Here is a 72,089-nt window from a genome sequence, read left to right on the forward strand (position 1 = left end):
TGTACCCAGGGAGCAAACAAAGACATTTTATTCAGGACTGTTAAACAAATGCAATGGTAAGAAGTTTGAGATTCAAACTTTAATCAGTGTCATAGACTGCAGCCAATCAGGGTCTGACATTCAAACTGTAACCGGTGTTAAACACAGCAGCCTCAGAACTGTGAAACAATTTGCACTTTTAAGTGTTCCAACGGAAAACGAGCACAAAGGAACAAGTCTGAGGCGCTGCGCCTCTTTTTTATATAGCGCCAAATCACAAGCCACTTTTCACATTGAACAAGTGGTCTTTTATTAAATAAACTAAACGCTTATGTTATTTATATAATTTATGTGCACGTTTTCGTGTCTACTGCATTGCTGCTCTGCGCATTCACATTCTCTCCTCTGCTCTGTTTCGCAAAGGGCGGGGCTTCGCTGCCGACACACAAACTCTCAGTACAAAATAATTGAAAAAGTGTTTTATCTTCCTATGCATGTTGCTTCTTTAAATTAGTGGGACTTCTGACATTCCTTTTCTTGAACAATCCTCCTCAAATCTGGCTTGTATTCCGTTGTGGTCACTCCAAGCAATTCTTTCACATGTGTGTCAGTCCGAACAGATCGATACTTTGATTTCACGTGTTTCAGGGTAGAAAACACCGACTCACAGACATATGTTGACCCAAACATTGATAGTAGCTTGAGCGCAGCCCCTGTTTGACATTGGGATATTTTTCCATTGGCACAGTTTTCCAGAACTCAAGGGTCCCTTCCCTCAGAACAGGTTTTAGTCGGTCTTCCTCAGAAAGTTCAATCATCTCCAACTGGGCCACCGCCTCGTCCGTGTCCAGCGCATACCTGTCAACCCTCCCGTTTTTCCCGGGATTATCCCGTATTTTACAGTGAACGGGAGATAGATGGAGACGCAGCTGTACCTGCCAAACAAGTTAAAACTTTATGCAAGTACCTGGCCCTGCTCTATATAGTGGAAAAAGTAAACTTGCATCTTCATTCAGAATTTGTAATCTAATTTTTTTTTTTTACAGTGAAACTATTGAATCAATAATAAATTGCTTAAAAACAAAAGCATAATATATGCCAATGGCCATTAAACAACATACAATGATCCAGGCAACATAAGCCCTATGATCCTTTGAACCTTATCTCCATCTATCTGCATTTGGGATATTTTGCATCTGCACTGAGCAGCGGCCCAGAGACATCTAGAACAGAGGCAACAACTACAGCCGTTCTTTACACTATATCCTTAGGGGATGGATGGAAAAAAGGTTGAAAAGTTATCTTTTAACAATTTAACTATTAAGTGTTCTCCCCTGAAACGCTGGTAAGAAGGTGTGTGAACCAAAAAAGGTGTACAGTTAAAATATATATAATATACGAGCCTGAGATCTGAAATTTAGAACATTCATGAGGGATATATTTTCAGCTTCAATGCCCAGAATATAACACTTAATCAAAAACTAATTAAATGTAATTTTTTGTAACAGGGTAATTTGTAATCTGTAACCTATTACCTTTTAAAAGTGACCTTCCTAACACTAATATACTATTTCGATTACTGAGTAATATTATTTGGGGCTTGCTGGATTTCCTCTAAGAGGATTTTAGAATCAGAATCAGAAATCCTTTATTAGTCTTTATTAGTTTATTACGGGGAAATGTACATTGTTACAGCAAAAGAACAAATGAAGTAAAGAGGCGATAATTAAATAATTAAATAGAATAAAAATAATATAAGGACAAAGTGGTTGATACAAAGTTGTAAAACTGAATATTGCAAATGGTAGTGACAATAATGTTGTATGTTTGATGTATTCGGAACTTCACAACATCTTTTCTGTGCTCTGACAGCTTCTTTACCATCTATAAGAAAAGTGAAATGAATGGGCTGTGTCTTAAAACATTTTTGCAGAACTTTGCATGAGTTCAATAATTAGTATGGCCCTCGAAGGATGTTGTAAAAAAAAAAATCGCCTTTGATATGAAAAAGGTTCCCCACCCCTGCTCTACAGAAACAGCCTAATTTTTTATACTTTCCCATTTGCTTTTCCTGTTCATCCCCGACCTGGCCTTCCATCAGCCAGGTCCTCTTCTGAACGACAGCACCTTTGTCAGCTATTGAAATTATCAAGCAAATTCAGCTAATAATTTACAACCCATACCTGGCGGTAAATCCACATGAATAGTTTAATCAATATATCTGTTTAAAACTAAACTACCACACTCGTTTTGCTCTTTTATGCTTTTACTCCACTTCTTTTAAGTTACATAACAGATGAATGTTCGAAACAGAGTAACGTTTATAACATAATCTATCATATCTTATAAATGTGAGCTGTACACAAAACTCTCTATAAGAACATGTCTAATTGGCTGCACGCGTTATGATTGATATAATGCTGTAACGTTATATGAAAATATAACAGACAGTGGTCATCCTACACTCAGAATGCTTAAAACATTACTTATGATACTTTAAGAAGATTTAACCGTTCGCTGAGAATACCTATGGCAAGTCTGTTAGCAGGGTGACTATAATATATACTATAACTATATCATAACACATATACATAGGCTTTTGGTAAAAAGAAAATATAAAAACAGTTTAAAAACGTCCTAAGTAATGATAGTTAAGTTCAACCGGCCAACTTCAACTGTGTGGTTACTGAATTCATTAAGTGCACACAATTTTAAAGGGAAAAATGTTTTAATGTTTTAAGTAACTACATATTTTGTAGGTATGAAATGTAAATTGATCCTTCTCTTCCCTCTCACTATCTCTCATACACACACAGACACACAAACTGGACATAATAACATCAACTTCTGTATATTTATGTAGAAGATCAGACATTTCATAAATAGGAGGATAAAGTGGTGGCCTTCAGGCTAGATATTCTTACATTATTATATTATTGTTAAAGTTATTACATTATTGAGTTTAAATACATTTGAGATCAGGTTAAGTGCAAATGTTATTACATTTTCCCGTGTTATTAAACTTTCAGAAATGTATTATATTATCAGGTGTTACACTAAAAGTGTTGACTAAAAGTAAGGACTTAAAGTTGACGTTTTGAGTTTCAAATTATGAAAAATAAAAATGTCTCACTCAAGGTGCAGTCCTCAATTGTGCACAAACCCCCAGGTGTTCTCTATCAGCCCTGGGTCTGTAAATGGGAAACACACTGGTTTGAACTGAGCTTCATACTGTTCCAACCAGTCAACACTCGAGACCATGAGAGGAGATCACATGGGACCTCGGCCATCTTCTCACTCAGCCTTTGTGTTGCTCTCAACTATACACCTGCAATGGTTTGTGACGTTTTATGTGATCATTTTAACTTGTAAATGTAAATTGTCCTTGAGTACTATGAATACTAGGAATAAAATCTATTATTATTATTATTATTATTATTATTAATAATATTATCATTTGAAGAAGAGTTTGACACCTTGATATTACTTTTAAATTCTGTTTTAAACTGCTAGAATCGTGACCTACGATTACAAGTGAAACAGATGCTCTAGGCCAGGGGTCACCAACCTTTTTGATACTGAGAGCTACTTCAAGGGTACTGAATAATACGAAGGGCTACTTGTTTGATATAAACTCCCTGAATAACATAGTTGCACGGTTCACCTTTAATGAAAATTAATAATAATAATAATAATAATAATAATAATAATAATAATACATATCCATATATGTAAAGAGACTGTCTGATCACATGTTAATTTTGTTCAAAATTACACCAGTTATATTTTAGTACAAAGTATCACTTCTGTAAAAATTATATAATTAACTGTCACATCTTCAAATCATATCCTGTTTGTACAAACCACTAACGTTGTAACATTGGAGAGAGTGTAGATCACATCGAAACCTTTCTTTTCGTCTTAGAACAATGTTTTCAATAACCCTCATTGCCCCTTTCAAGACCTCTCCGTCCGAAAAGGCTTTCTTGTTCTTTATTTAAATTGTGCAGCTCTAAATGAAGCTTCCGTTGCTTTGTGTGACTTGTTCACCGGCCTCGTGAAAAGAGGCTGCTGCTGCCTTTAACTCACGGCTTGTTCCGCCCGCAGTGCTGCAGGTGGGTAGTTAGTTAGTTAGTTAGCATGGTAGCTTTTGTGACACGTACCGAAGTGTCTCCACAATGTGCCGCTTTGCCGTCGCGCCGCAAATGAGACATACACACTTTTCTTTCACTGTTGTAAAAAATAATTCTTCCTCCCAATCATTGTGAAAATAGTTAGTTTTCTTTCGCTTCTCTGCCATGTTTAGTGTAAAAAACGCACCTAGCGCCCCATCGTAGCTGCTCCCGCTAGCTTGTCTCAGCGAAAAGGGAAATGGAGATTTAGCTTGCATCCCTACAGGGTCAGAGTTCATATAGCCTATAGGTAGTGTGCAAACACGTGACAAAACTGTGTGACGTATGCGTGCGATGCCATGTTGGTTGGAAAACAAATCAACAATGGCGTCTAAAGCGAACAACAACAACTCCGACTTCTTCAAAGTATTTTGACTCTCTGGAGTCCTCTGCAAGATACACCATGATTCAGAGAAAAAGTCCAAATGTGCGGCCTTGACCCGTACGCGCTAAAACCGTCTGATTATATTGAGGATTTAGATTCATTACCGCCGATTAAATATCCGGATATTGTGAACTACCTTGTGCTACAAACTTCGTGGGCAACCAACGCACAAATGAAGGCATACAAGAGCTTAGATGCTTATAATTTCTTTGTTTCTGGCTGGGTTGGTAGTCTTCTTACCAAACCACTGAAAGATGACAGGGTGCTCGTCCATGCCCGTGTAAATCACTCTCAAAGAGCTTGAGATACACCGCTCAAGCCGTGGTTTGTGAGTGAGAAGAGCGACGATGTTATCCTCGCACACTGTGATTGTATGGCTGGATTAAGCGAAGCATGTTCTCACATTGGTGCTTTGCTTTTCGCAAGTGAAGTAGGCTCAAGAATAAGCAAAACAAAAACATGCACAGAAGAAAAGAGCAAATGGCTGCTATAATAAAGCTTTGCTGCTTCTCCTAGTGACGAGATGTAAGGTCTTACAGTGTTCGGGTATATTATAAGCACAAATGTTTAACGTAAACATTGAAAACATAGCTTTAGCATGAGCTCTTACCAGATATAAAGTGGACGCCACACACACGGGTGAATTGTGCTTTTTCTTCTGTTAAATCCTTACGAGTTATGTTGCTAAACCACAGCTTACGGCGTTCGGTAGACAGCAATTCATCCCTCTTTTGTGGATCGTTGTTTGTGATGATTGTAGGAAATCTAAAGAACCGTTTCTCTGGGTCACGAGTAGAGTTATTACCACAATTATACACTGCGCACAAGGTTGGCATTTTCTTTCAATCTTAGACGTTTAAATACAAAGAAAATTACGAAGCGTTACAGCAACTCACACGTGAACGGCCGCCGTCTTGGTTGTGTATTCCAACCAACATGGCTGAATTCTGGGTTGGGAAATAAGCGTGACGTCACATGCACACGATCTATACATAAAACATTTTCGTTTTTTTGATTCTATGTTCAATATTGTCATTTTAAAATAAAGAATAATTCAAGTGTTATTAAACAGCAAAACAATTAAATAACATTTTTAGATGGAGCTCCATGGTGACTAGTGCTATTATTAGAACACTCACGTAGTCCCTGCGGGCAACCAAGTGCTCGCGGGCACCGCATTGGCTACCCCTGCTCTAGGCCTATAAATTGTGATAAACACTGTCATGCTCATCTGACAAAGATCATAACGTAGAGCGGTATATCAAAAAAATGGACAGCTGATGAAGCTGTTCCACATGTCATATTTAATTGATTGCTTAAAAATGATAGAAGTGAGGAGAGTATGTCTCGTATAATCAAATGGCTGTTGTCTCAACTTCTGCTCACATCTCAAGTGGGCGGTACTAAGACGCAGGGAGAAGAGGTGAGAAAAGGTCTGTTGGGGAGAATTACACACATTCCACTCACAGGTGCAAGTGTTTGCACATTGAAGATTTGCATTTATGGTGCATTGTATGTTTGGTTCTTTAGTTATTTAAACACAAATACTAAATACCAGGCAGCCAAAAGTAAAAACAAATGCAGAGTAAGCTATAAGAACAAAAATCATCAGTCTTTGGATCCTTTCAAAAATATAAAAAGTAGCATTTCACTACATTACAGACTTCCTATATGTGGTCGTGGACAAAGCTGCTGGCACATCTGGATATTGTGTTCCAACACCTTATCTTTCTATCTAGCTATCCGTAGAGCCTCAATCCCTCACGTAGCTCATTCAATATGAATGAGTCAATCAATGGCACTAATAAACAGTAAAATAAATAATGCTGTATTGAATAAAATTGTCAACGCTGAAGCATTAACAAGCATTTTGTGTACTGTATGATGACATTTTACTGTTATCATTTATATGTGTAGATGTGGCACAAACAGTCATATTAAACAGAATAATAAATAGAAACATTTCTATTTCAAAATAAGAGAGTTTTGTTATGTTTCCTTTATGTTTATGGGAAGAAAGTGCACATAATAGTTAGAATTGAGGGGACATTCATGACCAGTGTCATTGTGAGGCAGTGGCGCCGTGGATCGCCAGTAGGTGGCAGTGTCTCTACACCAGTGATTTTCAAAAATCAGGTGTGCCGTGGGAAATTATCCAACCTTTTTTTTTTTCAATCAATTTTCTCCGACAGCACTCGTACCGGAGCTCCGACACCCCCCAGTCTTGATAATGCTTGCTAATAGCCTGCTAATGCAATTTGCATCTTTGCTTTTATCCATATTAACGTGTAGTAATAACCCCTCTCACTCAGTGTTACCCATATGCCCAAACTGTTGGTCGTTGTCTCTCTCTCTCTTCACCTCTCCACTCCACTGCATGCATGCTCACTCAACATGGCACAGTGTTACAATCTACTATGAAATCAACCAATCCCTTGGAATTGAAGAAGATAAATTCTGAATGGCTGTTTTCTACGGTGGCCTTGAACATCAAAAAACAATATTTCACAGAGCAATAAAACATTTCACAAAACGCAACAGCAAAAGAGAAAACACAACAAAACCAGAAAAAGGTAAGTACGTAATGGGCAATGATTCCTCTTCGCTCATTGGTCAGTCTGCCACTAACTTCTTCTTCGTCTTCTTCTTCTTTTTGTTGTTGTTGTTGTTGTTGTTGTTGTTGTTGTTGTTGTTGTTGTTCTTCTTCTTCTTCTTCTTCTTCTTCTTCTTCTTCTTAATCATGCATTGTGCTGGACAGATAAGTTATGTTTGCTGAGTAGTCAGTTTTTGACAAAATAAAGAACTTTTTCACTCGGATTTCTGGTAGACTGGAAACATTGCGGCACAATATTGCTTATAATCTCATAGGACAGGATACGATAACATGTGCAAAAATGAAGGAAGAAATCTTTTTAGTGTCCAGTCATACCGGTTAAGTCTGTGGAACGTCCCAGTGGTCATGAATCGTAGACTTTTCCCTCTCACTGCCCTCTCACTGCCCTCTCTGTCCTGCTCATAGGCTGCTGCTGCAGCTGCTCATGTCTCAGGACTAGTCACACTGTTACTGTAACAAACAAACTGAGAGCGGAATGTTCTGTCGGGGCTGGGGAGCATTAAACCATTCAGTGCCACTTAGACTGGAGGAATTTAAAAAAGTGTATACAGTAGCAAAAGTCTTTTTTTCTTTTTCTAAAGGCAATACAACTATACAAAAATCCAACAAACTAAGTCGGCCAGTCATAAGAAGATGAATAATGCGATGAGTTTCCCAACAGCTGACACCACATTTCTAGTTAAACAGATTAGTGGCTTTTACTGGTACTACAACAACAAAGTATTCACTGTACTTTGAAAGAAGTACACCACTGTAAACATACACGTTTGCTGGTTGACCTCCTGTGTGTTCCTCAGATGTATGAAGAGGCAGAGAGCCTCCGGTCCACGGAACAGGCACAGAAGGCCTCAGCTCCATGCTCTGACACTTGATTCACTCTTTCACTTCTGTGTGTCGGCCGAAGTAAAGACTGTCCTTCAGAAAACAAGAAACAAGAAAATTGTACAGATACCTGATTTTTCCTCACAGTACAGCTGGCACTGTGACACATGAGAAATAATCATATTAAGTAAAGTGGAATTTGTCTTGTTGAGGGCACACTGAGATACTGAAACTATTTTTTTGTGAAGACATTTCCAGTAATCAAAACATTCTGGGCAGGCATGCCTGATCTTGCAACTGTGACTCACTATTACCAGGAAGCAGCTTTCCATTTCCTGCATCCAATTCCACGTGGATTTCACAACCATTATGAGCTCAAAGGATGTATCATTTGCTACTTTGGAAGGGAGTGTTGCTTCAGGGAGTAACTTGACACGTCTTTCTGTGTGATTCATCGCCCTTAAAGCCTTCAAATTGAATTCATTCCTTGTAAGATCCGTAACAACCAGTCTGACTTCCTCATGTAAGTATTCTTGATTCATCCTTATAGAAACGCCTTGGGAGTAAGCTCTTTAATGAAGTATATCTTATTTTCACACTGACCAAATTGATCATTATTTCCATTTGTATCAACTTTATTTAGTTTCTTACATCTTTTCTATGATGAAAACCTGATATCCACGAGGACTTGCGACAAGTTGACCTTAATAGATTGACCACAAATGTGGTTTGTAAAGGGGATTATGATGGTCACATGGTTATTACTGGTCTCACTGTTCTGCAAGAGCACGCAAGATGGCCAAGAAAATGGTAAGTGTGTCTTTACAGCTGAATTATACTGTATTAATAGCATAAGAATGTTGCCCTATTTCCACCTTCATTTACATTGCAAATGCCATTGTATGTTAAAGAAGATAATAGTCTCTATACTATACATTTACTATAGATTATAAGTGTATAAGCAGCCTATTTACTATAGTAATAATAATTTGAATTGTTTAAACACAGTGCTTTTTGACATTTACTGATATGTACTGCAATATAAATAGATACAGTATGTTTAAGACGTGTGTTGTGAATGTTTAAGCTTCATTTGCTCTAACATGCAGTGTTTGTGGAAGGGGTTTAAGTAAAGTGGAACAAATGCTTTCAAGATCATTTAAGGTCCACTAAATTAGGAAGGTGCATGTGTTTTTTCTTCCTGAATACAGGGCATATTTGTCCTCATCTCAATGTTAACACTCACTCTTCTGATTACACACTGGCCTGCTTTTTATCCATATGGCTAATGCAGACAAACAGCTTCTACTTTTTAGAGCAATATCAAATTACATTGCTTCATTGATACATTTAATTCCTACATAATCCTACTTTAATATCCCTATTTAGCATTGAAAATATATATATACAAGCTTGAATTTAAACTACTAATGCTTACAGCCACATCTCAAGGCCTCCATCTGCAGATGGAGTTTGTTCAGAGTGAAGAATAGTTTTTGTATACAAAATACTTCATTAATAATTTATTATAACTTTGTTATCATTATCAATTATTCATTATCTGTTTATACACAAGTTACTGATGCTTCACAAGACATTTTGTTGACAAACACCTAAAATGTCTTCATATCTGTCCACTGTCTGGGCAGCTGATGATGTCCTCACTATTGTCTCTTTATTATTCATGATAAGGATGGTCCTTTAAAATGTACTATGATCATTTTCCTCAGATGTCTTGCAATGTGGACCTCAGAATCTGACACTTAACAGCTCTGGCCAGATGATTTTCTTAACATGGGAAGACACGCCTTCCTGCTCTGCAGTACAGGACCAGCTGATCTATAAGCTGCTGGTTCTCATAGCAGACACGCAAGTACATGATGTAAGAGTTCATTTGTTTTACAGCAATGTTGCTGACTTGCATAACAATGCAGTTTCTGTTAAGTAGTTAAACAAAACACGTGTTTTTCCTTCTCCGCTGCAAGGGTCTAAGGACATTTTGATTGATTGATTGATTGATTGATTGATTGATTGACCTCTAATTTGATTATGAAAATGTTTCAGGATGAAGTTGCTTTTACGCATGACCAGATAGAATCCACTCACTCCTGGAACTGGACAACGTTTTTGGATTTGGAGGACGTTTCCCATGCAGTCAATATCAGTTCTCGATACAAAAAGCATAAAAGCCCATGGAAACAAGAGACTCTTCCTGGTTAATATTCATCTCACTTATCTCCATGTTTTGAATATCAAAAAGATACAAGCTATCATTATTCCACATTTCACACTTCAGATGCTTGTTATGACCTATTAATATGTTTTTGCAGGGTTGAAAACCTTAATACGGCCGCAGGTTTATCCAAAGGACAAACTGTTCAAGGTTAACAGTACAGTAAGCTTCTACTGCGTTCTGCCTCCGGGGGAAGTTTTTAACAAAATGTATCTGAGTGGTTCCAGTAGTGTACTACAGACCTCTACCGAGATCAGCAATCAGATACATAACTGGACCTTCCAGCTGACCCAGGAATCATCCTACAGTTGCACTAATGTAAAGTGTGAAACAAATACAGGCAATGAAAATGGGGCTTGTGTTGATGTTGGCTGTAAGTATGACTTAGTATTGTGCTGACATTTGGGAATTATCTTACATACGTCTGGGTAATAAATGCTGCCTGTCTTTTTTTATTTTCTTATACTTGGTATCACCACTCAGACCCACCTGCTTACACGGACCTTCAGTGTGAAACGCAAGATCTGAAATCGGTTGAATGTCACTGGATAGTACTCGGAGGACACACAGGCCAAAACAATATGAGTCAGCTACTTGGAAGGTAAAATAAAACTAAACCCAAAAGCCACAGATTGGAGTATGAAAGCAACCAAGACCGGAAGGATTTGAATCTTATAGACTACTGAATACTAAAAAGAGTTCTAATCCGATTTAGCGTTGTACTCCACATTGTCAGACTCATAATGCGCAGATAACGCAGATCCAGGTGTTATGTGTTATGCTAGTAGCAGCTAATGCACCTCCACATTGTTTTCATTTGCAAACGTGTATGGCTGGCTATGGCCCGTTTGCAATTTACTATTCCTGATAGAGGTTCCTGCTAGCAATTTTCTGATCTAAATATTCCAGTTATGGGAAAAATAGTAGCTGTAATTGGATCTGTGAAGTTAAGACCAAGGATTAGCTATCAAGCCTGAACGGAATTAATCGGGGAAACGGAATTTGTCAGTCACATGGTCCAAGAAAGAGAAGTTCTGATGAGTGACTTGAAACCTTGGACACTTGAATCTTATATCTGAGCTAGTAAACTAGAAAAAGGAATAATTTCCAATTCTACAATGTGAAATTACCATCTGGAAATGGAGGCCCTTTGGATAAAAGAGTAGAGCTACTGGATGGATCAAGGTGTTCAGTGGCTTATAAATGAAAAATGTATGAACTTTCTTTGCTTCCATTTTGAAAGTGTAGTCCTGGTTGCCTGTAAGTTGTTAATAATTTTAAATGTACTGAACGGAATTTTAAACTCTCTTGGCATTTATTTTTCAGTCCATGTGAAACACTGTCTGACGGGAGATGCACTCAAAAAGTAGAAAAAGTAAATGTTGGTCAAAGAAACTGGACATTCACGTCACAAAATAAATTTGGGAAGGTGGAGCTTTCAGACACTGCAGACCTGACACAAAGAGGTATGCCTTTATAGAAATGAGCAATGTTGTGTGGTAAAATGCTTATTTGGTTATTGACACCTTGTTTTTAATCATTAAATTCAGCTGATTGTTGTTTGTCTTTTGTTTCAGTGCACATGTTCGCTCCAAAGGGAGTAAAAGCTTCAACTGTGAATGCCAGAAATGTCAGCCTGGAGTGGGAGTGGACAGTGCCACAGTACTATAATCTTAATATTACATGCCAAGTAAACATCAGCCATGATGAAAATACCATTGTAAGTTGACAAAAGAAGGAAGGTGAGACATTAGAATGTTTTTGAAGTAGGATCCTTTTATGAACTACACTAATGTCCTCATTATTGTCATGTGTTCCCAGAGTGAAAACTTTGGAGTTGGTCTTCATTTTATAGTTTTGAATGACTTGATACCAAGTTTGACATATAATGTGACAGTACGATGTGGAACAACGCAATATTTCTGGAAATGGAGTGACTGGAGCACAAATGTCAACTTCCAGACAAAGGGTGATGGTAAGAAACTTAGATATTAGATATTACATTATTGCCATAATGGCAATTTAACAGATACTCTTTCCTTTTTCTGGTCACTGATTGTCTATTTGTCCCACAGTTCCAGATGCTCTTGATGTGTGGATGCAGATGAAGGACAACCAAATTCTAATTATGTGGAAGGTAAGTCCGATGAGTGGGCACCACTTTCTAATAAACTGCTCTTTATAAATTGTAATTATTGGCTTTATTTGTGAGTGGTAAAGCATTGACTAATGCTTAATATAGCAGATCAGATTAATGACTTACTAAAATGAATAACTGCAGACTTGATGGTGAAAGTGAGACACGTTACCCTTAAAGACTCAGTTAATAACCCTTCAATCTAACCTGAAGGATTTTTCACACCATGACAACCCAATGGTTGTTATAATGAATATTAAAAACAACTAACCTGTAATGCATTAGTCATTATTATTAAATTATAAAGGGAAAGTCTGGTAGAGCATGGTAAAGCATTGAGACATGTAGAACATGTACTGTACATACAAACAACTACAAAATCACGATAAACGAGAAACATACTACATAGACACTAGAAAACAAAAGCCAGTTAATACTTAAATGAATAACCATAAAAAAAATTACCATAGCTAGTAAAAGTTGAAGCATTTCAGAATTCTTATGTAGTAGAGGTTGGCAGAGATTACTCTTATACAACATTAACCAAACCAGCATGTACATTCCAAAAAGCATTTATTTACAAAATAAATGTAAGACACAATATCAAATGAAATATCTAAACTAAGCAATCAAAAGGGTATATGTACATGAGTGAGCGTGTTTGTCTGTGAGCGTGTGTGTGAGAGAAAAAAACAAAATGGCTACTAAGGCCGCATGGGAAGACTACAAAAAAAGAAAAAGAGGAACTTTCTCTGATAAATGTGTTTACATGTTCTTTACACAATTAGTGGAAAAGTGAAAGATTAAAGAATATATTGGAGAAAAACTGGCTTTAACGGATAGGTTTCAGAAAACTTAACAAACAGGGGTTTGTTTATGAAGCGGGCTTTAACCAAGATTTTGCCAAAAGAATCTGGACTCACGGAGACGTCTGTGTTTTATACATTAAAAGGTCAAGGTTGACGCTGTAAACGTAAATAATGGGTAGCAAAGGGATTAAACCAGTTGAAGGGCCACAGGGGCCCATTGTTGATCTCATACTTTCAAAATATGGCCCTGATAGTTTAAAATATTTACAAGAATGGTGTGCCAATGTTATTTTTTACTATTTTAATTCTGCTATTTTATCTGCTATTTTAACTATTTTAATTCAGGCTATTTCATTTCTGCTATTTTACCTGCTATTTTATCTGCTATTTCATACTATTTTAATTCTGCAATTTTTATAATGGTACTTCATACTCATTTACATCAACACTGATTATTGTACCGTAAATGCTCTTATTCTGTCTAATCTTGTACTAATTGTTATGTTTTTGCTGTGACGGACTTTGGGCTGCAATTCTTGTATGACAGGTGCAATACAAATAAAGCTTATTATTATTATTATTATTATTATTATTATTATTATTATTATTATTATTATTACAAATATTACAGAATCAAAGCCATCTAAAAATATTTTGTTATCTGTGCAGGATAAAAGTGCCGGATTAAAAAAGGTGTTTAGTTTTACATGCGAGGCCTTGTGTCTGTGTGTAGCAATACTAACATCACTGCAATACACTGTCTATAAACAGACATTACAACAATAAAGCACTCAGTAACATTCAATTAAATCAATACAGGTGCTGTATGGCAAAGCTAATGCTGTGCTATGCTATGTCCAGTTAACATCCTGTGCATGAATGGAGAGAGGTTACTGAACGTTCTGGTGATTCTGTTGGTTGTGGAAGAGCCTTGGAAAAGTTACGGTTTCAGTGTCATTTGATGCAGTCTTTTGCTTTGCAAAACTGGTCGCTTCAGTGTTTGTGCTGCTTGCAGATAGCTTGACGTTAACTTGGCTTTGTGGCTCCTGTTGCTTTTAAAATTAGCTTGCAGACTTTTCTTAGTCATTGGTGCTAACTTGTTTACTCTAACAGGCTCTTGCGTCACTGATTTGCTCCATACCATACACCTTTTAGCTCTTCACCATACAGGACTTTAGAATTCTATCACTAACACAATCAGGGCCAGGGCTTTTTGCTGATGTGGGTAGATTTGAGTGATTTTAAAACCATAGACTGACGCATTCTTTTTTGAAAGCATGTGAATCAAATCTCAGATAAGTAATTTAGTCCATTTGCCAGGTGTTGTCAAAAGAGCCAAAATGAACTATTCCACCACTAGCCTTCTCTTGTCTCCCTGCCATAGTCTTCATCACCTTCCAAGCAGCTTTAATGCTGCCAGAGACAAAGTTCTCCTCTACTTTTTTCTTCCTTATTTTTGCCATTGTGATTCCCTGTTTGACCTCTATATTGGCCTGCACTCTCTCCTAAACACCTCCAATCTAGTAAACCATGATCATGATCAGCTGATACAATTAGAGGGCTAGGGAAAGTTTTGTTTCGCCTCTTGTCCACTCTGAGGTGGATATACACCACTGATATAAAAATATGCATGAACACCCTTGTAGATAGAAGCCTAAGCCACAGTCAATAGTTCAATATCTGTTGTACACAGTCTCTCCCGTACAATCACAGTACAGTTGTTGACATACAGACACAATCCCCTGCCCTGCAATTTTCCCATGATAAGAAGATCCCAGGCCAGCCTTAGCGGTACCCTGAAGCCGTCCATAGCCAGACAGAGTCATTATCTCTTTCATTAAGCCAAGTCTTGGTAAGGGCCAGAATACATGACTCACATACATTAGCCTGTAGTTCATCTGTCTTGTTCTAAAGAGGTTGAACATTGACAAGGATCTTGCAAGGGAGTGGGATGCGGGTAAGCCTCCGTTTCCTCAAACTTTGTCGGATGCCCCCTCTTTTTTCCTTAACTAGCGTTTTTTCCACTGGAGGAGGGAATCCTGCTTGTATTGAATATTGTAGTACGGCTTGATTTGCAGGTGTTGACGGAAGGAAGTTTAAAACAGAGTAAAGTGAATCAAAATATCAAGCCATTCCATGATGCCTGCACTATAGCTGGATAAAGATTTTATGCACTTCTCTATATTGAAAATGATAACAGAACAAGACAACAAAGCAAACATATAAGACACAGACAGTACGGACGCTCGTGGCTGTTAGTCGCTGCTAGTGGGCAGCGCCATTCGCCATTAAGCTATACGCCAACTTTGAGGGCCTGATCTCAATATGTATGCTTTGCATGTAAGCCTGAGTCCTGATGTTATCTCTCTTCAGATACCACTGGACAAAAAGAGTCATGGACGAATCAAAGAATATGAAGTGACCTGGACAAAGATCACAGAGAAACAACGACAAAATAGAACCAAAGTAGTTTTCAACAACCACAATTTTTCACTCAGTCTGGACAGAACTACAGAATATATCCTCACAGTTACAGCTAGGAATATAAACGGCAGTTCGTCCCCGTCAACCATCACCATCCCCAGCCTCAATCCAGGTAACTCAATTTTAATCCTGTATTAATTGATTTCTGACAGACATTCAGATATGTTTCTATAGGTATTTCTATAGATGTTGTAGCATATTCTTCAAGCGTTTTATTCTACAGGTTCTACATGCAATTCAATACATTCAGTAGGTTGTTTCAGTTATTACGTCCAAATGCATTGTGGCAAAATGTACTTTTTACTGTACTTTTTAAAACAGTGCTCAAGTAAAAATAGTTTTCACTTGTATTGGATTAGTATTTAACTAGAAGTATCTATACTTTGAATATTGTTGTGTACTTTGTCCACCACTGATCTCCACGTCTAAATTGAGCCATTACTATCTTTTCAATTATTCATTTTGCACATATTCTTTATACCGTGCACATTCCTGGGTTAATAATGATCAACATTCCATTCTGCAGTACTTTTTTTTCTTTTTATTAGTAAACTGTTCCCTTTTACAAATGCAGCAAACTCAGAGCCACATTAGCATTATCTTGTGTTTCTGGTTACATTACATTACAGGTCATTTAGCAGACACTCTTATCCAGAGAGACTTACAGTGAACTAACTACAGGGACAGTCCCCCTGGAGCAGCTCAGGGTTAAGTACCTTGCTCAGGGGCACAGTGGTGACAGCCCTGGTATGGAACTCACAACCTTCTGGTGTTGTATTTGGAAGCCATACCACTAGACCACTAAACCACCATCTGGTTTTATTTATCAACCCACTGTAGTTTATTTAGACTAGCTTTATAAACTAAATCAAATCAAATCAACTTTATTTGTATAGCCCAATATCACAAATGATACATTTGTCTCAGTGTGCTTTACAGACTGTACAGGTTACGACACCCTCTGTCCTTAGACCTCGCATCGCACAAGGAACAACTTCCTAAAAGAAACCCCATAATTAAAGGGGGAAAAATGGAAGAAACCTCAGGGAGAGCAACTGAGGAGGGATCCCTCTCCCAGGACGGACAGACGTGCAATAGATGTCGTGTGTACAGGATAAACATAGTACAAATACAACATTTGACAGAAATTATGTTGTGTTGAAAAAGAGAAAGTATGGATGAATCCAGGAAAATGTCAAAAAGGCTTCCAGGCGTCCAGCATTCCTGATCCTGACGTAAACTTTATCAGTGGCAACCTGCCACATGAAAGACACGGAAACTCCGGGGATCATTCCCCGGATGCTGTGTTAGTAACATAAATGTACATAAATGCATACAGATAGAGAGGGAGAAGAAGAGAGAGGGAGGGGAGGAGAGAGGGAGAGAAGGAAGAGAGCAGGGAGGTGTCCCCCGACAATCTAAGCCTATAGCAGCATAACTAGGGGCTGATCCAAGGCAAACCTGAGCCAGTCCTAACTATAAGCTTTATCAAAAAGGAAAGTCTTTAGTCTACTCTTAATTGTGGAGAGGGTATCTGCCACACAACTGGAAGCTGGTTCCACTGGAGAGGAGCTTGATAGCTTAAGGCTCTGGCTCCCATTGTACTCTTAGAGAATCTAGGAACTACAAGTAACCCTGCATTCTGGGAGCGCAATGCTTCAACAGAACGTTTCTGCAGGGGGGTCGCTGTACTTTGCGAAGGGTGGCGACACACACATACAGTGGAGGAAAGGAGAGGGGTGGGTGAACCAAAATAAATTTCCTCCACTTTATCGGTTGTAAAGTGTAAAAATGTATAGTTTGCAGTAGACGAAAGGCTATGAGATCATTGAAATTAAAAATGTTTACCCTCTGGGGACCATATTTAATTTCAATAATCACAGAAATCCGGTCTGTAATTCTAGACTCATCCTGTTTGTTTGTTAGACACATAATTTTAGCTTTGATGCTAACAGAGGGAAAAACAACCTGTTTTGCCACATTATAGTGTAAAACACAATAAAATGTAGACCAAAAGTCTCAAACAATCAAACAACTTAGATGCAAATCAAGCTGTAAAGTAAAGAATGAGCAGTGAAAATGGCTAGTGGAACATTTAAATACAAATAGATTCAAAAATTTGTATGTCTTGAGAGTTAAACATATTTCATGAATACCCTTTGACAGTTGATTTTACCTCAATTTTGGCAAAGCATATGGTGCCCTGCAGTTATAGTATTAGTATAGTATAGTAGTATATAGTATAGGAAGTTCATTTAGTCCACAATTTGTTGATTACTGAGGCTGTGATTAGCTAAACTATAGTCTTTTTATGCTTTTGTATGCTAAAGTAATATACAAGAAAGTTCGTATCAAACGCATTTATGGAATTATGTTGCTTTTAAGATATTGTTATCTACTCTGAGACAAATAATTGGCAATTAATTTTAGCTATATGTTTATGTTTGTTTGTTTTTCAGACAGAAAAGAAGTAAACACTTTTCGGATCATTGGCAGTAACGGTAGCTTCATCTTGTCCTGGTCTGCCAGTCTTACAGCGAGCTGTGGCTACATAGTGGACTGGTGTCCGACCTCAGAGTGTAACATTGTGGAGTGGCTCAAAGTGCTTTCCAATGAAACTAATGCCAGAATATTTTCAAGTAAGTCTTATTCTTTGCCCACAAAAAAGTGAACTATGTAACATTACATTTCCTTGTGTTACAACACAGCTCTCCTGTACTTTATCCACCGCAGAAATATTCAAAGATGGAGTGAGATACACATTGTCCATATATGCCTGCACCAAAGGAGCTCCATTGCTACTAGAAAGAAGCGAGGGCTATGTAAGAGAAGAAAGTATGTTGAGCACAGTTTGCCTAATAAATGTGTCAGTGACATGAAATAGCACTTTGACCTACAGTGTTTCGCCTATGTTACGCTTTCTCAGGAATACAAGACAACCGATTATCATTGAAGGGGAAGCAGCAGGATTCAGATTATGAGGTATCCTGGGACCCTATACCTCTAAGAGAGCGGACTGCTTTTATCCAAGGCTATATCCTGTATTGTTTGAACAACAACAATAATAAAGTCATCAATTTCAGCACAGGTATTGTGACACCCCCTTACTTTCTGATTATAGTCCACAGAGAAGGGTTACATCCAGTGCAGGACAGGATTCTCAATCTGTAGACACACACCTATGCATGTCATATGGAGATAGGTTTGTTTTCAATATTATTTGTGTGAATAGAATGACAATCTGTGTGTAAATGTGAAATCTGACAGCTGTCTCCCAGTAGCCTGCGCTTCTAGTTTCCCCGGCTCCCCAGTTTTGGAAAACGATGGGGTCGCTATGCTCTGCCACTACACTCTACCAGCAGAGATTGATGTCAAGTTAACCAGACGGTTTAAGATAGTAGGTCCGGTGCTGGGTTTATATATGCCACCAGCCAAAATGGATAGTAAGACTGTCAGTGTTACACGCCACTGCCGAAATCTACCCGCATATTGCTCTGATGATAACTGCCAACTGCTAAAGTGACTTTAAGAATAAAGTTTCTTACAACAGACATGGCAAACCAGAAAATGTAACTACTTAATTATACACAATCACATCATTGTATCCTTAGAGGAATTTATTTTCTGGTTATTCTGACATTAAACAACAAGTTTTTAGCAACACTTAGTTCATTATCTGAGATTACCCACCTGCAAACATGAGAAATAAATGAGAAAGGGCAACTTCACTTAAATCATGTAAAATGTAAACACTCTCCCAGAGCAAAATAAAGCACCACACTGTAATATTTAATGTGTGTTCATGGGAGAAGTTAGAATTGTTGACAAATACTGTACATGAATACATACTTAAAATGTCCTCATAGCAAAATTATAGTATACTCTAATATAACATGTATTAAGTGTTTGTGGACTGCTTATATAGTAAATGTTACATAAGTGGGTCTAAAGTGTTAGCTTTATATCTACGCATACAATGCAGAGCTTCTGACTTCACTAAATAAAAACACTCTATAGTGTTAAAGGGTGAGCTTGTTAATTCTTCAGTTTGTTTATTAGTAATAACAATCTATTTTGCTTGGTTTAGGTGATTCTGAGGCCACCAGCCTGACAGCAAGAAACCTTAAAATCAGTTCCTACAAATTCACAGTGAAGGCTCAGACAGCAGTTGGAGAATGTGGCACCAGTTTTATTTTTGGCACCTTGGACTCACTGAGTATGTTGCGTCTTTTCTGCTTTCATACTCTCTATTTGTGTAAAAATCTATATTCTTTAGTAAAACTAAACTATCAAATTGTGTATTTGCTTCTTTATTTGATTTACTCCTGTTCCTAATCTGGGCTGTTTGTTTTAACTCACCAGCTGATAACTTGATCATGGCAGTCTTCATTTCCCTGGTCTCTGTTTTTAGTCTCCTGTCCCTCATCACTGTCCTTTGCTACAGACACTGGACATGGTAAGCAAAGCAAACATTTGTTTTCTGTGTTGCTCAATTGTACATTTGAAAGAGTGCATGTTGTTGTCATACCTGTGTGATTTATTGTCATGCATTCTTACATTCAACAGTATCAAACAGAAGATATATCCTCCAATCCCAAAGCCAGTGTTGACATCACTGGTAAGTCCTTACAACCATGTCTTAAAGGGGCCTGACAGATGTTGTATAATGTCTTCAGTGGCTCTGCTGGGAGATTTCTAAAGTCTAAGGAAACAACACTGATGATGTCACGGTGATGTGATCATCGTTATCTCTAATTGGGCTTGGGAAATCTTTGACCAATAGCCTTTGTAAGAGTAAGTGTGTGAAGTTCAAAACACATGGGCATTTAAAAGGTTGGGATAGTTTAATGACAGATACCATTGAAATTTTTGAAAAAAAGACTTTGGTTTATGATCAAATACCTGCAAAACTATATCATTCATATCGCCTTAACGGTACTTTGTGTTTAGTGCTATCAAATGTTAGCATGCTAAACTAAACTAAACTGAACTAAGATGGTGAACATGGTAAACATGACCTGCTAATCATCCCTATGTTAGTATTTGACCCAAAGCATGCAAAGCTTAACAGATTCCCTAGCATGGCTGTAGACTCTTAGTCTTATCCTGCTGTGTCTCGTGTGAGTCCCCCAACTTTATAGAAGTGCACCCTAAATTGGTGGTATACCCCTTTAATATTTAGCAGAAATAAAATGTAGTGTTCCTACTATGCTGAATCTTTGATTGAGAGATTATCCACATTGTTGCACTCCCAGCTACCACCCATCTTTAAAATTAATGTGAGGTATTTTCACCAGGGTGAAGATGGATGTCGTCCTCTTCATGTGGATCAGTGTCACCACAGTGAAGCAGATATTGTGGATGATCTGGAGCTGCATTATAGTGCAGGAGCACCAATTAATGGTTATGTCTGCCAGGAGAACATGCCATTTGTTTTTACACAAACTCCAAAGGGTTACTACAACCAACGCTTGAAAAAGTGCTCCCCACCACCCCTCACTTCAACAACTACAGCCATCCCATCGGAGTCGGGATTACTATCTTATCCATTGAGAAGTTTATTTCCTAACCCATCATACAATCTGATAATGGAGCCTGGAGATGAGCAGTCCAACTCAGGTCCTGAGCTTCAGGAGGGAAAGTCTCTAGAGAGAAGCTCCGATGAATACCAGCCTCATGGTCACACAGAAACTTTCACTATAAACAAGACAGAAGAGGATCCAGAGAGTCCTATGTCTCCACTTACATCTTGTTACCACAGTCACCTTCCAGATAGCTGCTGCATGCACAGCCTGGTATAAGTAGTGTGGCCAGAAAACCAAATTTTAACATTCATTTAGTGAATCACATTATTTTTATTATGTGGACACATTTACACATTAGAATGTTATTAAGCATAGTTTTAGGGATGGCAATGTCTGTATGACATTTATGGTTCCAGAGGACGAGTTATATTAATGTTGATCCCTTGACTCACAATTAAAAATTAAAAATGTTCAAATACTTATGTCTATGACCAAAGACTAAAACTAATGACATTCCCATCAGCTGTACTTTCTGTGTATAGCTAATTAGCAAATGTTACCATGCTAACAATTTCAACTAAGAAATGACCAAGGTAAACATACCTGCAACAACGACATGCTAGCATTGCCATTGTGAGCAATTTATCTCGAAACACTGCCTCACACTGCCTCATACTTCTTGTCATATCCAGAAGTGCAAAATCAAGGCCAACTGGACTTACTTTAGATTCTTGAAGATATGTTGCCTCTCAAACAGAATGATGGTAGTCACATAGATGGCCTCCCTTACTCCTCTTTCAAACCATCTGTCTACTCCGTTCAATATATGTACATTACTTTCCTCAGAGGAGTGTCCGATATCCTTCAGATGTAGATAGACTGCTTAGAGTTAGATCTTCTGTGCTGGCCACTCTCCAGGTTAATGGTTGTTTTGTCTTCTTGATTGGTCTGCATATACCAAGCCAATACATATTATACAGGAACAAATACATAATATAAGGGAGGTAGGTTTTATTCCTATCCCCTGACCTTTTCATTAAACTTAGAGTTTCTTAGAGTGTTCCTTTGTCTTCAGGGTGGAGGTTTTTAGCCGATCGCTAAAAGTTGGCCATATAATTCAGTCAATCATTATTTGCAAAGCTCCTTTCATACAGGATGGTGCATGTGCTGAAAATGATGAGGTCAGAGTGGAAAGATACCAGAAGCTCACTTTGGAAAGCCCCCAATTACACAGAAATATCCATGTCAGCAGAAATTAACACCTGGCCAAATAAAAATAACCAATATGGACAGGCATTATTTTTTAGCCTGTTTTGAGACTTCAGTAACCGGTTGAGTATGCGGAAAACTAAAAGTGTTGGTGAAGAGGTCAAGACTCTTTTTCTTTATCTCCGACGCAACTGGATACTGGATTTCCTAACCGACCGACCCCAGTAGACCGTTCTTTATGAATAATGAAGAGATCTGTCCGTATATTAACAAAAGAGACTTAATGGTGTTTACCGTCTAAACATATGTGCATGCTCTCGTTCAGCTTACGGCCATACCACCCTGAACATGCCCGATCGCGAAGCTTAGCAGAGGTTGGTCATTGAGCAGGTAGTGCGTGCGTCGTCTCCTCCCATGAACACAGGTGTGCCTTGAGATTTTGGCTTGGTCTTTTGTGGCCACAGAAAGTTTGGGAACCACTGCTCTACTGGAATGAAAATGGTATGATGGGAGCTAGTTGTTCATTGCAGAAGAAGAAATTACCCTCCATCGATTAACAAAGACGCCACATGTTTCCCTAGGAAGGACGACTGAATCCTCCTGGAAGGAAGTTGGCACATTTGTGACCATAGCAGATGAATGAGGATCCATGGGTTCTAGTAAATGGAGACCCATGAGTCAGCCTCTCTAAAAAGATCCAGACATACTGTAAAATCTAAACTGGGTAACCACAGAAAGCAAACAAACTCACATGCATTCAGAACCATGATAAATATTCATCCTCACTGACAAGAAAAATATGTACAATATATACCAGAAAGATTGTAGTCCAAAGGAATAAAGCCAGTACATATTAGACCTAAAGGAACTTTCAGACCATATCAGAAACAGTATCCAATAAAACAAGAAGCGTCTGAGGGAAGTAGACCAATAGTGAAGGCATTAATTGAGACAGGAGTAATAATTGAATGCCCCGATTCACCTTGCAACACACCATTATTTCCTGTAAAGAAAACAGCACCATCTACAGGATGGAGAATGGTACAAGCTGTATAGGCATTAAATAAAGCTGTAATAGCAAGAGCACCCATAGTCCCAGATCCACACGCACACACTTTTAAACGACATGGATCCAGAGAGCAAATTCTTTTCAGTAATAGACTTAAAACGCATTCTTTTCCTTTCCAGTGGAAAAAGAAAGTCAGTTTTGGTTTGCTTTACAATATAAGGGAAAGAAGTGCACTTACACAAGGGTATTGTGAAAGTCCTACTATATTTTCTCAGGCAATGGCAGCTAATCTAGCAACATTTGACCCAAGAAATAGTCAGATATTATTATATTATTCGTAGATGACATTGATTTGCACAAAAACAGAACTGTAAAGAAGATACACATGCTTTAACATTTTGATGTCAGCAAGTACAAAAGGTTAGCAAAAATAAACTACAATTGTTCAAACCAATAGTAAAGTATTTGGGTACAACATTTCACAATCAGGCAGAGCACTTGAGGGGAAGAAAGCTTTATTACAAGCACCTCAAGCAGACTAAGAGACAAATGTCGTCATTTCTGGGGCTCACCATCTGTAGAAACGGGGTGCCCAATTATGCACTATTAACAAACCCACTGTCAAAACTGATTCATGAAAACACTATGTCAGCATCTGATAAGATAATATGGAACGAAACACCTGATAAATCATTTAAGGAAATAAAGAGTTTTGGTAAACACATTTGTTTTAGCATTACCAGATTATAAGAAACGTTTTATGCAAACACTAGACTGCAAGGGGACTTCATGACATCAGTATTGACACAGAAACAGAGATAATAGACCAGTTTACTGCTCAATTAGACCCTGTAGCTAAGGGTTAGTAGTAAGCAGTAATTGCAGCATCAATTCAAAGTTCAGGCTTCTGCATCAATAATGTTATTCAGGCCATTGACAGTAACACATGCAGTGTCAGTTCACCCACAACAAAATCACCTACATGTCATCTGCAAGGCACCTGGCATGCATGGCGGTTATGCTTTCACAACCTCACCTAACGATAGAAAGAAGTACAACTTTGACCATCTACATTATTAACAGCTAGAGATGGAGAACCACATGACTGACAGAAATACTTTACCAAGACCAGTACTTGGAACTGACATTCCCTATGAGAAACCAGAAATAGAAATGTTTGCTGACGGGTCATGTAAAAAGAATCTAGATGATACAAATGCGACAGGATTTGCTGTAGTGACACATACCGAAGTATTAAAAACAGAAGCCCGTCCTAATCATCTGTCAGCACAGGAGCAAACATACTAGCATTGACAGTGACATGCAGATTAAGGAAAGACAAAGTTGTAAATATCTACACAGACAGTAACTATGCATTTTCAACATTACAGGCGTTTGCTCAACAGTGAAAGAATAGAGGTATGGGAACATTGACTAACAAACCTATTAAACATCACTCTAATTAGAAGCAGTTCAACTGCCAAAGTCCATTGCTGTATGCAAGTGCAACAGGAACTTATCCAGTTTCAGTAGGCAACCGTAAAGCAGACGAGGAAGCAAAGAAGGCAGCACAAACAGAAGTGAAGTTAAGCAACAATATGTAAATAAGACACGACATCACCTAAGAATGAGGAAGAATATGATGCACCCCATGACAGGATTGTTTGGGGGACCCATTTAGAGAAGAAACCAAGGACACTGAACTGTAAAAGCATAATGAATCCAATGTTGAAAATCCTAAAGAAGTGACATCATGATGAAGGAGCTGAGCAATGCAAGCTGGATAAAGAAAGTGTCTGTTTCAAGAACCACCTTTTTGATGTATTGATCTATTTTAACACACTTTTAATTGTTATACTTAGTATAAATGTAATGGACTAGAGTAGCCCGCTAACATCAAATTTATCTAAAAGGTTCGAATTCTCAGCCACACCAACACAGCAAGAATGACACCAAGAAAATGTATAAAGTGATTTACTTTTATTGCAACATCACTCTAAAACACCTCGTTAATAAATAGTTAAAATAATGTTCAATGTGTCGCGCAATAGTTCAGGCAAATGGTTTAAAAATACCAAAGGTCCAGTCCCGTTAATATGGAACAACCGCTCCGCGTTTTCCCTTGCGCCAGGGAAAGGGCATGCAACTGTCCTGGGAAACAGCCTCCCGTCAGTGCGCGGCAAGGAGCAAAAGGGATCCGATCCGGTCCGATCTGCGGGGAGGCAAGGCAGCAACTGTCCTGGGAAACATCCTTCAAGGTCTGGCTCACCAGACGAGGAGGAGCTGAGGAGGATCAGTGCTCGGCGAGGGAAACATCCTGTAAGGGGAAACATCCTGTAAGGGGAAACATCCTGTAAGGGGAAACATCCTGTAAGAGTCTACATCCTGTAAGAGTCTACATCCTGTAAGAGTCTACATCCTGTAAGAGTCTACATCCTGTAAGAGTCTACATCCTTCCAGGCGTGTGGTTCAGCAGGTAATCTGCCGTATTTATAGGGGAGTGGAGTCGGTAACTGGCGAATGAGATCGCTGATTTTAGCTGGGTTCAGGTGTGTCAATTAGCAACGGTGGGTTCAGGTGTGTCAATTAGCAATGTTGGGTTCAGGTGTGTCAATTAGCAAAGCGTCTGAGTGTCTTTGTTATGACAGTTCGTGGAAAAGGTTAAAGGAAGCATGCAAATATTTATACACAACAAGAGTTCATCGCATGATAGCACACAACAACATTAAAATCACAACAATATATATAACATGCAACAGTCATAAAAAGGGTTAACCATACAAGATGGCTTTATGACATAAACAGGAGGGTTATGATGGAAAGATACTGAGTGCTCAACCACAGCAGAGGACACAGGGGTGAACTGCTGCTAAATAAACAACTCCATATAAGGAAACATTCTTTGCTCTAGTGCAGTGTTTCTCAAACTTGTTCAGACCATGGACCACTTAACCAATAAAAAAACACTCACGGACCACTTGACTCCCCAAATATCCAAAAACAATAGGCCTGCTTACCACTCCAACAATATATTACAAATGACAGCCTAATAATGAGCTTTATGTGACCTTCTCTATATCGCTCGTTCACACATTAAATCAACAATACAAATACAACTACGGATTCTACAAGCATTACGTTCATATGAGATTTAACTCCAGATAAGAAGGCCATCTGTCTCTCCTGCAAACCACCATTTTGTGTAAACAAAAAAGAGGGACTGACCTGAACTACCTCCTGACTTTTGAATTTAGTATAAATACTGCAGCAGAGGATTCACTCCTCTGAGTGACACGGCAGTCTTACAAGCTTACATGTGAGAATTTGTACATCTTTTTTTATGTATAACTCTGCTCCTTCTTGCAAGAATATTGATTAAAACTCTTATTTGATTTTGATCCTGACTTTGTGGGTTTATTTAAGTATATTTTTCCAACAACGGTAAATGCCAATAGATTGTACAAATAAAATGAAACGTAGACTACATTTATTACTGAGTTTATTACTGAGTGTCAGAGTGAACTTACCCTCAGCAAGATACACAAAATGCACCACATTTAGTACGACACAAACTTCCGTTGTGGATTTTCAAAAATAAAATACAGTAACACTATGGTTGCAGGTCTAAGTTTAACAGGAATTTAACAATAAACACAAGTTAATTATTAAATGTAGCATAAATGTACCTTACAAAACAGCAGATTTGCCTCATTTCCGACTCATCCAGTAGCAGTGTGAAAAACTGGCTTTGGCATAAACGTGTGATCAGCTGATCTTTCACATTTTCAGCCATGGCTGTTATTCGCCGCTGGACAGTGTCATTGGAGAGGGGAACCCTGTTAATGTTGTTGCTTGCTTTCTCCCCAAACAATAAATTAGTCATGATCTTGGCAGCTGGTTTGACTAAATTCTCACCTATCGAATGAGGTTTACCTGTTTTTGCGATGAGAAGGGATACCCTTATGATGCCTCTGTATCCTTTGCATTTTCCCCCGGTGAAAAAACTGTCATGGCGCCTTCGTCATTTGTTTCTTGAGTTCATCACGTTTTCTCTCAAAAACACTTAAAGGTTTCCCAATCCCAATCCCAATCTTTATGTTTGCTCTCAAAATGTCGCTTGAGCTTGGCAGGTTTCATAGCCTCGTTCGTCAACGACTCGTAGCACAAAACATAGTGTAGATTGGGATCATCTTCATCTCCAGTCCAAAAAAATCCAAATCTTATGTAGTCGCTGTGATATTTTCTTATCACTTTAGCGCTGGACTTTCCACATTCAAGCCAGGTGCTGAATCACCTGCATCAGGACGATGCCCCTTGCCTGTCACGTCAGAATGTTCATTTAATTTTCTTTTAACTGACCCTGTCTTTAGCCATCGATCCATCTTGTCAGTTGACCGCGCAGATCATTTATGACGTAAGAACTAAGATCTAAGATCTAAGATCTACACATAGCTGCGTAACTAGGCTACATCTATGCTACACTCTATACTAGTAATTTTTAAACAGTTTGAGAAACAGTTTTAACTTATAATAAATTAATTTAAAACGTGACATTTTACCAATATACTCGCGGACCACTAGGGACCACTCTTTGAGAAAGACTGCTCTAGTGTGATAACCATGTGTCTCTACCATAAACAACAGAGGAACGGACCCAAACTAGTTCCTTGCTTTGAACTGTGTATAAATACCACGGAGGAGGCATTCACTCCTCTGAGCAGCACGGCAGTCCTACAAGCTACGAGTGAGTTTGAACACCTTTGTATGTAAGATAACTCTGCTCCTTCTTGCAAGAATATTGAATTAAACTCTTATTTGATTTTGATCCTGACTTTGTGGGTTTATTTAAGAAAAATTCCCTAACACCTTGTAATCTACTTTTGTAGAGTTCAATAAAAAGTTTTTTTATCATATGTCTTCATGTTGTATTGCTAATTGTTGTGGCTTTGTAGTTTCTAAACCTTTCAACATATCCCAGAACTGACCCTGGTCTCCTGAAGCGTTTTGTTGGTGTTGTGGAAGTTCTTTGTCCAATGTTTATAGTAGTTGTTACTGTTTTACATTTTTTAAGTATTCATGCAGTAGATCATGGTCATGGTCAAGCAAGGTCATGTTGTGTTTTGTGTTTTAGGTTCGATTGCAGTCTTAAGTTTTTTTTCCTTACAGTCACTGTCAAACCATTTTTTTCCAGAGATTTTTGGTTTACCATTTAATTGTGTTCTGTTTTTTTCTCCAAGTTTTTTTTGGAGGAAGGTCCAAGGTCCAAGGTTTGTTGCTTTGTTAACCATAAACCATAAAAAGCCATGCTGCTTTCCAGGGTTCATTGATCTTGCATATACTCAAGATATGCCTTAATACAGTTCAAAGTGGGACATCGGCTACACTTCTCGACAGCTACATTTGCAAGATACAGACCCCAGTGACCATCTACGTGTCCCTTACTGGCAATCCTTAAAAGACTTATGGCTGTAATATTATTCCCTCTCCTATAAGTGCTTTTTTTCCTGTATTCTCAGTCCCAGAGGACTCCAATATCCCTGCTCATTTATACAAGTTAACTGCCTTTTCTCTATTAGCTAGAAGCACAATTTTACACACAATGGCTGTAAGCTAATAGAGAGCATGCACACAATCTGTTTATAGACGGTAAACACCATTAAGTGTCTTTTATTTATCTGGAAATTAAGAAGGAAGCTATAGACAGAATAAGAAAACTGTGTCATGTCCCGTCAGATTATTTAATGTTATGTCATGTATTTATGTTATAGTTTAGTTCATGTTCAGTGTTTAATATCTCTCAGGTCAAGTTATGCTAAGTTACCGTCACTCTTGTCTAGTGTCGTCTTGCACTTCCTGTTTTTTTTTGAAACTCACCTTTCCCTCTCGTTCCAGGTCACTTAACTTCCTACCTTGTGTTTTCCCGCTTCTGTGATAGTCTGCCCTGCCCCTGATTGTTGTCACCTGTGTCCCCTTACCTCATGTATAAATAGTCCTGTCTCCCCTTGTCTTGTAAGATCTTGTAAAGATTAATCAAGTGTATGGTTCTTGTTAAATTGATAAACTTTGGATTAAAGCTCTTTTTGTTTGAACGTCCGACACGTTTTGAGTTGTGTATTTTGGATTCTGTTTTTTCGTTCCATGGTCCGTAACAAAATGGTAAATTGCATTATATTAAAATACAGCATGTAACTTCTTCATTGTCCGTAACACATTTTATGTCACTTAGCTTAAGTAAGACATACTACACTGGAAAGAAATTGCCATCTTACTAACCCTCAAGACATAAATGTCCTGCTTCTTGAGTACAGATCCAAACATGGTGTCAAAACAAAGCTGTACAGTGCCTCACACTGTTAGTTTGTGTCAACGCCTCGAGAAGATCCTTTAATACCCCGAACATAACAGCCTGATGTTTCCTTAGTTGTGAGGAGCACATTCTTTTAAAGACGATTAATCTCCTCCACAGCTGGTGTTTTCTCCTCCCTTGCCATCAGTTATATTCATGTATTGTCTGCCAATAAAGAAAAAACTAAAATGTTTACAGCACCGGGTATTCCCAGGCAGTCACCAATCCGGCCAAACTCTGTTTAGCTTTTTTTTTTTTTTTTTTTTATCTTTTATTATCAAAATTGCCATTCTTACATTTTATTTACAATTCTACATAATTGTGGAGACTCTTGTCCACAGTCAGGTATAAGGATGACAGAGAGGAGGTGTAGTGTCACACACAGCTTTATTTGCCACTGCCTTCTGGCTCACACAGTTAATGGTACTTTCGAGTCACAGCTGACAGGTCGCTCTCCTCTGCGCTCTGTTGCTCTCCGGCTGTCCTGAGGCATTGCGTCGTGGCTCACGGAGGGATCTCCGTCTACTCTGGAACCCAGCCTACTGCAAGAGAACAGAACCAGGCCATCACCATGCATTTATTATGTGACTGATTACCTGATTCCGTTCAGCTGTCTGGCCTCCAGCTGGGACACTCCTGTCTCTCCCCCAGCAGCCGGCGCCCTAACCACACCCCACTGCCACAATAATATATACAGGGAATGATGAATTCCTTTATGGACAAGACTATTTATATTTTCATCCAAAACACATCACATAACAAATAAACAATAAAATACAATACTAAACACTCCACCAACAAAACAAACAAAACCAAATTACATAACCCAATAAACAAGAAATACAAACCCAAATCAAACAGCTCAAAGAAATCAATACGGAGATCGTTGTTCTTTTCCCATTATATCCGTAAACACTTAACTGTTCCTTGCTTACACTTTAACACCACTTATACCAAAATCCCCCTTAATCATTCAATGTTTCTTTGCAAAGATCACCTCCTTACTTTTCTTACTTTCTTTTCTGCACGTTTCTCGTTTTCTCGGCTTTCCTCTTTGCAGTAATCCTACTGGACACCCTCTTCTCCAAGAAAGGAGCCTCTTCTCTCTGTTTTCCTCTGCTCCTTGCCATCGCCTTCGGCTCACCAACGCTCTCCCCCTCTAGATGTCCCTCCACCTCCATCTCGTCCTCATCAGCCTCGTCATCATCCTCATCGTCGTCCTCAGCTTCCCCATAGTCTCCATCATCACGCTCCTCCTCCACCTCAGACACGTCCGAATAGCGCCCCTCAACCCCATCAGCTCCTCCCCCGCCGTCTCCGACCTCGCTGCCTCCATCGTCTCCAGCTTCCCGCTCCTCCACCTTTCCCACCGCAAGCTCCTCCACCAGCACCTCCAACCTTCACCGCAGCAGCTGTAGTACCCGGAACATCCACACCTCTCACACTGCACGCCGCTCCTCCGCTTTCTTCTTATCCTCTCCATTCTAGCTACCTCTTCCTCCTGCTCCTCTTCATTCCTGCTTTGTTTTCCCGTTGTATTTTCTCGTTGGGCACTCTCTCCCCCCAGCCACGCTCTCCCCCTCTCTGCGCGCTACCCACTCCCTTGCAAAATGTCCTTGCTCTCCACACACACATCTTAGCTCCGGGCATTCACGTAAAATGTGTCCAGGCTTCATGCACATACGGCACACTCTCTCCTGTCGATCATTAACAACACGGAAATGTTCCCATCCTTCCATTCAACTCCTCTGTAAACTTCACTTTTAAGTAGCGTGTCCCGTCCACCACGTCTGTTCCCGGCCACTTCCTTCTCCTGATTTCAGAGGCAGCTCCAACTCCCCACTCCTTTAGCCGGACAAATATCTGCCCATCTTCAACATGCAGATTAAAAAAAAAAAACCACCATTTCGTCATTGTTCATGTTATATCCAATGATTGACGTGCCTCTATACTTTAGCCCATCTGTTAACTTCTTCTTCCCCTCTCCTGTCTCCATTGTAATCTCCAATTTGCAGTCACCGCGCGCTCTGCATCCCAGCGCCACACCACACTCTTTTCTTATTATTTTCAGGATGTCCATCGTAGAAATATCTTCCTCTCCTTCAGTCACAACTCTCACAGTGAGCTCCCGACTGTATCTTTCGCTTCTTCTTCCTTCTGTACCGTCCTCTCCGCATCTGCTTGATTTCTCTTTGTCATTCCCATGGTCCTCTGCCATTTTACTGTTTGAAAATAACAAAGGAAAGGAAAACACTCCTCCCCTAACACCAAAAGATGTTAGGGGGGCAAGAAACTTTCCACTAAAACAAAAAGAAACAAAAAACAGAGGTCTAAGCCTGTATAAAGATTAACGAAAAAGCACAGGTCTGAAGCACTCCTACTCAGTCCACCTGTCTCTTCCTACTCACTATCACACCAATCAGCTCACCAATCAGCACACCTGTGTTCAGTGTGGTATGGCCGTAAACTGAACGAGAGCATGCACATATAATGTTTATAGACGGTAAACACCATTTTGTCTCTTTTCTTAATATACGGACAGTTCTATTCATCTATTCATTCTGCTAATAAAGAAGAAAACAAAAAGCTTACAGCAACGGGTATTCCCAGGCAGTCAAACATCCAAGTACTGACCTGACCCAACTCTGCTTAGCTTCCGAGAACGGGCGTGTTCTTTTTATTTATTTTTTAAAATCTTTTTTTTTATTTACAACTCTACATAATATGTACAGGGAATGAACAGTTCCTTTATGGACACATATATTATTTTCATCCAAAACACAACACATAACAACAAAAAATAAACACTCCACCACCAACAAAACCAAATTACATAAACCAATCAACACGAAATACAAACCTAACTCAAACAACTCAAAGAAATCAAGAATGAAATAATTATCCTTTTCCCATTATAAATTCCAGCAATCAACTGTCCATTTCTTAAAATGTAACACCACGTTCTTTTTGTACACACAATCCCACTTAACAATTCAATGTTTCTGTGCAAAGAAACAATACTCTCCATGCAATACTTAAATTATAGTGTCTCCTTTATTCATATATGTATTCTAACCCCTCCATCCTCCACTGACACGAACGAGCTGCCTCCCACAAAGTCCTCATTGAACTTCTCAATGTTTATGTGCAGGAAGACCAACCCAATGTCCCGTTCAAGTGTCCTTTTTAGTATCTTCCATACATCCACTATTTTACCCTCGTAATGTGCATAATTCCTCCTTATCTTTACCACATGCATAGCGTGGCTCAGGACATAATTTAACAGATCCACATTGCATTCACCATTCTTTTCAGTCACACCAAACAACCACAACTCTTTCCACTCCATTTCTCTTACATACCATTCATTCCAACATCTACTAACTAACCCTTTCATCCTTCCAAAATACACCACAAGCTCTCTCCACTCAACAAACTCATGTACACACGTTTCAACCTGATCTTTATATACATCACATTATCTCTTAACTGTTGCATCAAATTTACTAATGACCAGATTGTTAAACACCCAGTTTGTGCCGCAACAAAAAATCAAAATGCTCACATTCAGTGGCAGCGGCACGTGTATTAACAAGAACAAGGAAACAGGATCATATTACTCCTGTATTAGCTGCTCTGCACTGGCTCCCGCTAAAATACAGAAGAGAATTAAAAATTCTTCTCCTGATTTATAAAGCAATTATTGGTCAGCCTCCAGCTTATCTTAAAGATCTCATAGTACCTTATAAACCAACTAGAGCATTGCGCTCCCAGACTGCAGGGTTACTTGTAGTTCCTAGAGTCTCTAAAAGTACAATGGGAGCCACAGCCTTCAGCTATCAAGCTCCTCTCCAGTGAAACCAGCTTCCAGTTGGTGTTCGGGAGGCAGACACCCTCTCCACATTTAAGAGCAGGCTAAAGACTTTCCTTTTTGATAAAGCTTATAGTTAGGGCTGGCTCAGGTTTGCCTTGGATCAGCCCCTAGTTATGCTGCTATAGGCTTAGACTGGGGGACACCCCCCTGATCTCCTCCTTCTCTTCCTCTCTCCTCCCTCCCTCTCCCCTCTTCTCCCTCTCCATCTGTATGCATTTATGTAAATGTATGTTACTAACTCATCATCCGGGGTATCATCCCTGGAGTTTCTGTGTCTCTCATGTGGCAGGTTGCCACTGATAAAGTTTACATCAGGATCATGAAACGTGGCTGCGCCTGCTGCCCTGGTCCTGCTGGACGCCTGGAAGCCTTTTTGACATTTTCCTGGATTCATCCATACTTTCTCTTTTTTCAACACAACATAATTTCTGTCAAATGTTGTATTTGTACTATGTTGTTTATCCTGTACACACGACATCTATTGCACGTCTGTCCGTCCTGGGAGAGGGATCCCTCCTCAGTTGCTCTCCCTGAGGTTTCTTCCATTTTCCCCCCTTTAATTATGGGGTTTCTTTTAGGAAGTGTTTCCTTATGCGGTGCGAGGGTCTAAGGACAGAGGGTGTTGTATCCTGTACAGTCTGTAAAGCACACTGAGACAAATGTGTAATTTGTGATATTCCATCCATCATCCATCCATCGTCTACCGCTTATCCGGGATCGGGTCGCGGGGGCAGCAGTTCCAGTAAGGAACCCCAATCTTCCCTTCTCCGGGCCACATCCTCCAGCTCCGACTGGGGGATCCTGAGGCGTTCCCAGGCCAGTGAGGAGATATAATCTCTCCACCGAGTCCTGGGTCTTCCCCGGGGTCTCCTCCCAGCTGGACGTTCCTGGAACACCTCCCTAGGGAGGCGCCCAGGTGGCATCCTTACTAGATGCCCGAACCACCTCAACTGGCTCCTTTCAACGTAAAGGAGCAGCGGCTCTACTCCGAGTCTCTCACGGATGGCTGAGCTTCTCACCCTATCTCTAAGGGAGACGCCAGCCACCCGTCTGAGAAAACCCATTTCGGCCGCTTGTACCCGTGATCTCGTTCTTTCGGTCATGACCCAGCCTTCATGACCATAGGTGAGGGTAGGAACGAAGATCGACCGGTAGATTGAGAGCTTTGCCTTCTGGCTCAGCTCTCTTTTCGTCACAACGGTGCGGTAAAGTGACTGTAATACCGCCCCCGCTGCTCCGATTCTCCGGCCAATCTCTCGCTCCATTGTCCCCTCACTCGCGACCCGAAGACCCCGAGGTACTTGAACTCCTTCACTTGGGGTAATGGCTCATATAATGCCGAGTATCCGGACACAACTCTCGCTTTGGGCGTACAGGGATTGGATGGCCCTCAAAAGTGACCCCCTCACCCCATACTCCCGCAGCACCTCCCACAGTATCACCCGGGGGACCCGGTCATACGCCTTCTCCAGATCCACAAAACACATGTAGACCGGATGGGCGTACTCCCAGGCCCCCTCCAGGATCCTTGCGAGAGTGAAGAGTTGGTCCGTTGTTCCACGACCAGGACGGAATCCGCATTGTTCTTCTTCAATCAGAGGTTCGACTACCGGCCGAACCCTCCTTTCCAGTACCTTGGAGTAGACTTTACCAGGGAGGCTGAGAAGTGTGATACCCCTGTAGTTGGCACACACTTTCTGGTCCCCCTTTTTAAATAGTGGAACCACCACCCCGGTCTGCCAACCCCTAGGCACTGTCCCAGACTTCCACGCAATGTTGACGAGGCGTGTCAACCAAGACAGCCCCTCAACACCCAAAGCCTTCAGCATTTCTGGACGGATCTCATCAACCCCTGCGGCTTTGCCACTGTGGAGTTGTTTGACTATCTCAGTGACTGCCATCAGGGAAATTGACGATGATCCCCCATCAGCTTCCAGCTCTGCCTCAACAATAGAGGGCGTGTTAGTCGGATTCAGGAGTTCCTCAAAGTGCTCCTTCCAGCGGCCAATAACCTTCTCAGTTGAAGTCAGCAGGGTCCCACCCTTGCTGTACACAGCTTGGATGGTTCCTCGCTTCCCCCTCCTGAGGTGCCGGATGGTTTTCCAGAAGCACCTTGGTGCCGACCGAAAGTCCTTCTCCATAGCTTCTCCGAACTTCTCCCACACCCGCTGCTTTGCCTCTGACACGGCAGAAGCTGCCGCCCTTCTAGTCCTTCGATACCCTGCAACTGTTTCCGGAGTCCTCCCGGATAACATAACCCGGAAGGACTCCTTCTTCAGTCGGACGGCTTCCCTGACCAACGGGGTCCACCACGGTGTTCGAGGGTTACCGCCCCTTGAGGCACCTAAGACCTTGAGACCACAGCTCATCACCGCAGCTTCAGCAATAGAGGTTTTGAACATCGCCCACTCAGGTTCAATGCCCCCAACCTCCACAGGGATGGCTGAAAAGCTCCGCCGGAGGTGTGAGTTAAAGATCCCCAGGACAGGGGCTTCCTCCAGACGTTCCCAGTTCACCCGCACTACCCGTTTGGGTTTACCAGGTCTGTCCAGAGTCTTCCCCCACCCCTTGATCCAACTCACCACCAGATGGTGATCAGTCGACAGCTCCGCCCCTCTCTTCACCCGAGTGTCCAAAACATGCGGCCTCAGGTCAGATGATACGATTACGAAATCGATCATTGACCTTTGGCCTAGGGTGCTCTGGTACCACGTGCACTTATGAGCATCCTTATGTTCGAACATGGTGTTTGTTATGGCCATTCCATGGCTAGCACAGAAGTCCAACAACAAACGACCGTTCGGGTTTAGATCAGGGAGGCCCTTCCTCCCAATCACGCCTCTCCAGGTGTCTCCATCGTTTCCCACGTGTGCGTTGAAGTCTTCCAGCAAGACTACGGAGTCCCCTACTGGAGCCCCCTGCAGGGCTCCATTCAGGGTCTCCAAGAAGGCCGAATAATCAGAACTGGGGTTTGGGGCATAGGCACAAACAACAGTCAGAGTTTTACCCCCCATAACCCGAAGGCGTAGGGAGGCGACCCTCTCGTCCACCGGGATAAACTCCAACGTAGCGGCGCTCAGCCGGGGCTAGTGAGTATCCCCACCCCGGCCCTACGCCTCACACCTTGGGCAACTCCGGAGAAGAATAGAGTCCAACCCCTATCCAGGAGTACGGTTCCAGAGCCAAGACTGTGCGTGGAGGTAAGCCCCACCAGATCCAACTGGTAGCGATCCACCTCCCGCACTAGTTCCGGCTCCTTCCCCCACAGAGAGGTGACGTTCCACGTCCCCAGAGCCAGCCTCTGCTGCCCGGGTCTGGTCCGCCGAGGTCCCTGACCATCACTGCCACCCATGTGACAGCGCACCCGACCCCAGCGGTTTTTCCCATGAGTGGTGGGCCCACAGGATGGATGGATGGGAGGCACCACGTAGCTTCTTCGGGCTGTGCCCGACCGGGCTCCGTGGCAAACCCGGCCACCAGGCGCTCGCTGTCGGGCCCTCCCTCTGGGCCTGGCTCCAGACGGGGGCCCCGGGCTTCCTCCGGGCAGGGTCTCTCCTTTCCTTTCCCTTTCTTTCATGAAGTCGTTTTTGAACCATTCTTAGTCTGGCCCCTCACCTGAGACCAATTTGCCTTGGGAGACCCTACCAGGAGCACTAGGCTCCAGACAACACAGCTCTCAGGTTCATAAGGACACACAAACCTCTCCACCACGATAAGGTGATGGTTCCCAGAGAGGTATTTCTATTTGTGATATTGGGCTATATAAATAAACTTGATTTGATTTGATATTCACTCCTACAACTTTTTATCAACGACTCTGTCCTTATACTATTGCTACTGTATTTTATTCTATTTAATTGTGTACTTGTCACTTTACTTTCTTGTTCTTTTGCTGTAACACGGTAAATTTCCCTGTCATGGGACTAATAAAGGATTTCTGATGCTGATTCTGATCCTGGTTAATGCTGTTTTCTTTCACTGCAGTAAAATCTCTGCTTCATTAATTACTACCAGTTTCATCTGAAGAATCTTCACTCGATCATAATTTTTTTCCACAATAAATATATTTGAATCTGTTTGTTGTTACTGAACCAGTTTCATTTTATTCTGATATAAACAGAGTACATTTACTTGTACAATGTACATTTTTACTGATTTATATTTCACAGCTAATATGTGACAAAGTGAGTTGTTTACAATTTTGTCAGTGTTCACTAGATGGAGCTAGCACTACATTAATCATGAGAGGATTATGTGTCTGCACACACTGGATACTTTTCTGATTAAATAAAGCAATGGAATTGTTAAACCTATAGTTCCCACTCTTTTTGACTCATTACCTCTTACAGAAAAGGTTTAATTTAAACCATCTTATCTGGTGACCCTTTAAAGGAGCCAGGCCCCTTGGTTCAGAACCACTAAACTACACAACTGCATATACATTAGTTGAAACTACCTCCAGCTTGAGCAGCTACTTTCATCTATCTCCCTTTTTATCCCTCCGAAGCCAATAACCCACTATGGTGGACTCCTCCCTCATTAAAATGAATTATACCCAGCATTACACTGCCCTCCCCTTTCTAATTCCCCTCGTCCAGAGTTAATTTCAGTCCATATAACACTTGGGAACTCTACGCTGTCTTCTAGGCCGACGGGTCACCCTCACCCATCCTTCCCCGAGATCCTGTGTAAGGATAACTGCCCCAAGCTGTGTGACTTCAACATCACATGCTCATTTCACAAAACACAAAAACATTTAGGAGCCTGAGTTTTATTTTCCGAGTAGTGGAATAGCCTTAGGTCCTAGCTGGGTTAGCTTAGCTCCCCTCTAGGCTCTCTTCCTTCTCCTCTTAATCAGTCACTCCTCCCTCTGTGGCGTTATGTCCAGGCAGGTCTGGCACACTGGCTAAGAAGATCCAGTGAGCGGTGATCACCTCAAGGTCAAAGTTGGGGACTCGTAAGCACTCAGAAAATTCCACAGGCTGACCAGGTACATACTGGACTAAAAAAAGTTTCTACATTTTTTTTATTAGAAATGTTTCCAACGAAATCAGGGAGATTGTCTTCAGTCTCTATTTGAGCAAAGCATTTAGAGTCTACAGTTGAAACAATCTCAATCTACCCTACATCTAGAATGGCACTAGAATATCACTTTTTAATGATACAGCACAACTTTAGATCAAATTATTACGTGGACCCCTGCCAGACCTCCATGGACCCCTTCGGGTTCCCGGACCCCTTCGGGTTCCCGGACCCTACTTTGAGAATCACTGGACTATAGATTTATTTATATAAACATTTATATATTTATATAAATAAATAGGCCTAATATATTATTATAGATTTAGCCACCCATCATCTTTACAAGGGATGATGATTTACACATTAATGCATCATATCATAAAAATAATTCATTAATATATACTGTATATTAATCTGAAATGGACCATTCTCCATAATGAAATGTTTACTTTTGTTCTTTTACTTTAGTAAGATTTTGAATGCAGGACTTTTACACTGTAATTTGTTACTTTTACTTAAGTAAAAGATGTGAGTACTTCTTCCACTGCTGCTGATTATCTGTTCTGATCTGTTTGTTAACAGAGAAGTAAAAAGCAACGACTTTACACCAGCTTTACACTCATAGCGGGAGGGAGACCACTCAGGTGGTAGTCTAGTGGGTCGGCTTCCAAGACAGAACACCGGGAGGTTGTGAGTTCAATACCAGGGCTGCCACCATTGTGCCCCTGAGCAAGGTACTTAACCCTGAGTTGCTCCAGGGAGACTGTCCCTGTAGTTAGTTCACTTATAATTAGACTTGTGGCTATAGATGGCCGGTTGTAATGCTAATGAAGAGACCAGTCGACTGCTGTGCTTCAGTCTCATTGACTGGGGATTTAGTGGTGTAACTCAAAGTTAAGTACCTTGTTCAGGGGCACAATGGTGGCAGCCCCTTTAGCAAGGTACTTAACGTGATGTGATGTTTCTCTCTTTTTTCACTTCTTGTTTTTGTATCTGGAGCACTTGCAGATTAAAATTACTTTCTGTTTTCGATGTTTTCGATTTAAACTCTTTCAGTCTCTTCTTTTCTCTTTCCCTTATGTCTCTCTCTTTCCATGTCTCTCTTTCTCTTACACAGTAGGATGTCATCACGCCTGTCTGTTCAGATGATGTCATAGCAGCTGATAACTTTCAGATGTGAGAGAGATTTTGTCCATTTTATTCAGTGGACTCTCTCCCCAAACAGACAAACAAACTCAGAGTGAATTCAGCAGTATCTGCTGTTGAAGACGGGCTGCCTAAATGTAATGTATTTTTATTCAAATAGTTCAGTTTACAATTTGACACTATGTCACACTCTGATACTGCACTGGTCAGATTATTTTCACTCCACCTGTCACTACTTCTTGCCTGGGCACAGTCACTTTGTCGTATTGTTGTCAATGCACAGGATGAAGTGTTGCTCTGACTTTTCACCCAGCATATCATTAGGTCATGTTTTTAAGATGCCCAATTCAATGCAAAACCGGCTGTACTTTATGTTTGGTTATAATTAGCAAATGGTAGCATGCTAACACACTCAAAGCAACGCTGTGGCTAAGTACAGCCTCACATAGACGCTGGTCAGCATGCGCCCTGTACCAACGAATGCATAAGATATGAGCCATATCTTTTTGGCAGAGTGAGGGAAGGTCTTTAGTGATTGAACATTATCTCTGCAGAGAGAATGTAACTTCACCGCTTCGTCACTATTCTACAAGCAGCATTCACCTTGACTTTATTCTGCATCTTTCCAGAAAGAAGAACTACAAATTACGTGACTGTAATAATAAAGAATAGATAGAATGTTTGGTAACAGGATGTGTCAGTTTTCTATGTTTGCAATATCATACATTGTGCAATCTGGTGGAATATAAATATTCTTATTATAGTGTATATATACTTTTAGATACAGCACGTAGTGGGTAAACTCAGCAGTGTCAGTAACATTACATTTAGAGAGAGAGAGAGAGAGAGAGAGAGAGAGAGAGAGAGAGAGGAGGGACAGAGAGAGAGAGAGAGGGAGGGACAGAGAGAGAGAGCGAGAGAGAGAGAGAGAGAGAGAGAGAGAGAGAGAGAGAGAGAGAGAGAGAGACAGACAAGAGAGAGAGAGAGAGAGAGAGAGAGAGAGGGAGGGAGGCAAGAGGAGGTGACAGAGAGAGAGAGGAGACAGCAGAGGAGAGAGACCAGAGAGAGAGCGATGAGAGCGAGAGAGAGAGAGAGAGCAGAGATAGAAAGGAAGAGCAGGTAGAAGAGATAGAGAGAGGAGATGAGAGAGAGGAGAGGAGAGAGAGAGAGAGAAAGACAAGAAAGAATACATACATAATATAGAGAGAGTATCGGTAGTAGAGAGATGATATCCCATACAGCATATTTGCAGATAGCACATATAATAGAAGATAGACGTAATACTCGATGCTCTTCCCTCTATCTCTTCCTCTCTCCTCTCTCTCTCCGTTCTCTCTCTGCGCTCCTCTACTCCCTCTACTCCTCCTCTCCATCCCTCTCTCTGTCTCTCTCTCTCTCTCTCTTCCTCTTCTCTCTTCTCTCTCTCCTTCTCCTCGCGCTCGTTCTGCGCCTCTTTGCACTCCTCCTCGGATCGTTCTGCAGCTCTCTGCTTCTCTGTGAGTATTAACCTTCGTCGTCAAACATGATTATTGTTCGTATTAACATGCAGCCACTGTGTTGTATTGTAAAACTTTCAGATTGAACAATCCGCTGTTTTGGTTCGTTAGATGATTGTGTTAATCCATCAAATCCAACAGCCTCGCGCTGTTTCTCTGGCTCTGAAGTTAACGGCTTTACCGGGAACTTTGAGACACATCAGGGAGTAGAGAGCTCAACCCGTCAGCCTTAATACACTACTGAGAGGTCATCACAGTGAATGTTACTGGTTCCATTGTGTGACTTTTACCGTGATTTACCCTCTGCAGGGAAGCTGTCACCAACCATGCATTATTGTTTCCTACAGAAATAACAACCATGATGTGATTCATAGTTAACCTTTTTTGATAATGAGCTCTGGCCTATGATGGCTAAATTGTTATTGTTATTATTATTATTATTATTATTATTATTATTATTATTATTAATATTGTTGTATCAACATGAAAGCAGTTTTATAGTTATGGCAATATAAACAAATCTTGTCCTGTTTTGTTGTGGGGGAGCAGAGTTTGTGCAGGGTTGTGGCTCTTCTTTCTAATAACTCCATGATCACTGATGGAAACAGACCAGCTGCAGGGATGTTCGTCAGCTAAGTTCAGATGGTGATTATCAGACTTGCTTCAACATAGTGTTAGATTGCTTGTGCAGTTAAATATGCCTCATACATTCCCTCCTAAATATGAATGATGAGCCATCTGTCTATACTCTTCGATAAAAACTCAAAGTTTCCTATTCTCCTCAGGAAGCGAATGTGCACAGTGATGGTCGACCTGAGCTCATTCAGATCCTCATGCTCACTTTTGTTACAACAGGTCATTCAGCAGACGACTCTTATCCAGAGACAGGGACAGTCTCCCTTGAGCAACTCAGGGTTAAACATCTTGTTCAGGGGCACAATGGTGGCAGGCCTTGTATTGAACTCACTGGTGTTGTATTTGGAAGACTTACCACTAGACCACTAGGCCATCACCACCCTGTCAGGGTATGTGGCCTTTGTTGTGTGCTGTAGCTCTTTTAAGTATGCTATAAGTTCATATTGTTTCTGTCTAAGTCTGTCTTAAAATAATACTGCTCTTATGTACATTGTATTTGGTAACTGTTTTTGTATTTGTTCCTCCTGTTCATACTGGCCCCAAATAGATTCTGAAAGCAATTTCAATGGAAGTGATAGGGAACAAAGCCACTGTCCTCAATCTGTGTGAAAATACACACATTAGACCCATAAATTGGATATCTTCCAAAGTTATAGTCAATTTAGTACAAAATCCCCTCTTTGTGTTACTATCCCTGGTAACAATACATACTGTCTGTTAAAGCTCAAAGAGAGACCTCTATGTTGGAATCACTTTAGTAAAGCATCTCTTTGCAGCCAATATGAACAGAAGTCAATAACCCTTCAGTGTACATATTGGCATGTATTGTATTAAGATACACTTGAAAACCTATTCTTTACTGTTTTTGAATCCTTTTCACATTTCTGTATTTAAAGAGAAAGTAACTAAGTACATTTACTGAAGTACTGCACTTAATTACAATTTTAGAGGTACTCGTATTTTACCTGAGTGTTTTAAGTTTATGCTACTTTTTTCTTCTACTCCACTACATTTCAGAGGGAAATTTGTACTTTTTACTACATTTATTTAATGACTTTAGTTACTAGTTACTTCGCAGATGAAGATTTAAAAAAACTATAATGAGTATAAGAAATACAATGCATTTTTACACCACCCAACAGTATAAACAAATAATAAAAGTTGCTTTATTGCTGCCAGCTTCAACATTAAAATGCATCTTAGACGTTACTGCATCAGGTAATCTAATATTCTAATACAAAAATATTGTAACAAGTTAAGAGCTCATTTTAGCTGCATAGTGAACTTTTACTTTTATACTTTAAGTACATACTCCTATCCATACTCATCCTCCTTGACTTGACTGCAGCCTTCGACACCATCTCACATCACATCCTTCTTGACAGATTAGCTTCCATTGGTATCACTGGCACACCCCTCACCTGGTTCAGATCTTACCTCTCCGGCCGCACCCACTTTGTTCAACTCAAACACTTCAAATCACAGTCCCTTCCTTTCCTCACTGGTGTTCCTCAGGGCTCTGTCTTGGGCCCCCTCCTATTTATCATCTACCTCCTACCTCTCGGCCATATCTTCAGGTAATACGGTATCCAATTCCCCTGTTACGCGGATGACACCCAGCTCTATCTTTCCACCAAGCCCACATCCGCTCTCCCCCACACTTCCCTTTCTGACTGCCTACTGGAAATCAAATCCTGGTTCTCATCCAACTTTCTCAAACTTAACAGTGATAAAACCGAGGTTCTTCTAGTTGGCTCCAAGTACACTCTGGCCAAAACTGATAAATTCTCCCTTACCATTGATAACTCCACAGTCCCCCCCTCCCCCCAAGTAAAGAGCCTGGGTGTCATTCTCGACAGCACCCTATCTTTTGAAGCTCACATAAACAACATCACTCGGTCTGCCTACTTCCACCTCCGCAACATTAATCGTCTCCACCCGTCACTCACACCCAACACCACCGGCATTCTCATCCACGCCCTTGTTACATCCCGTACAGATTATTGCAACTCCATCCTCTCTGACCTTCCTCACAAATCTCTACGTAAACTCCAACTGGTCCAAAATTCAGCCGCCCGTATCATCACCAGAACTCCTTCCATAGACCATATCACTCCAGTTCTCTAACAACTCCATTGGCTCCCAGTTAAATACCGCATTGATTTTAAAATTCTGCTCCTCACCTTCAAGGCCCTTCACAATCTTGCGCCTTTATACCTCTCTGAACTCCTTCACACCTACACTCCCTCTCGCTCTCTCCGATCTTCCTCTGCCTCCCAATTCACTATTCCCTCTGCCCGCCTGATCACCATGGGGCCCAGAGCATTCAGCCACTCTGCCCCCCGTCTCTGGAACTCTCTCCCACTAAACATCCGCAACATCCACTCCCTCCCCGCATTCAAGTCTGGTTTAAAAACTTATATTATTCTTAGTAATTACTCATTTGTTAACTGATTGTTGTTTTTAAGTTTTATTTATTTATTGTTCCTTGTTTTTAACCTTATGTTCTGTACGGTGTCCTTGAGTGCCACAAAAGGTGCCTATAAAATAAAATAAATGTATTATTACATGTTCTTCATTATACTTACATATTTCAGTAATAATTTGAATAGAGGACTTTTCCTTCTCACAAAGTGTTGTTGTTTTTAAAGTGTCGTATTAGTACTTTTAATTAAAGGTTCTATATGGCATTCAGAGCATTAATGTAGCAGCAAACAACTATATGCAATGTAAAGATATAGTGAAGTAATTTCTACCTGAGCAGATAATGAAGTCACTCTCCCTCTGTGTGTGCTGTAATCCTAGTTTCTCTGTGCACAAAAACTGTGGGTTTGATGCCCTAGATGCCGAGTTAGTTACATGTATTTAAGGGACATGAATGCATACAGATGGAGAGGTACAGGAGGAGAGACGAGCTTGGTGTAAATCCCCCGGCAGTCTAAGCCTATAGCAGCATAACTATGGTCTGGTCCAAGACAAGCCTGAGCCAGCCCTAACTATAAACTTTATCAAAGAGGGAAGATTTAAGCTGAGCTCAGTGCTAATAACGCTGTCCAGACCCACAGCTTTGTCACAGAAAACGTAACGCCCTCCCTCCAGTTCCCCCTTAGGCTAATAGTTGTACCTCTGTCAGCACTGTTGTTGTTGTTTTGCACTGTTTTGACTGTTAGCACCGTTAGCCGCTAGCCGCTGGCTCAGGAGGCATCCAGTTCTCTTTATACATCCATGAGGCAATCCCTATGCTCTGAATTCTATATTAAGAACCTTAAAGTAAAGAACAGTTAGAGAAAGCCATGTTGTCAGTTGTCATCACAATTGAGGATTTCAAACCATACCGACACAGTCCTGCAGGTCAGCTGTTTAAACTTTGAATTTAATTGTTGCTCATTTAGTCAGGAACATGATACCAGTCGGATTTTGTAAATGTAAATATTTTGTAAATATACCATACACATGTATTTAATACACATTATTGCCGCTAGTTTTACGTTATTCGGCTCATCAGCAGTTGGTGGTGGTAATGTGCAAAGAAATTTGGCAATATGCTTGCATTTGCAGTCTTAATAGCAAACAGGTGGAACGTTGCTTAGGTGGTAGAATAGGTCCCTACCCTCTCCACATGTCCACGTGCCCCTGAGCCAAACACTGAAGCTCCAAATTGCCCCAGAGGCATAAACGTAGAAACATTTTTGTTTTGTCGCTTTGGACTTATTAGAACATTTATTGGGAACTTTAAGGGTATATTGCCAAGATGTTTCTTAAAAATGAATTCCTCACCTTGTGAATAGTACTCAAGGTCGCCTTAATTGCTCTTTCGAGAGCTTTCAACCACCTCTCACAGTCTTCATCCCTTCAGTTAACGTAATTCTACCATTCCAAAAACTAAATTCAGCTAATCAAGAGAGAGAGAGCGCGATAACAGTGGAACTAACAGTATTATTCAGAGCTTTATTGTCCAATTGGAACTGGATATTTGTCTTTAATCTCATCTCTGTAAATAACACAGAACATATACAGAAAAACACACAGTCTCAGACACACACACACACACACACACACACACACACACACACACACACACACACACGCACACACACACACACACACACACATACATTTATCAGTTGCATCAGTAGCGTTAGCTCCACCTCTCAGTTTACACCTCAGTAATCTTTCATTCCGCTTCCTCAGACGTGTTTTTTTTCTTGCAGGCACTCAAGGCCTCCTCTTCGTCTCTTCTTCTTCTTCTCTTCGTCCTACCTTCATCCTCCAACCGCCGACGTCAGTGGAACGTTTCAATCCCCTCTGATATTCAGGTTAATCTGATTATGAAGATTTTCTCTAAGACACTTCTTCATCAATGAAGACCAAGATGGAGACTCCTTTCTACCACGACGACTCCCCCGTCGTCCCTGGCTTCAGCCAGATCACAGAATACGAGCGTTACTCAGGAAACAAGATCCTGATGAGTAAGAAGGTCATGTCAATTGTGGGCAGTCATCACTTCCCCAGCGGTGGTGCAGCAGGAGTAAGGGTTGGGAACCACCATAACCTGGGGTTTGCCAGCAACAGCTCCCTGATGACATCAGCGGCGCACTCAGTGGACATGAACCTGCTGAAGCTGGCGTCACCCGACCTGGAGCACCTGATCATCCAGTCCAACCAGGGACTGGTCACCACCAGTCCTGTGTCGAACTCTACCAATCCCTTTATCTACCGCAACCAGGCCACCAATGAGCAAGAAGGATTTGCTGATGGCTTTGTCAAAGCGCTCGCCGACCTTCACAAGCAGAACCAGCTGGTGGGATGCGGCCCCATGTCCCCGTCCTCATCCTCCACCGTCTCTTTGCAGGCATCCTACCAGAGGAACCTGATGTCTGGTGGAGACATGCCTGTCTACACCAACCTCAGCAGCTACAACCCGGGCCAGATGACGTACTCTGGAGGGCAGATTGCGTACGGTAGTGGCTCAGGCCATGGAGATGGTGGAGTCCCTCAACTCCATGCCCGAGGCCTAGACGCCCCTCAAACCGTGCCTGAGGTGCCTCAGCCACCAGGCGACCCCACATCCCCGCCTTCCCTCTCCCCGATCGATCTGGAGACACAGGAGCGCATTAAAGCAGAACGCAAGAAGCTCCGCAACCGTATTGCTGCATCCAAGTGCCGCAAGCGGAAGCTGGAGCGAATCTCGCGGCTGGAGGAGAAGGTGAAGGTTCTGAAGAACCAGAACTCAGACTTGGCCTCCACCGCGACCATGCTTCGGGAGCAGGTTGCGCAGCTTAAACAGAAGGTCATGAGTCATGTCTCCAATGGCTGCGAGATCGTTGTTGGTTTAGCCACCGGCACGTCCGGAGGAGGTGCGGTAGGCTCCGGCATTAAGGACTCCAGCTCCTGAGGAGGTGGGAAACCAGGAGCATAGAGGCCGAGAGTTTACCATTTTGCTATTTTGCTCGCACTCTCGATCAAAGCAAGGAGAGCCAGGCCAGCAGGACTGATGGATGTTAAACAGGATTTATGTAGCCCCGTAAACCACTGTCAATCATCCAGCCAGAGGGGGAGGGGCTTAGAGGAGAAAGAGGAGACAGGAGGGATAAATCCCTGAAGAGACTGTGTGTGTGAACAGATACAACACATTTATTTAACAGGTGAATTACATTTACTGGCAGATTTCTAACAAAAAAGACTACATTCTTTATTTTCAGATGTCATTACATCTTATTAAATATACTGTACTGTTAACAGTCTTATTTCCTTTTAATTTATAAAACAATGTTGGAATAAATGAACATTTATTTTTTTTAGTGTGAACTTTTATTTTTGGAAACAGAGTTGAGAAGATTGTTAATAAAAGGTAATCAAAACGCTCAAATCAAAATGACTGAAAACTGAAAACAAATCAAATTATAGTGAGAGTGACTCACACTATTTATTTTTTCTACTACAATCCAATTGTGTGTTATCACAGCTAAAAAACCTTTACTTAAAAAACAGTTTTTACAGTAACTCGTCATCGTTAATGTGATTTATGTAATCGATTACTGCCGTGGTTGCTAATAATCTAGTTACTGTTTATATTTTTTTATTGTGTTTATATTTTTTTTCATCTGTTGTTGCTAAATGTTTAAAACTTTAAAGCTATGTTTTGATCAGAAAATTGTTCAAAGTTCCATTGTTGTTACTCTAGCTTTGTTTTTTTTACGGTTGTTGGCTGGTGGACACTTTTCTCACTTTCTGTGGATCTTTCAGTAATCAGGACTCAATGACATTTTCAATTTAAGACCTGCAAGCAAAAACATCTTTATATGATTTTATCTCTCAATTTTAAAATATGATTATTTTTGTACTTTTCAAGTAGTGGAATAACATCCTGATATGGGAAGATAATTTATCTTTCAACTCAACAGCAGATTTAAAAAGAAAATACTTTTGACTGCATGTTGACATTCATATTTTCTACAGCAACAGAAATATTACTTAACATAAATTGATTAAAGATGAACATTTTCATTTCATAACAGTATTGTGCATTTAGGATAAGACTATTGAATAATATTTGGAAGCCCATTTCTGCCAAGGAAAGAGAAAGAAAGAGGAAATGTTAGCAATGATGAAAATAAAAAAGACTTTTATATAATCTCATATGTCATAATTTGACCTGCCATTTTGTCATAATGCTATTTTGACTATAAAATGTAACAACACATTTTCATAATCAAATCATCACATTTCAAATCATAATTTGCTTAAAAAGTCAAGATTTTAGTCTTGTCACAAAAGTTTAATTTGCTATCTCTTTTTTTTTTCTAATTCTTAACATCACCTTGTTTGTTTTGTTTGTCCATCCTGGGCTACTGTAGAATCAGTTCAACATGGCGGGCTCCATAGAAGAGGGCCGCTCCATATGTTGATATGAAGGGCTAATGAGCTAACAAAAAATACTACCATTCTTAGTTTCAGGTGATTTTCCACCAATGAAAACATAATTATGAATATTGTATTCCATTTCTGCTAACAGACCCCCCTATATACTACACACTGGACTTTGTTGTTTTCTATCAAGAGCTCGAAATTGACGATGACCGCTGCGCTCAAAGTTCAAATTATTTCAACTTTGACCTTGATTACAGCTGACCTTTCAAAGCGCAACCAATGAGATAACAGCTGTATGAAGAAGCACTGGCAACCAGGGCAGGTAACCATAGAAACAAAACTCGCTGCCTTAACCGCAAGGTGTGCCCGAGCTCGTGGTGAGTGAAGAGAACATCTCCCATCATGTGAAGGCAGCTTAAACTCTGATTTAGAACAGTAGTTAACCTGTTGACCTGAGATCTTTTAAATGTCCACAGAGATTTTAACAGACACCTGGCTAGCCAATGCAATAGCAGGATGTTCAATAATTGTGGTAAAATGAAACACTCCACAGTGTGTGTACTTTTGAGAGAGTGTTATTGGTTGATAAGTGGACATTTTACTTTTGATTGAATTACTTAAACAAGTTATGTGTGTGAATGCGCCTTATATTTATATGCTGACAAAGATTACATATTGGGCTTTTAATATCTTAGTACATTGGCAAATCCACAAAATAAGATACCATATAAGGTAAATGTGTTGTACTTTATGCGGTGTGTTGATTGATATTTTCACACATTTTCAACCATGAAGCGACCTTTCAAATATTGGACTCTGTTTTGTCCTGACTTTACTGTCCAGTCAGCAGGTCCCCATCAGTTTTTAGATTGCAGCAGTCAGATAGAAAAACACAACTGCAAAGAAATTGAATAACCCGATTTCTTTTGAGCAACAAACAATATAAAGCACCACTACTTTAAAACCATAATGTCCGAGCTTTAACTGAAAACACTCAACACACAAGTAGCAATTACATGTTTTCTGTTTGACAAAGGAGAGACTTCCAAAAGCATTAATGGCAAGCGTTAAACAAATATTTATTTTTTTGAACTTGAACGAGGCTTTTGATGTCTCTAATGATTCTATTTTTGTAAAAATTTATAAATATTGTTGTTATTTATATTCTGATGTGTGTGTATGAGGTGTTTGATTTGATCGAACACTTAATGTCTCTATTTATTATGAATATTGTGTGTTTATTTATTTCACACTGTTGCATTGAGGTGTATCTGATTATGAAATACCGACGTGCTGCTGGTTTGCTTTTTGTAAATTCAGAGTTGGAGCAGGGAGTTTTCCACGTGACAATGGCCACATGTTGTAATAAGTGCATTTTCCTAAACTTATTTTAGCTGGGATTTAAAAGGTATTATTGTAATTAAAGTTAAAAAATAATTAAATGAATATACCTCTTTATATATATTGACCTGTAGCCAAAATGTATGTGGACAGGTGAACATTCCAGCCATATGTCATACAAATAGCAATGAGAAATGTAACACCCTGAGAAGGGAGACAATGAATCAAGTTGGCTGCACACAATGTTCATTCTCTGGCATCTTAATCGAAAATGTGTTGTTGAACAGAAAAACATATTAACAAAACAACATAACCAACATAATCATGTCAATAATAAGTCTGTTTTCACTATAACTGTCTACTGTCATTCTATGTAGTTTCTGTTGCAGTCCATCATGGATTGTCTTCAATACATGTCCTTTAAAAGTCTTTTATAGACCAATTGCGTACTGTATGAAAGATGCAAGATATCTCATTAATTACAATTTCCCCAATAGCCAAACAAAATGGATGTTGTATATAGGAGTAACTCCCCTTTAATACAACATAAATTATATTTTCTTTTCTTTCTACACATTTACCTCAATTGGACATCAATAAATACATTCATAACATTCATAAAGTTGAACTCACAAATTGTTTATTGTTTTATTGTTTATGTTACAATAAACATAAACTACAAAAATGTTTTGTTTTTCAAAAACACAACAGACTTTTACAATTACGAATGTAATGTTGAGTATATTACATTTATACTAACATTGGTTGGTTTGTAACCAAACAGTATAAACGTCAGTATAATAAATATGTGTCTTTATGAATTTGGCTGAATTTCACAAAAATTATCTTTAAGTTCAAATTCACATCCCTCCAGCTTTCACCAAAAAAACATGCTGAACAGCATCATTCAAAGCTGTGGCTACACTAGAAACACTGTTGGCTAATCACACATTTGCCTCAGTTTGAAAACATTGAACACAAACAGTCACTACTAAAGGCCCTGTCACATATATCCATATGGCAGAAACGTATGCTGGCGTATATGAAAATTTGTCAGAGTCCAAATACGTCCAAATTTTCATCGGATCGGAAAAGTGAACAAATACTGATACGCATGTCTAACCTATTGATAGAGTATCACTTACTTATACAAAATGTATCAGACGAATACCCAACAAATGCATAACGTATACAAAAATATTTTGTCAGAAAATCAAATCACCTAAGAGTTTGAAAGTTTGGACTGAGGATGGGTTAGGTTTAGGATGGAGCCAAACTGAGTCATCTATGTTACAGTAATGACAGTATTTATGGAAATCCTTCAATGACAGATGAGTCAGATTGTCATCAGTCAAACACTCAGGTTAGTCCAGAAAATCTCCAACTGCTCTCTAAGGAAAACAGGAGCCTTAACACTCTTCAATGAAATCTTAAATCAGACAAACAGAGGCTTTTTTATTCATAGAAATTAAAAGTTTTAAATATGCATTATTTTGTGCAGGATTTCATGAGTCAGATTCTTGGCCCTTTCTAACTCATCACCAAATCCAACAGACTCATGTTTGGAAATAATCAAACACCTTTTAACAATTATGTTTTATTTCTTTTAATTAGATTGTTATGTTATTTATGTGATTATTTATATTTTATAAAGAGTGTGTGTGTGTGTGTGTGTGTGTGTATGTGTGTGTGTGTGTGTGTGTGTGTGTGTGTGTGTGTGTGTGTGTGTGGGTGTGTGTGTGTGTGTGTGTGTGTCTTCATGGCAAAATGTGCTCCTGGAACACCTACTGAGGCGGGAACTAACACACCCATCTTTCTGCCACACATGGGGGGTCTCTCAGCTCATGAAGAGGTCGGTCCTTCTCTTTCAAAAACACGCTCGGACAATAACGGGGCTGTTGTCTCGCATCGGAGAAGATTGAACGGTGGCTGGTCCTCGTATCGCAGCAGAGGAGAACAGCGAGAGTCAACTTGAGTTAAAAGAGAGCGGGGCGTAGAAGTTATCCTTCTCTTTCGCAAAGAACTGTGTTGGAAAAATATTCCCAATAACACCACGAAGTCAGGATCCAAATCAAATAAAAGGGTTTAATCTATATTCTTGCAAGAAGGAGCTGAGTTTATACATACAAAGGATGATGAACTCGCATATACAGATTTTAAGGCTGCCATGTGTTGCTCAGAGAAGCAACTGTCCCCGCCTCCGTATTTATACTTAATTCAAAGGACCTTTTTCCTTTGTTCACTCAAGATGGGGGTTTACTGATTCAGATTGCAGAGATCAAAAGGACCGAACATATTCAGATCAGGTTGTCCTTGGTTTATTACTTGTTTACAGTAAATAACAGATGTGCTGATCAATCAACTGCTTTGATTGACCTACAGTTCATCAGCAGTTTGTCTCCTGTCCCCTGCTGTGTTTAGCACTCAGTTTCACCTCCTGTCTTTTGCTGTGTTAATCACTTAGTTTCTGGATTTTCCCATCAAACTGTAATCTGTGTATTCCTTCTGCAGGCAATATTCAGGGTGCAAAGAAAAAATGTCCAGTGAACAGTCTGAGTAATGAGGTGTTCGATTGTTTTTAGCTACTTAAAGTTGTTCAAATCGCGACATCTCCTGTAGCATTTGTGTTGGACTGGCTGTTAGATCCTTGGTGACGTCATGGCTGCTCACTGGGACGCTCTAGGGTTCCCCTTAGGTCTTGTCCAATGGGAAACTGGGATTTAGAGTCAAGCCAAATCTTGTACCCAGGTCTGGTTTGCAGAACCTTGCAGGCTTTACCTATGTTAGAGGCTGTGGGCCCCAGCGCAGGCTTCCGCTTTTACATACAGTCCAGTCCATTGTCCCCACATCAGCAGGCCCCTTCTAACCCATATCCCTGCAGTGATAGAGAGAGAAGTGATGCTTCTGCCTTAACATGTCTGCTACTACTTACACTACTGAAACGGTCTGCCTAAGTCTTCTGTGGAACTACTTTGCCTTTGCTTTCTTGGCCAATAGTCAAACCAAATCTCATCAAAATATATTGAAAAAAACTGAGCAGTTTATTCTTGACCTTTAGAAACAAATTCCAATAGAGGTCTTGAGGTCTTAGAATGAAAATACCTTTGATAATGAACTACAGTCCAGCTTTAATAAACTCTTGATCAATCTAGTGTTTTATTTCACAAATATATTAACAACATATCTGAATCAGAACTCTCCCTGTATGCACCCATCAAAAACATCGACTAACTGATTAGTGTTTAAAGTTAAAGTGTTTTTTAAAATCTGGATTAAGGGAAACATTAAGAACATCTAAGATATAAACTTATGTGTTTTGGTTGATAGTGAAGCTGATTTAGAGCAAATCTAAGGGAGCAACAAATTATCCTACCAGCTGATAAACTCACATTTTACAGTTTTTCATGGTACTGACTTCGTACTTGCAGAATCAAGTGTTTTTTTGTCTTAAACTGTTTGGTATGAAATGTTGTGTTGCTGTTTTTCCATATACTGCTCCAGATGGAGTGACCCACTTAGAGAGATAGAGAGAGAGAGAGAGAGAGAGAGAGAGAGAGAGAGAGAGAGAGAGAGAGAGAGAGAGAGAGACTCTGTGCCATTTATGGTGACTAATACCCCCTCCACCCACACCTCAACACACTCACAGAGCTGTATTGGTGTATTCCCCGTCTTGTTGTTTCTGCTCTCTGCTGATTCTCTTTGTTACAAATAAAGACGCTTGCGAATAAATGAGGGTTGACAGTGAACGGCAGTGCCTGTTGTCGTTTACATGTTTCCAGCTCAGAAACCTTCAGTCCAAATATCACTGCTGCTTCATGCCACTTTCAAAATAATTAACCAAGTTATTATACTTTTTCAAATCAAATAAACGGAGTAAAAAAAAATATTACATTCTCTTCATTTGTTATTTTCTGATGAATTCAAAGACTTCTCAACACACGTGTAAAGAGATAAATGAACATGTACTTTTATTGTAGCTGTAAAAACTATGGTTACAGCCTGATGTTGTTGTTTTTTTTACATGCTGTTATTGTCAATAACTGTAAGAAGCAAATGATCGGATTCTGACACTCTTGCTTCCCGTGTTACCATCTGAAACGCTATGAGCTGACAAAGGTATTCACCTAAAGATGAACTGTTACATTTGGAGATCAGGAATATGCTGTTGTTAAACAAGTGTTATGGGGAGAAGAAGAAGAGCTTGGGAACAGATATGTAAATCAGATTCATTTCAGCTTCCTGCTCTGACCACACACACACACACAAACACACACACACCGTGAGGGAAATAGTCGTCGGGTCCAGTCAGGCATCTTCCTTCATTCCTTGTTTCCGCCTCATTAAATATACATGAGACAACCCTGAGGCTTTGCAGAGCCCGCCTACTGCCCTGAGCCGTGATGTCATACTGAGGTGAAGGTAGATTTCTTGATGTGAGTGGGTCTCTGAGAGAAAAATGATACAACATGGTGGATGTCAGTGAGAATTAGAGGAGATCTGACCGTCTGACAGCAGCTGACTGACAGCAGAGTCTGCTTTAACTCCTCTGTCAAAACTAATAGTGTCATCATCTGAGCTGTCAGACCAACTGCAGGATCTGTTCTGAAGGATCTGTTGGCTGCATAACGTCAAGGTATGAAGATCAGCCATTCATATTTTGACTCTGATCCTAGATTTAGAGGCTCCAACCACACAGGAAGTAATCCAGACTAGGTAAGGATGTAGCAGATGTAACTGCTACATCAGCAGTGTGTAAATTCCAAATACAGTATTTTCCCAATATGGTATAATATACATTTATACTGAGTTTACAATATATATAATGCTTTCCACTTTTACAAATTATAAATGCATCCTGCTTTCAGAATTGCAAACTGTATATACGTTCTTTCAGGACTACCGCTGTAAATACATTTGGCTTTAAGCACTATGAACTGTAAATACTACCTTATTTTAGAACTATGAAGTAGTTATACTCCCTGTTTCTCAGACTATCAACTGTAAGGAATTCCTTCTTTTAAGTTTACAAAGTCTTTATACACAGACTGCTAAGTGTAAATAATTTGTGCTTTAATGTCATGTTCAAATCATATTGTTTAAACCGTCTATATGAGCAGCCTGTAACGACTTAGAAATCACAGAACCCAAAAGCACAAATTAAGAAGGAGCTAAGAGTCCAAAATCTTTTTAATCAGTCCTAAAAAAACAAGCAGGAGTCACAAACCAGGCAGACAGATCTGAGGAGGGACAGGCAAAAACTTCCAACCCGTAATCAGGCAGGGTATCAGAACAGGCTATGAAACGCTGGAAGCTTGGAAGGATCCCTCTCCAAGGACGGACAGACTGTAATAGATGTCGTGAATACAGGATGTCAAAAAGGCTTCAAAAAATGAAAAAAATATTAACATGGGCATCAGGCAGGACCAGGGCAGCATGATCCAGACGTAAACTTTAACAGTGGCAACCTGCCACTTGAGAGACACAGAAACTCCGGGGATGATGCACCGGATGCTGAGTTAGTAATATATATTTACATAAATGCATACAGATAGAGAAGAAGAGGAGGAGAGAGGTGTAAGTCCCCTGGCAGTCTAAGCCTAAAGCAGCATAACATGGGGCTGGTCCAAGACAAGACTGAGCCAGCCCTAACTATAAGCTTTATCAAAAAGGAAAGTCTTCAGCCTGCTCTTAAATGTGGAGAGGGTGTCTGCCTACCAAACACAAACTGGAAGCTGGTTCCACAGGAGAGGAGCTTGATAGCTGAAGGCTCTGGCTCCCATTGTACTTTTAGAGACTCTAGGAACCACAAGTAACCTTGCATTCTGGTCGCACAATAGTCTAGTTGGGTTATAAAGTACTATGAGATCTTTAAGATAAACTGGAGCCTGACCATTAATTGCTTTGCTAATACAGTAGTAATATGATCCTGTTTCCTAGTTCTTGTCAATACATGTGCCACTGCATTTCGGATCAACTGAAGAGTCTTAAGGGACCTTTTGGGACAACCTGATAATAATGAGTTGCAGTAATCCAGCCTTAAAGTAACAAATGCATGGACTAGTTTGTCTGCATCATTTTGAGACAGGATGTGTTTTATTTGTGCAATATTTTGTAGATGAAAGAAGGCAATCCTTCAGATTAGTTTTTTGGGAGTCAGAAGACAATTTCTGATCAAAGATAACACCGAAATATCTTACGGTAAAGACGTTCTTACATACAACTTGACGCTTAATATTACCAAACTAAACAAACATGGATGTTTCATGTAACCCTTGTTTTACTTCCTGTCCTTGTGTTGTTCCCTCCCCCTGTTATTGTTGATTTGATTCTCCTGTGTCCATTCACCCTGCCCTTGTGTCTTTGCCTTTCTCCCCCAGCTGTGTCTCGTTACCTTGTTTAGTGTCTGTGTGTATATATCCCGGTCCATCTCATTGTTCTTTGTCGGTTTGTAACCCATGGTCATTGATTTTACCTGGTGTGTTTTCTTCTATGGCTCCTCTTGCTTTCCTCGTGCTCCCTCATGTCTTCCCTGGTTTGTGTTTGCAGTTTTACCTTTTGCCTTGTTTTATATTTTTCTAAGCTTTTGTTGAATAAAGCTCTCCTTTTGTTTACCGGTCTGCATTTGGGTCCTCACCTTTTCCCCAGCGTGACAGTACGAACCGACCAAGAGATGGACCCACCGGACATCTGGGACTATGAACTGTATGACTCCACATTCTCGTTAATTTGTAGTCCAGTTGGGAGGTCCCTGACCCATTTTTGGGTACTCGCCTGGCCCTGGGAGGACATTAGAGTCTACGGAGGACTTCCAGGTTGCAGAGCAAAGGATTCAGACGGTGGCACACACCCCAGCTACTGCTGCCGGGCCACAACAGACCCCCGTTCCTGCTGCCGGGCCACGACAGACCCCAGTGCTTCCCCCTGAGCAGCTCCGCCAGCCTCCAGCCCGGTCTCGCCCGCTTCGGCGGCCTCCACCCCGGCGTCCTGCGGGCCTTGGTTTATATGTTCGTAAGCTTTTTTTTAAATAAAGCTCTCCTTTTGTTTACCGCTCTGCTTTTGGGTTCTCACCTTTTCCTCAGCGTAACACTCAATTAACTGCCATCAATAGTCTGATGACTTGCATTTATGAATATGGAAATCATTCCCACCTCTACCATAAATCCAATATAACATGTAAAGGATATCTGTCTCAGTTGTTGACATGCCTCTTTATTTGGTGTAATATGTCCTCAGCAGAGCAGTGTTGAGACAAAGCCCTGTGATTGGTCTGCTGATCCTCATTCTACTTCTTACTCTCTCACTCTCTGTTGATGTTGTTGGCTGACTCAAAGAGTAACTGCCTGTTACATACACACACACACACACACACACACACACACACAGTGAAAGTTTTTAGCTGTGTTTGTGTTTTGATCTAGCTATGGCAAAAAAAAAGAGACAGACAGTGACGGGTCGTCAGGGCCAGCAAGGCCTTCTCTGCTGGCCTAAACATCATCAGAATATAAATTTAATTTTGAAATATTGTTTCCACAAATACGTATTCAATTATTCCCCATAGTCTATTCTCTTAATTTCATAGCTTTCCTCTTGGTTGCGCTGCTTCCAGCCTCAGATCGAGATTTGGAGGTCTGGTCTTTATGTTAGAGCTTTTATCCAATCATATTTCAGCCATGATGTGTTGCCAGGGTCCAAGAAATCTGCCCTTAGGCCTTCAGAATCAACAGTGCGGGCGCCTGTAGCTTAAAATGTACGGAGACAAAACTGTGGCGTTAACCAATCAGATTTCGAGTTGGCGACACTGGGGCCAGCTAGAAGGCGTACGATAACGTCAGCATGTCCACGTCTTTTGATTGGATACGCACTATTGAGAGGCAGAGCTATGCAGAGCTAGCAACTGACCTTGAACGAGCTAGTTTGTGTAGATTTCTACAAGCTGTTTTTTCAACCCACAATGGCTGAAGGAGGAGAAGATATCGATTTGGTCACAGATATCATTACAATGCCATTTTCGAGACGAACTTTTCAAGAAAAGCTAGATATCGTTAGAAGAGAAAGGCCAACTCCGACGCTAGCGAGTCTATCCCTGTGTCCACTGCTTCTGCCGAGCGGTCATTCTCGGCCTTAAAGCGAATTAAAACTTATGGCAGAAATGCTGCTGGACAGACTCGGCTTTCAGCATTAGCCTCCATGTCTATAGAAAAGGACTTATTGGTGGAACTGAAACGCACAGATAAACTGTACAACAGTCATTGAAGTGTTCTTGAGGAAAGAAAGGAGGATGGATTTTGTGTTCAAATAATCAGTTGTTTTGGTGAGTAACAAGCAATATGTTTTTTGACAAATATATAAAATGTTTGATGCTTCTGCAAGAGATGTAGAGATGTGTGTGGCACACTGGCTCAGCTGTGCAGTAAAAGTACTCAAGGAGACTTGTTGAATTGTTTTGGTTTAACCTTTATCAAAGTGGACATTCAAGGCTAGGAATACACTTTCACCAGTGTCGCAAATATATCCTCATGAACAAATGCAAATTATTTGTTTGTTTTCTTTTATTTTCAGTGAATAGTTTTTGTGTCTTTATTCTTTATCGTCACGTTTCTTAAATTAAACTGCTTTAGGTGTGACAATGCGCTGTTTAGTGAACACACTTGTTAAAGCTACTTTTAGTGGACTTAATAAAATTTTGTAGACTAATCCCTTGAAAGCGCCTTTTATTTTTATGTTTTGACAGTATCCTAGCGATCTTAAAGTTTAACACTCTTAATTGTAAATGCGGATTTATTGATTATAAATGCTTCGGAAATATAAATATAACTCTGTTGTACTTGACTATGTTAAGGTGATGCAACGCCTGTCTAAATGTATAGTTTCTAGAGCCATGGCGTCATAATGATGGTATTAAGAGGTGGAATAATTCATGTAGGACTGTGTATGACATCACTGAAGGCCTAGGTGTGAAATGCACGGCCCGCCACTGGAAACAGAGGTAGAAAATAAAAAGACAAGCATGACAGAAGATTGTAAAACACATCTGTAAACATTCATAAACTGGACCAATTATTTATTCAACCAAACAGAATTATTTTATTTTGTTGTTTGAGTCATAGACCACCTTAGTGCATGTTTGTTTAGATTTGTTCAAACCAATAATAACAATGAATACATTGAAATCATTAATTCAATTAGAATAGGAATAAATGACTGGAGCAACGAACAGCCAGATTAAATGAATGGATCTGTGAGATTTAAAGTGAAGTTTGTGTGTGAAAGAAAACTTATCACAGTTCAGAGATGATATGTTCTGCAACCACATATTGGTTGTTCACTGGGGAAAAAATTGTTTAGATTTAAGAAGAAAAAAATTCTAATTAATGTTGTATTGAACCTGATGAAGGGATGAGGCAGGGATGATGGACGTTTGAGGATGGATGGATAGAGAAATTTATTATTGGCTCTGTAGTTGTTTCAGGGTGACTCAGATGCTCCACCCACAGAAACGCTGAGTCACCATGAACCGCCAAGTACTCCATGTGTGTGTGATGTACCTGATTTAAATGTCAGTTAAGTGAGAATCTGACTGTCTCTCAGAGTTTTTCTCTGTCTCTGATTGGATGATGTAACTCTGAGAGGTTAGAGCAGGAACACACACTTAAATGATCTGAAACATAACAAGGAAAATATTATTTCACATCCATGTTATTGTTGTGTTTAGAAGCATTTTAATTTTCTCTCTTTAATCCCATAAGACTCCATTTCTCATAAAACCTGCTTGTTGTTTTTGCTCTTTTCTCATTTCTTCAGGCTTTAGGACTTTTGGAATAAATAGGGAATCATAACCCACTTCATGAACTGTTATCTCTGAAAAGACACTTCTTCAATGTAAACTAGAGCCAAAACAGATAGTTGGTTAAGAGAAAATGTATCATCAAAGATTCAAATCCAAAGGCTTTATTGTCATGTTCACAAAAACTTAAAGTCCCAGGCTCCTTCAACAATGCAACATACTTAAGACATTTAATAAAATAAATAAATAAAACACTGCAAGAGACATAATGGTGCAAGTATAATGCAGGAATAAGTAGAATATATACATATAAAATAAGATAAAACAGAATGTAAAATGGAAATTACTGTACAGTGAAATTAAATACTGCATACTGTAATAATATATGAATGTGCGGATGTGTGGAATAAACAGTATGTGTAGTATAAACATGTAAGTAATGACACTGCCCAGAGCTTAGGAGTTCAACAGTCTGAAGCACACACACACACACAGATTAATGACAAGCTTGGAGGGCAGAATGGTGTTGAATGCTGAACTCTAGTCAATGAACAGCATTCTCATATGTGTTCCTCCATAGTTGTTCAGGCAGATGTTTTTTTGTCTTTTTGGGGACAGGAACGATGGTGAACTGTTTAAAACATGTGGGGACTGGAGCAGAGAATGTCGAAATGTTGAAAATGTCTGTAAACATCTGCCAGCTGAACTGCACACACCTTGAGAGCACGTAGCAAATGGATGTGTGCAATTATGACGTCATCCTCAAACACACACTATTCTGTATGCCAAAGCAGTGGCGGAGAGTAGAGTCGGACTGTTCAGTCCAATGCTGAATTGTCCGTGTCCGTGTGGTGGTAATTCCAAAATTCCAAACATAGAAGTTTGGTGTTATTTAATGAAGAGTCAGAAGTCAATCAGTTTCAGCTGAAAGGATAGATAACCTGCACCAACGTGTGCTACAAGTATCTGACCCTGACTAAAAAGAAACACAAGTCATTTATACAGTAGAGTTGCATGGGCAGGATCAGGTAATTCATATTTCTGTTTACCAAATGGGAACAAAGGCACAGAGACATCACATATGTTAATTACAACTGTTAACACCCCGTCTGCTAATTGCCTGACAGTGGTCACGGGGTAGCTACTGTCTGTCAAATGCTAGCAGTCAGGGATATACTTGGATAAAATGTTATCCATCCTGGACAACGCCCACCACCCTCTGCACAGCACATTCACCAGGCAGAGGAGCATGTTCAGCGGCAGTCTGCTGTCCCTGTCCTGCTCGACAGACAGGCCCAAGAATTATTTTGTTCCCCTGGCCATAAGACTGTATAACTCCTCTCGGTGATAGCAGGGGGAAACAAACCAAAAACAACCTGACAAGAGCATTTAGGTTCATGTCTTAATTTTTAGTTTTGGACATTTTAATACTTACTTATTTGTGGTTATAGATCTGTATGCACATCTGCACCGCACTGTTGGCACTAACTCTATTTGCTGTAAATCTGCTCAGGTTTAAACAGCCACTGGTCAGTGTACTCTTATATATTTGATTTTTTGGGGGGGGAACAGATGTGTAATGTAATGTGTCTTTTAAGCTACTGGATGCCTAAAGTATCTATCTATCTATCTATTAGACTTGTGTATTACAACTGTGAGAAAACAGAGGGTCAGTCACTGTAAGGCCAAACAACAACTTAATAGAGATAAAATATAACCAGAAGACTATATGATAAATTTCCCCCGTTGGCCAAACTACCAGCCTATTATACAATTTATCATGACATCAACGAATACTTTCCGAAGGTTTACGTAAACACATCATAAACTAATAAATGAGAAAACAATGCTTTATTTTGTGAAACATAGACATTTCATGTATTACTAGTTGGCCTGAGAGAAATAAATAGTCTAAACGAGTCTTCAACGTTTTCCCGGCGGAGAGATGGAGCAGGGACCCTCTACTATATATATTGTATACAATTGTGTTTTATATTAAACTGGGCCTATTGCCATGTATAAACATAGCTACCCTGTTATTATGCATTCAATGCTAAGCTATTCAATTAATACACATGTTAATTTATTCATGTTTTTATTTTAAATATGTGCAAGGTACAGGGTGGCCGTGCCACTGCCATTTATAAACATACATCTGGCATACAACGCTGAGCTATTCAAATAATTCACAGATTCATGTTTTTATTTTAAATATACATGTAAAAGGAACAGTGAATCCTCAAGCAATCTGTGGATGGCACACACTCCCACATTGGTGAGATGTCTGACCCTGATCCATTTATCCGTTTGCTACAATATGTTGGAGTCATGTTAGTGTGTATTTAAAGACATTTAAATTTGTTGGTTGAATTAAAATTTTGAAAATATAAAAAATTGTCTAATCAACCAAAGGTTTTGCGGACAACCTGCAGTACCTCTGCGGACCCCCTAGGAGTTGCGAACCCGCTGTTGAAGACAAATCAAGGACTGCCTTATTTCATCCATGTAACATTGCAAAAATAAGACACATCCTGTCTCAAAATTATGCAAAACTAGTCCATGCATTTGTTACTTCAAGGCTGGATTACTGCAACTCATTGTTATCAGGTTATCCCAAAAAGTCGCGTAAGACTCTTCAGTTGATCCAAAATGCAGTGGCACGTGTATTGACAAGAACTTGGAAACGGGATCATATTACTCCTGTATTAGCTGCTCTGCACTGGCTCCTGGTAAAATACAGAATAGAATTCAAAATCCTTCTCCTGACTTACAAAGCAATTAATGGTCAGGCTCCAGCATATCTTAAAGATCTCATAGTACCTTATAAACCAACTAGAGCATTGCGCTCCCAGACTGCAGGGTTACTTGTAGTTCCTAGAGTCTCTAAGAGTACAATGGGAGCCAGAGCCTTCAGCTATCAAGCTCCTCTCCAGTGGAACCAGCTTCCAGCCAGACACCCTCTCCATATTTAAGAGCAGGCTAAAGACTTTCCTTTGATTGAGGTGGTAAATTTGTGTCGCTCCCCTCCTATCCAACCGCACCACCTCATAATGAACCTCCCCCACTCACCGTGTGACCACGAAGGGCGCTTACCACTTGGCAAGTAATTTGGAGCTAGTGAACTGGAGCAATACAAGCACTTTATCTCCCGGTGCAAATTGCCTTAGTTACTGTTATACAAGCGCTGCTGACATTCCTGATCCTGGAGCAAATTCTCGTGTGATAACTGTCCCAGTGAATGGAGTTTTGCTCTCAGGTCCAGGACGTACTGAACTTCATTCTTGCTCGTGCTCGGACCTTCCTGCCAGTTTTCTTTAACCAGGTCGAAAACACCCCATGGCTTCCCGCCGAACAACAGCTCAAAGGGAGAAAATCCTGTGGAGGCCTGGGGAACCTCCCGCACTGCAACCATTTATCCCAATTCCAGCTTATCCTCGTGAACGAACTTACGTACCATGTTCTTCAGTGTTTTGTTAAACCACCAGCCCGTCCGTGTGTGGATGGTGGTGGCGATGGCCTAGTGGTCTAGTGGTATGGCTTCCAAATACAACACCAGAAGGTTGTGAGTTCAATACCAAGGCTGCTACCATTGTACCCCTGAGCAACGTACTTAACCCTGAGTTGCTTCAGGGGGACTGTCTCTGTAGTTAGTTAACTGTAAGTCGCTCTGGATAAGAGCATCTGCTAAATTGCCTGTAATAATGGTAGACACTAGTCCAAATGGAGTGGACGTCAAGTAGTCCGTACAGTTTGCGTAAAGTACGTGACATAAAGGATGTGCTCTGGTCAGTTAAGATCTCTTTCGGGACCCCAACTCGGGGGATTATATAGAACAGTGCTTGCGCCACACTCTTTACCAAGATAATACTCAGCGGCACTTCCTCAGGATATTGTGTTGCGTAATCCACAAGGACCAACAAAGCGATGTCCCTGCACACTTTGGTCTAATGGCCCAACGACGTCCATGCCAACTCTTTCGAACGATACCTCAATTAATGGAAGAGGGCGCAACAGTGCTTTTGGGGTGACCGGCAGGTCACACGGTACACAAGTCTCTTCCGGCCCTGCTCTCCCCTCGACGGCGTCCGCCACCTCCGTTTCCCCATTTAACACTGCACAAAACTCACATTTCCCTAACGCACATGAGCGCACCCCCACAGCCTTCCCCGCAAGCCTATCAAACCCCAATTGGTTCCCAGGATCAGGGGATGCGTAAGGTGAGTACTAACTCCAGCATTAACCCTTTTTCCCCTTAAACGAAATTGTCAGGGCCACCACTGGAGACTCACATCTCAACCTCACCCACGATGCTTTCAACAATGCCCCAGGCCGAACCAAGCGCTGGTGGATCTGACTACAATCAGAGTCCCACAGAGCCTGGTGGATACCCCCCTGTATACATACCATTACATGGTACGTCCCTGAAGATGTTTGTATCACTATTAAATTCACACAGAAGTAAACATCACTCCTTATATAAACACTGGGCCTTGGACTGAAGAATTGCTGCCAGGTCAGGTGCCTTCTGCTCACGGCTGACGCTGGTACCATGTACTAGCCTCATGGCTACGGTAACTACAACAGTCGGAAAGTGATACCTCAAGGGCCTATTTTGGAACAAATTCTATTCTTTTTTTATATGCTCTCTAATCTAAGCTTTGAGCTCATTACAAAACATGTATAAACATGCTTTTATCAATTAAGGAACATCGCCAGAATTCAACCAATTTTAAGTTTTAAAGATACAGAAACTATTTTACATGATTTTATCTCATCCCGCCTGACTGCTGCTCTTTACATGCCTAAATAGAAAAACTGTAGACCGGCTGCATACAGTACAGAACTCAGCTGCCAGGCTTTTGACCATAGTACCATCTTGAGGTCACTGCCCACTAGGACCCTCCTCTTTCCCCTCCTCGTCCTCGCTCCGTCCACACACACATCATGTCCTGCAGGCATTTTTTAAAATTTTTATCTCTAAATAACAGCAGCTCATCTTCAGACTGAGGAGCAGATTTGGCTGCCAAGATGTCATTCTGGATTAAACAGGGCTGAGGTCCAATCTCGTTTTAGCTCGGACCTCCAGGCTCCGGCACGACAGTATCTGCTTCTAAAAGGAAAGGAAAAGTCCAGTTAGCAGAGGCAGACTTCTCCTTCAGGAAAACAGAAAGTCCCCGAGGTTCCTGTGAAAATATTAATGACATATAAACTGACTTCTCATTTGAAGAGTCCAAAGTGGAATTACCTGCAGTCCTCAGATGGTTTTACTCATCTCATCTCTGACAGAAAAAAAGTTTATTTCTGCTGCAGAGTAAAACTAAACTAAAAATGTTGACTTTTGCACTCAAAACGTTGTTGCTGCCTGTGGTGAACTTTTTGTTTGAGTAGAAGTACACTCTCAGAAGTAATTCAGGGGACCTATTACCTTCACTTAATAAAAAATGCATGGTTGCAAGATAAAAATTCAAATGTATTAATTTAGATGAATTCTTACCACCAAATAAGTTGGAAACATTATTTTAACACACATGAATACGGTGGAAGTCTCCTGTCCACACCCAGGTAAAATTACAGAAGGAGAGGGTTTTAAAACAAAAACAGTTTAATTGTCCCAGATTCCACCTTTTCAGGCAGACAAATCAGTCTACCTTTTAGTGAGTTTATTTTCTTCAAATGTTGTATATTCAGACCACTATTACTCAGTGCCAGAAGCACTTGGAGTGATTCATCATATGTTGCAAAAACAATAAGAGAGTTATCTTTTGAATGACACCAGAATCATGCATCTGGTGCAAATGGTTGAAGAGCAATTTACTTAGGGTATGTCGTTTGTAGGTATTTTCGGGTAAATCCCCCCACCTCTTAAAGTCATTATTTTAATGGTTTTGTGAGAATGACCCGTAAAGCATGTTGGATGTTTGCCTATTTTGTGTTTATGGGAGGATTGATTTGGATGTCAATACAAGCTTCTGTAAAAGCTAAGCCATAAAGTAAGCACAGATGAGAACAATGTGGACACTTCAAAGTGTAGACAGACCGTGTGTCAGAATAGTGATGTACTGCATTAAAAGTAGTGAAGCAGTTTGTAGTTTGTGAGTTTGTCATAAGTGTTAGAACCAGATCTGTTGTATGTAATTTGCGCATACCGCCGTCTTCCTCAGTAATATTTCAGTTGTGTGCTAGGGTGTCCCTGTGAAGGACAGGACCCAACGGGCAAAGGGGCTGAATACAATTATTGTGTGCATCGTTATAGGGAAGACGAAACTGGCCAAAAGAGCGTATATAGTGCATGTAAATACAGCTTGTCATAATAATGTTGACGAAACTGTATAAACAGTAATGGATAACTGTTAGTAATTGTACAAAAAATTCTCTTTTTAGTAGATTTTGATGGATGACGGAAATTGCAGCAAAGATGAAGTCATTTCATTAGAGCAATATGATCGCGAAGGACCTGTAGACACACAGGGAAAAATAACAGTTTTGGTTGGAACAAACCTACTTTGATGGGGGAAGTGTGGAGCAACAGCAGGATAAACAACTAATTCAAATAAACCCATGGAAAATAAAACAATTACTGAGCAGCGGTGTATCACTGTCATCCACAGAAGGGTTAAGTTGGGAAGGGAAACATAAGTTGGGTTACAATATCAAAAGCCCAAAAAGTGACAGGACAGATAAGTTAGAATTGAACCTTACAAGGAAAAGAATATAAGCCAGGCATTACTGCCGGTTCAATATATGTGTTCATAAGAACAAAAGGAGTCAGCCGGTATGCCAGAAATCTCCAGATCACTAGCCAACAGCTCCCGACAAGGATACATGGGGACAAAAGTAACAACGGAAGGTGCAGTGTCAGCACCAAAGGAAGTGACAACATCCAGATTGTAAAAAACTGATCCAACATTGCATGAAAAAATGGCATGAACGGATGGACCCTAACCCATGAGGAAATTTACAATATATAATAAAGAAGGCACCGTCAATGAAGTATGCTGTGATGAAGTGGAAACCCATGGCCGTAATTTTCACTGGGGACAGGGGGGACATGTCCCCCCACTTTTCAAAATCCTGTTTGTGTCCCTCCCCACTTTCAAATTTGTTTATTATTATTTTCTTAATCGCAAGTCGTCATCGCCATGGAGGAGCAGGACCTGCCTGCGATGTTCCTGGTCGCGTGCACATTCTAAAAATAGCTCACTGAGTGATGATGAGCAGGTACCACGGTTGTGGCACACAACGAAAATGAAACGCCAACAGCAGCAGCAGATTACTCTAATGGCTTGGGTGAAAAGAAAGAAAAGAGATGGGAGTTGGTTGATTTAGTATTAGCTCAGGATAATCATATTTTCTGTCTAAACCTGTTAATGTTAGGCTAATGCCGGATTTGCTGGAAGTTACTCACCGAGTTGCTGAAGTGCCTCCTAATATTTCTTGTCAGCAATGTATGACAAGGAGGCTCTCTGGCTACTAGTTTAATGTTTGACTCACACCAATGACTCAATATGATCATAACGCGATTGCTTTCATATCAGAGATGAGATGATGAGGTGGAGCTGCCTCAAGACATGAAGGGTGAGGCAGAGAGAAGCAGCAGCAGCAGCACAAAGCTGCATCAGGTATGTTATGTGCTGTAGTCAGGTGATTTTGATTTGTTGACAATGAGAGGAAGTACATATACAAAAATATAGCTCGTCTCCGCCCATCACTTTCCTTCCCTGCTGCCGAAACCCTCATCCACGCCTTCATCTCATCCAGACTTGACTACTGCAACAGCCTCCTCTACGGCACACCATCCAAACTCATCAAAAAACTCCAACATGTCCAAAACTCTGCCGCCCGTCTCCTCACCCTCACCCACACCCACTCCCGTGATCACATCACCCCCGTCCTGCAGAACCTCCACTGGCTCCCAGTCCCCCAACGCATCCATTTTAAAATCCTCCTCATCACCTACAAAGCCCTCCACAACTAGGCCCCCTCCTACCTTACCGACCTGCTCCATCACCACACTCCCTCTCGCACCCTCCGTTCCTCTGACGCCAACCTCCTGTCCCTGCCACAAAGGACCAAGCTCCGGACCTGGGGTGACAGAGCCTTCTCCATCACTGCCCCCTTCCTCTGGAACTCACTCCCCAAACATATCCGTGACTGTACCGATCTCACCATGTTCAAATCCCAAATCAAAACTCACCTCTTCAGATCTGCTTTTATTGTGTAATTACTTCTATGTATTTTAAATGTTGATGTCCTGTTTTTCTTAATGTAATTTATAATGTACCTATAAAGCGTCTTTGAGTACATTTTAAAAGCGTTCTATAAATAAAATGTATTATTATTACATGATAAGAAGTGAATACAGTTTGAATTTTAAAAAAGTAGGCTACTAATAATGATACAACCAACGTGATTTAGATATGGCTCCAGCTTTTCAGCATTGTTGTTCCTGTGTCTTGTACTTCTTTCATATCAGAGATCAGATGAGGTGGAGGGGCTTCAAGACGGGGAGGGTGAGACAGGAAGAAGCAGCTCAGAGTTGCAGGTATGTGCTGTTTAAAGGGCCAGGTAATTTATTTCAATTATATTTCATGTCAGCAACAAGCTAGCACATTTTCATATTTCATAGACACAAGCAGAGAAGTGCAAGCAGAAAGCTGAACCCAACCATGCTGACCCAAAGCTCATTGTAGTGTAGCAGCTGACCAACAAAACGCTATGATTCCAAGAAAAGTGGTACCGTGAATTTCCTTGGCTCCACTACAGTCCAGGAGTCAATGGAATCTTGTGTTTTTTTCTGTGCTCAAGCTTTTGGGCAAGAAAGATCCCATTTGGCCAAGAATGTAGATCCAACATTTTTCAAAACTAGTTTCCTAAACTGGAAAAAGGCAACTTAAAAATGTGCAGAACAAGCTGCCTCTCCTCCAGTATTCCATTATTATTGATGGAACACAGGACATAGAAGGAACTGAACAGGAAGCCATATGTGTCAGGTATGTAGACCATGATTTTGTTCCCCGCGAGGCCTTCTTGGGATTTTACGAAGTCTCAAGCACAACTGGGGAAAACTTAGAAAACGTTGCCACAGATGTGTTGCTGCGCTTGAATCTTCCGCGGTCTGGTCTGTGTGGACAAATATATGATGGAGCAGCGAACATGTCAGGCGACAGAAAAGGAGCACAGGCCAGGATAAGGGAAATGCAGCCACTGGCTTTGTATGTACACTGTGGCGCCCACTGTGTAAATCTGGTCACCCACGCTGCTTGTACAACTTCATCACTATCATCCGATGCCCTGGATTAGCTCCACAAGCTTGGCTGTCACAAATTGCACAAATTGTCAGGCAAATACAAAACTAAATTTGTGAACATTGCAACCGCAGCATCAGGGACAGTTAGCAACCTGCAGCCCTTGTGTCATACAAGATGGACGACCAGGACTCCAGCAATCTGGTCTGTGCTACGTTAGAACGAGTCAGTGCTACTCAGCTTAGAGGACACGGCCCAAAACGGATGCCTCAAACACTGGTGTGACTGCAAGAGGGCTGCTGGAGAGATTCGGAAGAGGTACCACAGTGTTAGGACTCATGCTGGTCACTGAAGTAATTCAGGAGTTGGAGTGCCTTAATTACAAACTGCAGAAGCAGACAGAAACTGTGTCTTGTATGCTTTCTGCAGCAGATTGTGTGAGGACCACCCTGAGGGAAAAGTGAATATAGGAGAAGTTCTAGGAGATATACAGCCACACAAGAGAGAAGATCAGCAAGCTAAATATTCAGCCAGCCATATATAACCATGCCCCACATCCGCCGTGCACCAAAATTGACATAATTGGCAATGACACTACTGCACACAAACAACCCTAGAAGGACACTACAGAGCTGACTTCTTCAAGGTGCTGGATACTGTGGACATGCAGCTGAAGGAGAGGTTTGATCAGAATGCCCTGAAAACATTGCCGAAGCTGGAGGAAGTCCTCCTAACTCAGATCAGAAATATCTTTATTAGTCCCACAACGGGAAGATTTACATTGTTACAGCAAAAGAACAAGAGAGTAAAGTGGCGAGTACACAATAATTAAATAGAGTAACAGTAGTATAAGTACACAATCGTTGATAAAGTTGTAAAAGTGAATAATGCACATGGCAGTGATAATTGCAGAAGTTATAAAAAGTGAATATTGCACATGGCAGTGATAATTGCACAACAGTGGTGGAATAGTCTGTTCTTGGTGTGGTGGTCTACCACGGGTCGTGGTGATTGTACAGTCTGACCTCTGCAGGGAGAAAGGACCTACGGTATCTGTCCGTCAGACACCGCGGGTGAAGCACCCTGTCACTGAAGGAGTTTCACAGTGCAGAAAAAGTGTGCTGGAGGGGGTGGGACATGTTGTCGAATAGACATGACAGCTTAGCCATCATTCTCCTGTCTCCCACCACCTCCACAGTATCCAAAGGGCTCCCCAGGACAGAGCTGGCCTTCTTCACCAGTCTGTTCAGTGTCTTCCTGTCAGCAGCCGAGATGCTGCTGCCCCAGCAGACCACTCCATAAAGAAATAGCTGATACCACGACAGAGTCAAAGAAGTTCTTAAGGAGTCCAAAAATCCTCAGTCTCCTCAGCAGATAAAGCTGCTCTGTCCCTTCTTAAACCAGTCCAGTTTATTGTTCATTGTAACTGGGGAGCTGGACACTGCAGTGGTGGACCAGTATCCTGAATTAAACCAAAGGTCACTGAAGGTGCATCTGAACATGTTTAAGCTCCAATAACCATACAAAACCACTTCAGAGGCCGCAGCTATTCTGAGGAATCAGTTGCCTGAAGTCCATAGCCTTTTCAACCAAGTAGAAGCACTTATACGGCTTCTTATGGTTGTTCCTGCAGCCTCTGCTGAAGCAGAGAGGAGCTTCAGTGCTCTGAGGAGGTTGAAAACCTGGCTGAGAAGCACAATGTTGCAAATTTGCATGAATAATGTAGCAGTCTGTCACATTCACAAAGAAATGCTGGATAAAGTCAGCAGGGAAAACATTTGCCAGGAGTTTATCCTTGTGAATGAGTGCAGGAAGCATGCGTTTGGTTCTTTCAGGTTAGAAGAGGAGAAAGGACAGTATAGGATACATAGAGAGATGGGATTAAAGGGATAGACAATGAAAAATGTTCTTTATATTAAAAGTTTGATTATCTGTTTTTGGTTTGTCTGGTCATATTTTGTATCAATAGTTATATGATCATAAATAAAAGAAAAAAAACAAAGTGGAAATTGAATCTCACATTATTTTAATTTGAATCACACACACAAAACATTAATTGTGAACATTTCTGACTTTATAAAATGGTTCTCTCCAGTCTTGGCTATCAGCTCTTGTATTAAACAATTCAGAAAGTAAGACAGCTTTTTCTTATACATATTTTAGTACTATTCTTTCTGGAAGAATTATCATTATGGCCAACAATTTTTTATTGGATTTGTTATCACCATAGTCCCTAAATGTTTGTAGAAATGCAGGAAATGGGATTGAAATCGAGAACATTTCTCTGGCAGAGGACCCCTAGACCCCTTGTTTTGTGTGTCCCCCACTTCTCAAACCAAAATTACACCCTTGTTGAATGCAATATAGAACATTACAAGGCTGAAGACATAAGCAACAAACAGGAAGAGAAGAGAACTAGGGAAAGACAAGTAGTGGGATGGTTTAGACAAGACTGGGTGCAGACGCACACAGACACATGCCGTGCAGACAGACACTGACGAGAAAAAGAAAAATGCAGGAAGAGTAAGAATTGCAGCCTACTGTCACACCATTGCCTGTCAGGCCACCACCCTAGAAATTGTCTGAACTACCAATGAAAAAAAATAGATGAAGAGGAGTTTGAAATATAAGGCAGAGTGAAGGGGAAGTTATATAAATGACAAAAAACAATGTAACACCATTGCTGCCACCAATCCATGTACATGTCAGTCAATCTGGAGAAACTGATGGAAGTTACCGCCCCAGAGGATGGCCAGCACAGAGAGGAGGACCGGTCTGTTATGGAGCACCAGTCCTCTCATCACAACCACAGGATGAGTAAGTGTAAACATACATGATCAAAAACATTCTTTCATGATTGATACTGGGGCCACCTATTCATGTAATGGAAAAATCGGCTCAAAATTCCCACTTTCCAGTTGATCAGTCAAGACTTCTCTGAGGATATGCAT

General features: G+C 40.6%; 2 protein-coding genes and 1 long non-coding RNA gene across 3 annotated transcripts; 2 read left to right on the forward strand and 1 right to left on the reverse strand.

Moving 5' to 3' along the window:
• The first annotated feature begins 8,358 nt into the window (after positions 1-8,358).
• On the forward strand, positions 8,359-26,776 carry LOC115017137 (leukemia inhibitory factor receptor-like). The gene is given in 19 exon segments (XM_029445376.1): positions 8,359-8,495; positions 8,616-8,782; positions 9,703-9,854; positions 10,037-10,187; positions 10,303-10,578; positions 10,689-10,806; positions 11,532-11,671; positions 11,783-11,925; positions 12,027-12,180; positions 12,281-12,342; positions 15,525-15,747; positions 18,095-18,274; positions 18,369-18,470; positions 18,562-18,723; positions 19,723-19,851; positions 19,998-20,091; positions 20,202-20,253; positions 20,933-21,368; positions 21,371-26,776. Coding segments are annotated over 18 exon segments (2,703 nt in total). The 5' UTR covers positions 8,359-8,495; positions 8,616-8,694; the 3' UTR covers positions 21,412-26,776.
• Positions 26,777-30,094: 3,318 nt separating this feature from the next.
• Positions 30,095-32,309, reverse strand: LOC115016872 (uncharacterized). The gene is made up of 2 exons (XR_003833202.1): positions 30,739-32,309; positions 30,095-30,266 (listed from the first exon to the last, which is right to left on the reverse strand). It is a non-coding gene; the product is annotated as an uncharacterized LOC115016872 (long non-coding RNA).
• Positions 32,310-46,258: 13,949 nt separating this feature from the next.
• Positions 46,259-48,553, forward strand: june (JunE proto-oncogene, AP-1 transcription factor subunit). The gene has a single exon (XM_029444868.1). It carries the CDS (start codon positions 46,259-46,261, stop codon positions 47,291-47,293), a length of 1,035 nt encoding a protein of 344 aa, XP_029300728.1. The 3' UTR covers positions 47,294-48,553.
• The last annotated feature ends 23,536 nt before the right edge of the window (positions 48,554-72,089 follow it).

This window comes from Cottoperca gobio, chromosome 12, assembly GCF_900634415.1.
Source record: "Cottoperca gobio chromosome 12, fCotGob3.1, whole genome shotgun sequence".
In the NCBI taxonomy this organism is placed as follows: Eukaryota; Metazoa; Chordata; class Actinopteri; order Perciformes; family Bovichtidae; genus Cottoperca; species Cottoperca gobio.

What these genes read in the sequence shown, in the direction of transcription:
- june (XM_029444868.1), top strand. Translation starts at nt 46,259, where the DNA reads ATGAAGACCAAGATGGAGACTCCTTTCTACCACGACGACTCCCCCGTC.